Source organism: Periophthalmus magnuspinnatus, chromosome 5 (assembly GCF_009829125.3).
Source record: "Periophthalmus magnuspinnatus isolate fPerMag1 chromosome 5, fPerMag1.2.pri, whole genome shotgun sequence".
NCBI lineage: Eukaryota > Metazoa > Chordata > Actinopteri > Gobiiformes > Gobiidae > Periophthalmus > Periophthalmus magnuspinnatus.
The window spans coordinates 15,281,890-15,334,937 of NC_047130.1; the positions used below are offsets into that span (position 1 = coordinate 15,281,890).

At 47.0% G+C, this 53,048-nt stretch overlaps 1 protein-coding gene across 1 annotated transcript; it reads right to left on the bottom strand.

Annotated features, from left to right (window-relative positions):
- Positions 1–3,183: 3,183 nt before the first annotated feature.
- LOC117371520 (tensin-2-like) lies at positions 3,184–50,611 on the bottom strand. The gene is made up of 30 exons (XM_055222041.1): positions 50,443–50,611; positions 41,391–41,493; positions 40,818–40,855; positions 26,317–26,349; positions 26,157–26,209; positions 24,486–24,654; positions 24,361–24,411; positions 23,631–23,753; positions 23,391–23,455; positions 23,051–23,134; positions 22,488–22,600; positions 21,590–21,650; positions 20,809–20,884; positions 20,129–20,255; positions 18,793–18,858; positions 18,601–18,717; positions 17,124–18,003; positions 16,759–16,984; positions 13,959–14,169; positions 12,766–12,853; positions 9,079–9,666; positions 8,484–8,644; positions 7,895–8,026; positions 7,433–7,525; positions 7,053–7,130; positions 6,300–6,377; positions 5,982–6,150; positions 5,483–5,551; positions 4,851–4,880; positions 3,184–3,696 (listed from the first exon to the last, which is right to left on the bottom strand). The coding sequence occupies exons 1-30, from the start codon at positions 50,548–50,550 to the stop codon at positions 3,552–3,554; spliced, it is 4,335 nt and encodes a 1,444-aa protein (XP_055078016.1). The 5' UTR covers positions 50,551–50,611; the 3' UTR covers positions 3,184–3,551.
- Between the last annotated feature and the right edge of the window lie 2,437 nt (positions 50,612–53,048).

A 53,048-nucleotide genomic window follows, 5' to 3' on the forward strand; every position in this document is an offset into this window, starting at 1 on the left:
AATATCCTCTCCAAAGTATCCCGTCTACTCTGCTCCTCTGGCTCTGCTCCTCTGGCTCTCTACTCCTCTGGCTCTGCTCCTCTGGCTCTGCTCCTCTGGCTCTCTGCTCCTCTGGCTATCTGCTCCTCTGGCTCTGCTCCTCTGGCTCTCTGCTCCTCTGGCTGTCTGCTCCTCTGGCTCTGCTCCTCTGGCTCTCTGCTCCTCTGGCTGTCTGCTCCTCTGGCTCTGCTCCTCTGGCTCTCTGCTCCTCTGGCTCTCTGCTCCTCTGGCTCTCTGCTCCTCTGGCTCTGCTCCTCTGGCTATCTGCTCCTCTGGCTGTCTGCTCCTCTGGCTGTCTGCTCCTCTGGCTGTCTGCTCCTCTGGCTGTCTGCTCCTCTGGCTCTGCTCCTCTGGCTCTGCTCCTCTGGCTCTGCTCCTCTGGCTCTGCTCCTCTGGCTCTGCTCCTCTGGCTCTGCTCCTCTGGCTCTGCTCCTCTGGCTCTGCTCCTCTGGCTCTGCTCCTGTTTTTTCTTTCTTACATTGTTGTATAGAGACCAGAATAATACCACATTTACAGTTTACACAATAGTTTTATTTGAATCTCATCCACCACAGAAGTGTAAAATATATTAGGTTCTTTACATAAAAATACAAAAATGAAAATAGTAAATAGTGTGAGATGTGCATCTGCTCCTGCTGCAGAGAACACTTGATGCTAAACATGATCACATGATGATAAGCACACAATTACATGATCACATGATGCAAAACACACAATCACGCAATCACATGACGCTAAACACATGATCACATGATGCTAAACATGATCACATGATGCTAAACACATAATCACATGATGCTAAACACATAATCACATGATGCTAAACACATGATCACATGATGCTAAACATGATCACATGATGCTAAACACACCATCACGTGATGCTAAAAGTAGCTGTAACATTTATAACAGCACCTGAAATATTTAAAGGCCCAGATGACTCTATGCTCTGATCTGTTCTAATGTTTCCTTTCACAAACAGACCTGGAGTAATGTTTTTGAGTTCTCTCAAAATGAACACACTCTGTTCCACCTTGTGAGGTCATAATGTTGTAATACAGGAAGTGCTCCACTGTGGGGGTTTTTTTAGAATTCAGTAGAATCATTTGGCTCATTTCAGACCTGGAACTGCCAATCTCTACTGAACTAAAGGTAAAAGGAGCTGTTAACTTGAAAACTACTACTTCATGACATCACAAGGTGGAACAGAGCATTTTGAGCTTTGGAGATGTGACAGACTAATAATAAAGTGTTACTCAAACATGTGTGAATGAAACAAAACACAACTCCAGGTCTGTTTTTGAGGAGGTAATGTTATAACAGGGGTTAAAGGTCACTGAGTCAGTGTGTGGTACAGGAGTTTTAATGCTTCACATGTTGTATTTTTAAGGCAGTGGCTTTTAGTTTAACACTTGGACCCATTTTAACCCAATACTTATTTTTATGAAAGCACTTTTTTAAATATAAAAACATTTTCAATGTTTTAAGTCCATGACACATGTGGTGTTTTTAGGCTCGTTTAGTTTTAACGTGGCTGTGTTTCAGACCCAGGACCAATCACTGATGTTATGTTACTGTTTTTAAATTCAAGGTTTATTTCTCATCTGTGGTCAACACACAGAATAATACAGTAAAATAATACAGGTTGCTTGTGTCGACTGATGGTCAGATAGTTACACATGTGTTACACACATTTGAGAATAAGTTGCACATTTACAGTGGATGTGGACACGAGTAAATCTATGAAATTCAAAGTTCTGAAACAGCAAACTCAACATTTGTCCTTCTAAACAAAAGCGGCTCCATTTTCTTTCTTCTACTATTTTCTTATAACAAACAACTCAACGTTTCTCAAACCCTCGTCTACTTTCTGAACTGTTCTCTCAAAAACGCCGTAGAAAAAAGCCGATATTTACAGTGTGCTCTGCAAAACTGTGAGAACGTTTGAAACACATAAAAATATTCCAGTTCAGTTTTCGGATAATTTACAAAACTCATTATAAATTCTAAGGCTTAAAAATAGCATTTAGATTCTCAACCGGCGCATTAAATGGCTAAAAGTGTCTTGCCCGTGGACACAACAACAGCATATTGCCAAATGGAAATCCAACTAGCAACCTTGGGTTTTGATGCTGTTATGATCCAGGTCGCTAGTTGGCAAAAGGTTAAAACATGTAAAAAGTGTAAAAATGTCATTAAAATCACATAAAAACATTAAAAGGCGTCAGAGACACCAGAAGAATCTAGATTGAAATCTGACTGCAGCCCTTTAAATTGTGCAGCGGTCACTGTTTTATATTTAAAATGGTGCCCTTCAACTGATAAATACAAATCTGATAAAAAACAAATAAATGCACTTCTCAACCTGTACACCAGGGGGCGACAATGGAGAGGGTGAAGTCAGGGAGGGCATCTGGTGTAAACAACAGTTCAGTGGTTCTCAAACAGTGGTACATTGGTCGTTTACTGTTTTTATTGTTTAGTCCTGGTTTAGTTCTGGTTTAGACCTGGTGTAGACCTGGCTTAGTCCTGGTTAAGTCCTGGTTTAGACCTTGTTCAGGCCTGGTTAAGTCCTGGTTAAGTCCTGGTTTAGACCTTGTTCAGGCCTGGTTTAGTCCTGGTTTAGTCCTGGTTTAGTGCTGGTTTAGTCTTGGTTTAGACCTGGTTTTAACAAGTCTTACTTTCAAAAATTTTGAAATAATTGTTTTATATAACATCAAGACATATTGGACTTTATCTTAGCAGATGTGGCTCTATTTGCACAGATGTGGACTTTATCTGCACAGATGTGGCTCTATTTGCACAAATGTGGACTATCTGTGCAGATGGGCTCTATTTGCGTAGATGTGGACTTTATCTGTGCAGATGTGGCTGTATTTGCACAGATGTGGCTCTATTTGTGCAGATGTGGACTTTATCTGAGCAGATGTGGACTTTATTTGCACAGATGTGGCTCTGTTTGTGCAGATGTGGACTTTATCTGAGCAGATGTGGACTTTATTTGCACAGATGTGGCTCTATTTGTGCAGATGTGGACTTTATCTGAGCAGATGTGGACTTTATTTGCACAGATGTGGCTCTGTTTGTGCAGATGTGGACTTTATCTGAGCAGATGTTGACTTAATCTGCACAGATGTGGCTCTATTTGTGCAGATGTGGACTTTATTTGCACAGATGTGGCTCTATTTGTGCAGATATGGACTTTATCTGAGCAGATGTGGACTTTATTTGCACAGATGTGGCTCTGTTTGTGCAGATGTGGACTTTATCTGTGCAGATGTGAACTTTATCTGAGCAGATGTGGACTTTATCTGAGCAGATGTTGACTTAATCTGCACAGATGTGGCTCTATTTGTGCAGATGTGGACTTTATTTGCACAGATGTGGCTCTATTTGTGCAGATGTGGACTTTATCTGAGCAGATGTGGACTTTATTTGCACAGATGTGGCTCTAGCTACGTAGATGTGGGTCTATTTGCGCAGCGGTGGACTTTATCATCTCAGACGTGGCTCTATCTGCGCAGATGTGGCGCGAGCATGACTTTGTTGATGAAGTTGACGATGGCGGAGGCGGGCTGCTCAGGGTCGATCTCAGCAAACAGGTGACACACGTTTCCAGAGGAGCTGTCTGTCCGGCGAGCCACAAAACCAAACATCCTGAATGACAAAGAAACGACAAGAAATGACAGGATGAACCAGAAGAAATGACAGGATGAACCAGAAGAAATGACAGGATGAACCAGAAGAAACGACAGGATGAACCAGACTGTGGAATGAAAGAAGAAGGTTCAAAGAGATTCAAGAAGCAGTGTTAAAGCCACACACAGAAACATGTGTGACGAGGTGTGAGAGGAAAAACAGGGACATGAAACAAAGACTGAAGTAGAACTAAACCTGGATTCTACCAAAAATACACAAGGATGAAAATAGAACGGGACGAGGACGGTCCAGGATAAACCAGGACAAAGCTGGTTTGAACCAGGGCTCACGGTGACGCCACTATGAGACGGGGTGATTTTCCCCTAAAATGTTTCAAAGATGATCAAAACTCCTGAATATCCCGAGCTCCAGTGTAAAGTGTCTGAACCATGTAAAGAGGCTGATGTGCTCATCTGCTCAGAGGAACAGCACATTTCATATCCTGCCTGGACTGTTTTGATAAATGTGAGGTGCTCACTAAAAATTAGATTTAGGGACTAAGTAAAAAAAAAAAAAGTTTGGGGGTAATTAATATAAAAGTCCTTTGTATGAATTCATGCTTGACTCTGATTAGATCATTTACAGATCAGATCTGTGGAGAGGTGACCCTTCACAGTAAGAATACATGTTTTTCAAGACATTTCAAGACAATTCAATGAATCAAGACAGGTGAGGACAGGTGAGGAGAGGTGAGGACAGATGAGGACAGGTGGGGACAGGTGGGTACAGGTAAGGACAGGTAAGGACAGGTGAGGACAAGTGAGGACAAGTGAGGACAAGTGAGGACAGGTTCTGATAGGTGGGTACAGGTGGGGACAGGTGAGGACAGGTGGGGACAGGTGGAGACAGGTGAGGACAGGTGGGGACAGGTGGGGACAGGTGGGGACAGGTGAGGTCCACAACTGTAGCCAGGTGGGGACAAGTGAGGATAGGTGAGGACAGATGGTGACAAGTGAGGACAGGTGGGACAGGTTCTGACAGGTGAGTACAGGTGGGGACAGGTGAGGACAGGTGGGGACAGGTGAGGACAGGTGGGGACAGGTGAGGACAGGTGGGGACAGGCACCTAATAAAATGGCCATTGCTTACACAGGTATGGAAACACAGACTTACTTGCAGGACGTGCGCTCAGAGTGAGTCCATCTTAAGCACAGGTCAAACAGGGTCAAGGGTAAAACAGGGTCAAGGGTCAAACAGGGACAGAGACAAAAGCAGAAAAACATGAAAAACAGAGATGTGAACAAACGTGCTCCTTATATCCAGATGATATAAGTCTGAGCACTGACAGAAAAACATGGAACCTTTACTAGGAGAGATCAGTTTAATGCAGTACTGTGGAACATTCCAGGCAAAGCAATAACATCTCCGTGGAGAAAAGCAGGTAGCAGACCCTCCATCAGAAAAGTTACTTAGTGCACCTTTAAAATCACCTGTAACTGAAAAGGTTTAATGCCATGCTGTGGAACATTTCAGGCAAAGCAATAACAGCAGACCCTAAAAAAGGTACAGAGTGAATATAAGAACTTATCCTGGTTCGATTCTGGTTTAGTCCTATTTATTCCTGGTTTAGTCCTGGTTTAGTCCTGGTTCAGTCCTGGTTTAGTCCTTGTTCAGTCCTGGTTTAGTCCTTGTTTAGTCCTGGTCCGGTCCTGGTTTAGTCCTGGTTTGGCCCTGGTTTGGTCCAGTTTTGGTCCTGGTTCGGTCCAATTTTTGAGCACACTCTTAGTGTCTGTGCAGACTCGTACCTTTTATCGTGAGGGTCCAGGCTGCTGAAGGTCACTGTGTTGATTGGATAATGTCGTCTGAAGAACAGCCTGAAAAACAAAATGACTCAACTTTTAAATTATATCAAATATTATAAATTCAATTTTCTACACATACATCTATCTCATAATAAACACACCTGTGTCTTTGAGAGTAATTCTCTTAAAGCTACCATCTGAAAGTTTGTTTTTTTATTTTCACCGGTAGATGTCAGATGTGAAATCTGTTAGCCCCTCTCCCTTCCTCTTGCCTGCCCCCTTCCTCCTCTCACCTCTCTGCTCTTCTTCTATTAGACAGCAGTAATACAGATAACATCTAGTGATGATATGTGAGAATACACCTGGGGTGGGTCAGCCAGTGTGATTGCATGTGATGGTAGGTTTAACAGTAAGTGTAGTACTACTGCAGGAAGTAGTCTGATGTAGTGTAGTAGTAGCAGTAGTATTAATATTTTAATAGTAAAATGAGTACTATAGTTACCTGCGTTTGCTGTCTGTCAGAGTGATGCCCTGCGCAGACACTTTGAAGTGGACCACAGTTGCCACGGGACGCGGGATCAATGACAGAGTCACTTTGGTTGCCTTGGAAACTGCCTCCGGACCAGTCAGCGACTCAGTCTCCACAGAGTTCAAGTACAGCACATTACACGCTGAAAAAGGGACATGACATCAGTGATATATAGGACTGAACTGGGACTAAACCAGAACTAAAACTGGACTAAGCCGGGACTGAATGGGGACTAAACCAGGTCTAAAGTAGGTGTGACCCAGTCTAACTCGGTCTCTCTTTGCTCTGTACCTGCTCCTTGTCTAAGGAGACTGGCTGCGGTGCTGGTGCTGCTCACACTCTGCAGCTCCTGAAGCTCTCCCACCAGATCTGAAACAAACACAACAACAATAACAGCGACAACAAACACATCAACACCAACAAAAACAACAACATCAACAACATTATCAACAATGACAACAACAACAAACCCAACCACAACAATAACAACAACCTCCAAAACATCACCAAAAACAACATCAACAACAACAACAACATCAACAATGACAACAAACACAACAACAGCAACAAAATCAACAACATCATCAACAACGACAGCAAACACCGCAACATCAACACAACCACAACAGCAACAACAACAACCACAACAATATCAACAACAATATCAACAACAGCAACAACATCAACAACAACAAACACAACCACAACAACGGTAACAACATCAACAACAACATTATCAACCATGACAACAACAAACACAACCACAACAATAGCAACAACATCAACAACATCACCAAAAACAGCAACAACATCAACATTATCAACAACATAAACAATGACAACGACAAACAACACATCAACAACATCGACAAAAACAACAAAAACATCATCAACAACAACATTAATGACAACAACAACGTAACAAAAAAATAAAAAAATAAATGGTGGAACATTACAGGTAAAGCCATAACATTTCAATGCAACAAACAGTGGCAGACCTCCCATTACAAAAGTTGCACAGTGCTTCTTTAAAACTTGGCCTACCTTTTTCTGGGATGCGGAGGGCACAGGGCAGAGACACAGGGGTGATCGAGTGCTGGAATACCAGAGCAGACAGACTTCCTGAAATAAAAACAACAAAAACATCATAAAACTAAAGATAAAAGGAGCTATTAACCTCAAAACTACCACGTCATGACATCACAAGGTGGAACAGAGCATTTTGAGCTTTGGAGATGTCAACAGACTAATAAAAAAGTGTTACTCAAACATGTGTGAATGAAACAAAACACAACTTAGGGTCTGTTTATGAGGAAACAGCATTAGAAGATGGAGCTCACAGAGGTCAGAGGTCAGGGGTGAGTGTGATGCAGGACCTTTAAACCCTGTTTATTTGTAGAGTGATGTAAATGCTGTGGACAAACCGAAGTAGGCCTCGTTTTGGCAGCCTTTGATCTTGACTCCTCTGGGCCCCGTCTCGATCAGGAAGTGTCTGACCAGTTGCTCCAGAGCGTCCCCTGGTGGACAGTTAGGAGAAGTGAGAAGGGGGTAAATGTAATCAAGCTGTAAATGTAATCAATACATGTGAACTTTGACCTGACGTGGTTAAAAAATACAACTTTTATATATAGGTAGGTCCCCAAATTATGAGCAGTTTAACCCAGAGACAGAGGAGAATGAGTTAAGGACAGTAATACAGAAGTAGTAGCTCCAGGAGCAAAAGTACCAGTTGTAGTAGTAGTGGTAGGAGTAGTACGTAACAGTAAGTATAAGTAGTTAAGGATAGCAGTAAAGAAATAGTAGCACCAGGAGCAGAAGCAGCAGTAGTATTTGTAGTAGTAGTAGTTGCAGTAGTAGTAGTATTAAACTTGTAGTAGCCATAGTACCTTTATTCGTTGTGAGGTTGGCATTAGGGGGCGCTGTCTCCACTTTGAGGGCCAGTCCGTACGCACCCTGGAAGGAGTTACTGTCACGGATCAGGAAGGACCCCGGCTCCTTCTCCTTCAGCACCGCGATGGCTACAACACAGACAGTACACAACATGACACGAGACTCACACGAGAACCACCCTGGTCCCAGTCTCCCCCTGGTCCCAGCGTCACTCACCCTGGTCCCAGCGTCATTCACCCTGGTCTCAGTCTCACCCTTGTCCCAGTCTCCCCCTGGTCCCAATCTCACCCTGGTCTCAGTCTCACCCTTGTCCCAGTCTCATCCTGGTCCCAACCTCACCTTGGTCCCAGTCTCACGCCAGTCCCTGTCTCACCCTTGTCCCAGTCTCATTCTGCTCCCAGCCTCACCTTGGTCCCAGTCTCACGCCAGTCCCTGTCTCACCCTTGTCCCAGTCTCATTCTGCTCCCAGCTTCACCCTGGTCCCAGTCTCACTCAGCCCGGTCCCTGTGTCACCCTGGTCACAGCCTCACCCTGCTCCCAGTCTCACCCTGGTCCCAGCCTCACCCTGGTCCCAACATCACTCACCTTGGTCCCTGGAGATTCCCGGTTTGTACCAGAACTTAGAACTGTCCTGGACAAACTTTGCATTGACCCTGATGTCCCCCTCCACCTGAGCCGAGCCCCTCCTCTGCTCCCTGCTGCCCAGGAATGAGGCACTGAGGCTGGGGACAGGAGCCGAGGTTACCCTGGGGAGAGAACCAGAGAATAGAGCTCAGGAACTGCAGGGGGTTAATGTGGAGGATATTTGCATATGGAAAACACAACAGAACAAAACAATCTAAACAAAAACGATTAAAATGTAACTTAAATAATAGCTTTAGGCCTACAGTTTCAGTGTTTATTTGATTTTATTTTGAACGATCAGATTAAGGTCTGAAATAGACCAACTCTCAATTCTATTTGTTCTATTTTTTTTTTTTAACTTAAGGGTACCGATACATGCTGTAACTTTTCCAGGGGGAGTCTGCTACCTGCTTGTCTCCATAGAGACAATATTACTTTGCCAGAAATGTTCCACAGAATGGCATTAGACTTGATCATGTCATACAGTGTAATTTTACAAAGTTACAATAAGATATTTATTTACTGAAGTATAACATTAACATACTGATTTACCCACCTGTGCAGAGAGTCATGCCCGCTGGCAGCTCCTGACTGGCTGGCTCCTGATTGGCTGGCTCCTGATTGGCTGGCTCCTGATTGGCTGGCTCCTGATTGGCTGGCTCCTCTCTTCTTCTGGGGCAGAAGCGGCTGGGTGGGTATGGTGACCGCGGTGTACCCGGTGTAGGGCACATGCGGCACATTGAGGAGGGGGTAGTAGTACGACGCCAGGGGAAACGTGGGCGTGTTATACCCATCGGGGACAGGAGAGGGCGGCTTGGGCTCCATCAGATCTGGGGTTAGACTCTGGTCTGTGGAGAGGGAGGAGCGGAGTGGGGATGGTTCAGGGGAAGAGGGAGAGGAGAGGGAGGAGGTTGGGCTAGGGGACGTGTTCATGCTCACAAAATGGCCGCTGTCAGGTGGGTTTGGTAAAGCGGAGCCGTTGATCTGGACCTGGACTTGTAGTCCAGGTCCAGAGGCAGGGTCTGGGGTCCTGGATGGGTTTGGGGGGACATGGGAGCAGAGTACAGTGATGGTGTTGTTCAGGTTGGACTCTGGGCTCAGGGTGGACTCTAGGCTTTGGGCTGTGGTCAGGTCTGGAGTCACACTGAGGAGGACAACATTTGTTTAGGCCTAGGCCAGGTCATAGGCAGTGAGCTAAGAAAATACAGTCTGAAGTCCGGATTTAGACCTACTTCAGTCTTGGGTCAGTCATGGTTTAGCCCTGTTTCAGTCCTTTTTCAGCCCTGGTTCAGTCCCGGTTCAGTCCTGTTTAGTCCTGGTTCAATCCTGGTTCAGTTCTGGTTTAGACCTGGTTTAGGCCTGGTTTAGTCCTGGTTTAGTCCCAGTTCAGTCCCAGTTCAGTCCTGGTTCAGTCCTGGTTCAATCCTGCTTCAGCCCTGGATTAGTCCTAGTTCAGTCCTGGTTTAGTGCAAGTTCTGTCCTGGTTCAGCCCTGGTTTAGTCCTGGTTTAGTGCTGGTTTAGTCCTGGTTTAGTGCAAGTTCTGTCCTGGTTCAGCCCTGGTTTAGACCTGGTTTAGACCTGGTTTAGTCCTGATTCAGTCCTGGTTCAGTCCTGGTTCAGTCCTGATTTAGTCCTGGTTCAGTCCTGGTTTAGACCTGGCTTAGTCCTGGTTCAGTCCTGGTTCAGTCCTTGTTCAGTCCTGGTTCAGCCCTGGTTTAGACCTGGTTCAGCCCTGGTTTAGACCTGGTTTAGTCCTGGTTTAGTCCTGGTTCAGTCCTGGTTTAGACCTGGTTTAGTCCTGGTTCAGTCCTGGTTCAATCCTGGTTCAGTCCTGGTTCAGCCCTGGTTCAGCCCTGGTTTAGTCCTGGTTTAGTCCTGGTTTAGTCCTGGTTTAGTCCTGGTTCAGTCCTGGTTCAGTCATGGTTTAGACGTGGTTTAGTTCTCATATTCACTGTTAACATTCTTGACAGGCGAATTTTAGCAAGTTTATATGAGTTTATATACATTATAACCGAAAGTTACGTATATAACCACAGTTCTATGAATCCCTGATGACCGCCAAAGGCAGTGCTTCAAGCACTGAATGATCACTCTTGCACATGTGCAACAAATTCACCTATGACCTTCCGGTGACCCATGTGAAGCTATATAGTCATGTGACTCCAGAAGCACAGTCCCTTAACCTTTTTTCGAGGGCACGAGGATTCCGAGGGACAGAGACCTCTGGCGGTCTGGCGTAACTTTCGTTCTATTTCATCCCTTCTGACTGCCAGAGGCGGTGCTTCAAGCACTGGATGCTGTGTAGAAAGAGCTCGACCCTTACGTGGACCGGTATAACACAAACAGACTTCCCAACCGTTGCATACCTGCCATAACCTGTATGTAAGCCTCCAATGAGTGAACAGGGCATAAAGGTTCTGTGGTAGATTCCGTGCCAAACCTTGCCAACTGCAGTTGGGTATTACCTGTAGAAGATAACACCTAAGGGAGGAAAGAGACATTAGGCCAGAGAGTTAAACCTGAGCCATCAGCATGCCACCTACAGCAGGAGTCATTTGACAGACAGAGCCTGCAGTTCACCCACACGCTTACCAGAAGCCATGGTGAGGAGAAATGCAGTCTTAAACGACAGCCACTTAATGTCTGTCTGGACAATAGGTTCCAATGGATGAGCCCGCAGAATCTCCAGGACGAAAGATCCCATAAGCTACTGGCCGTGGGTGAAGCTGTCTGGCACCTTTCAACAAATGGGAAATGTTCTCATCACTTCCCACTGTGCTACCGTTCACGCCACTGTGGCAGCAAGATATTGCAGTCACATATACCTTTATTGTTGAAGGCAACATACCACGATCCAAAAGTTCCTGTAAAAACTCCAAGATAGCAGAAACTGGACAGCACACCGCATCTTGTCCATGTCTCCTGCACCATTCCTCAAATAGCTTCCACCTATTTGTGTACAACCGCCGCGTCGATGGTGCCCAGGCATTACAGATCGTATGTCCTATTCCTCCAGCATACTCCCAGACACAGAGCTGGAGCCGATTGGGATGGGGATGCAGTATCCGTCCCCCCAGCTGGGACAAGAGGTCCATCCTGGCGGGAAGGCGCATTGGAGAGCTGCAACAGAGTCTGTGCAGAAGCGGGAACCAAATCCTCGCTGGCCAGAATGGAGTAACCAGCAGAAGCTTGTGTCCCTCCGGCAGAACTCTCAGGAGTGTTGGATAAATCAGGGGAAAAACGCTTTTGTATCCGACCAGCAGGCATGTCGTTCCTTAATATACTCCGTAGAGGGGGGAACCAAAAAAGAAGACACAAAACCCTGTCGTCTATAAAAAATGCACTAGAAGCCGCCGGTGCCTCCAATTGTAAACCTGCACAAGCCACACATAAAGAAGGGGCAGCTGAGTCATTGTCACCTCCCTGACAGCAGGTGGAGTTGTGTGAGCTCAACTCTGATACGTCAGAGCACGCATCCAAACCGTCCCCAGTATGCGGGTCAGTGTCGTGGAAGTGCGTATCTGACACCACCACAGACAGGGCATCATCCTCGCAAACAGAAACCATCTCCCGTTGAGCAGTCTACTGGTCGCTATCCCGAGTCTGCATGGACTCAATGAGAGCTTTCATTCTAGTGAGCTATGAAGTAAGGCTGTCCACCTTCAAGGATAATTTTGCAGAGCAATCAGCACGCAGGGATCTGGGCATAATGCTGCAACTCATGCAAGCATTCTCTGTCAAACCTTCCCTAAGGGGGTCCATACCTAAACGTAAGGGGCATACATCATGTCCATCTTCAGGTTGAAGTGGGGTCATGCAAGCTCTACAGCACATGGACTCCATCAAACTGGCGCTACCCTGACCATGATATACTCTAATCACAGGTCATGGGACTCTGAGCAATAAGCTGCCACCAAAGAAAATGAGAAAACTATTGTGGTACAAAGCAGTATCCATGAGTAGCCACAACACACTCGACCTAACCGCGAGAAAAAAAAGGGACTGTGCTTCCAGAGTCACGTGACTATATAGCCTCACGTGGGTCACCGGAAGGTCACAGGTGAAATTGTTGTTGTTAAATCTCAACCTAAGCAGGCGCAAGAGTGATCATTCAGTGCTTGAAGCACTGCCTCTGGCGGTCAGTAGGGATGAAATAGAACTCACTTGTACTTTGTGCAGGTGGGCAGAGCCTGTATATTACACATATGTACATAGAGTCGTTATAGTTGTATATCTCCTGACCTGTGGTGGGTGGGACTGTTGCTGATTACTGTGTAGTCATGTTCAGACTCTGGAGACATCTGGTCCTCACGCTCGGCTCCAGTCGAGTCTGAGACAAAAAGGAAATACATGATAATGATTATGATGAGATTATGTTTTTTATTTTACATCTGTTAAGTTTTTTTTTAAGTCTCCAGGCATTATAAAAGTCCCTGGACCCTCCTGTGGCAGTTCTATTCTGAGCTTCTCTCTTCTGAACACAGCACCTTCTCCTGTGGAAAGTCCTGTCTACACAGACTCTGGAGCCTGAAGGGGAAAACACCCTGATCCAGAGCTAACCACTGAAGACATTTGTGGCACCTACTGAACTAATAGATCAGGTCAGACAGTAGCTTATCAGTTAAAGGTGAGTAAAGAACTGAACCCGGTGGTGAATGTTGGAGGTAAGGGATGCCGTCAGGCTGACGAAGAAGTCCGATTGAGCCTTGTTGGCTTGTGGGACTCCTGAGGGAGCCGACGAGTACCAGCAGGCCAAGCGTGCCATGGCTTGAGTGGTCGCGAGGCAAAAACTCGGGGTTGGGAGGAGTTTGGGGAGGCCATGAGGCGGGCTCATCCATCACCCTGTGGCCTCAGAGGTGGACCTGGCTGAAGTCACTGAGGTGGTGCTTTGTGGATCTGGAAAAGGCATTCGACCGTGTCCCTCGTGGTGTCTTTTGGGGGGGTGCTCTGGGAGTATGGGCTCCAGGGCCCTTTGCTAAGGGCTGTCCAGTCCCTGTATGACCGGAGCAGGAGCTGTGTTCACATTGGCGGCAGTAAGTCAGACCTGTTCCCAGTGCATGTTGGACTCCGCCAGGGCTGCCCTTTGTCACAGATTCTGTTCATCGTATTTATGGACAGAATGTCTAGACGCAGCCAAAGCCCGGTTCAGGGGCTGGAGGGGGTCCAGTTCAGGGACCAGACGGGGTCCGGTTTAGGGGCTGGAGGGGGTCCAGTTTGGGGATCACAGGATCTCATCTCTGCTGTTAGCAGATGATGTCCTGATGGCTTCATCGAGCCAGGACCTGCAGCAGGCACTGGGGCGATTTGAGCCGAGTGTGAAGCGGCTGGAATGAGAATCAGCTCCTCCAAATCCGAGGCCAAAGGGCCAAGGGTCTGGAGATTAGAATGAGATAGAAAAAAAGTAAAACAAAACCCAATGACCCCTCCTGTCTCACCTGTGCGCTGGTCAGAGGTGCCGGGGTGGTGCTGGTCAGAGGTCCCGGTGTGGTGCTGGTCAGAGGTCCCAGGGTGGTCGTGGGGTAGGGATGCTCTCTTTGGGGAGGGGATACCCGCAGGGAGGGGGGACCCTGACACATGCCCTCTGCTCCCAGGGCTGTCTGCGGTTCTCAAAATGGCCGCCGGCGCAGGAGGGCAGGAGAGACGTGGCTGGACACAAAGGGGCTGTCATAAGTCACATTTAAACAGGTCCATTTGAATGATGTCAGAGTACTACTAACCTACTACTACTACTACTACTACTACTACTACTACTACTACTACTACTACTACTACTACTAGTACTATGTCTACTACTACTACTGTATTTCTGAGATTAATGAAACTACAGTACTACATTATATGCTTTTTTATTTCATTATTGCTTTTTATTTCATTATTTATATATATATATATATATATATATATACATACATACATACATACATACATACATACATACATACATACACACACACACACACACACATACATATAGAGCGCAATGAGTAATTACCAACAACCAGTGTGGGTAATTGGGCAAGACCCTTCAAGCTATTGCCTACCTCATACAATGATGAGTGCGACTGAAACTTACGAGATGCCAGCTCAGACCTCGCCCGTCCCCGGTTCTGGGGAACCAGAGCACCTTGATGAGAGATGGGCTACTTGAACAAGACAGAGATGGGCGAAATGCTAGAACAAGGCTCTGTTGGATGCTACTACTCCAGTGACCAGAGTCAGAGGGGTTACATGAACAGGATGTGGGAAAAATGGTTACTTCGAAACCCACAGTCCAAGCTTACGGCTAAGCAACTAGTAACTCAGTGTTCCAACATCCACAAACGGCAACTGCTATCACAACTTGAGATTGACGAAGTACAACACAAAATATGCTATGGCAATAGGGAGCAAGGATGCCAGGTCAGAGGGGAGTTAACATTAACTCCCAAACTGGAGATTGGGTACGAAGGCCCAATAAGTATCACGCTGAGGGAGGCATCGACTGGCCTGAAAGGCCCGAATGAACACAAGGCAGTTCTGACGCCACCTACAGAGACTAAGTGAAGTACCATCTGAAAGTCTCCTAGAAGATGTGAATGCAGCATTGAGAGCGATCCTTACCTCAACCATCACAGAGACCAATGAGCTGATATACACTTCAGCAGCAGTGATCCTAGAGATGCTTGGCTATAAGAACAACTATGGGAGCCATAAGAAACAATACCCACCATGGAAACGTCAGTGAGCCAACTGTCAGAGGCTCAGAGATGTGCAGCAAAAAAATAAGTACAAGAACTGTACAAGAGGTATAGCCAGATGCCCATACCTGAAGCACTGGAAACTGCCAAACAAATATTCCAAGCCTTGGCCAGCCGCCTAATGAGGCACATATGAGATAATGAAGCCAGACAAATAAATGGTCTGTTTGCAACACAACTGGTGAAAGTGTGCGCTCAATAGCAGGGTAATAACACCAGCGCAGACCCACCAAGGCTGGACACCAAACAGTACTGGAAAGGTATATGGGAGAAGGAGGTATCACATAACAGCGATGCAAAGTGGCTGATGGCTCTGAGAGAAGACCACAGCAACCTCCCTCAACAGAATCCAGTTACCATCACAACGGCAGACATCCAGGAAAGCATCTCAGGTATGAAAAACTGGACTGCACCAGGCCCTGACATGATCCACGCCCACTGGCTAAAGAAGCTCACTGCTCTCCATGAGCGCCTGGCAGCACAAATTAACCAGTTGCTAATGGATGGGACTCACCCTGAATGGCTAACCAAAGGTCGTAAGGTCCTGATCCAGAAGGATCCCTCAAAGGGTACTGTCACATCCAACTATCTGCCAATAACCTGTCTCTCCACAACATGGAAGCTCATGTCAGGTATCATCGCGGCTTAGTGGGCTTAAGTGGACACATGGATGGAAATACATGAGCACAGCGCAGAAGGGTATCGGCAAAGATACCAGGGGAGCCAATCACCAGCTCCTGGTAGACCGAACAGTCGCCCGAGATTGCAGAACCCGTAAGACAAACCTCTGCACTGACTGGATTGATTACAAGAAAACCTACGACACAATGCCACACACATGGATCACTGAATGCCTGACGCTGTACAACCTCAACAGGACTCTAAGAGCCATAGTGTTCAGAAACATCTGTGCAGAGTACGGACTGGAAACCCCAAGATCAAGGTGGGAAACACCTCCAAAGGTGGTGGAGAATGATCGAGCCAAGATCCTGTGTGACTTCCAGATACAGACTGACAGAATGGTGATGGCAAACCAACCGGACATTGTGGTGGTAGATAAACAACAGAGCAAAGCATATATATATATATATATATATATATATATATATATATATATATATATATATATATATATATATATATATATATATATATATATATATATATATATATATATAAAAAACTAAAATATTTAAATAGCATAGCCACAACAACAACTACTACTACTACTACTATTATCATTACCATTACTGCACTACCAAAACTCTTGAAACTACTTTGACTACTACTATTTCTGAGATTGAGTCACGTACTACATTATATAATTTTTACTTCAGTAACTTTGAATAAATACTACTACTTCTACTGTTACTATTACTATGATTACTGCTAGTTGAGTTCTTGCCTGTAGAAGCTCTCCTTGGTTTTAATTCCTCTGAAATTAGAAACATATTTTTATATCTTTGCGTTTGCTGTGACGTGTTTGTGTTTGACTCACCTCCAGCTGAGGGGGAACGTGGTACTCGCCTCTGCCCTCCTCCCTCACATCGTTCTGGGACTGTGGACTGGTGAAGGCCTGGGTGAGTCCCGGAGCTCCACAGAGGAAGCTCCGCTGGTCTAAGGTCGGGCTCGGGCTCACCGTTGCTGGGCACGAGTGAAAGGCTTGTGGCTTATGGTACGACCAGAACTCCGCCTCCCTCTGCCATGAACTCTCCCACAGCTCCCTGATGAGAGAACAGGGAAGATTAATGTAACAGATGTTACTTTGTGTCAGATGCCCTCCCATCCTCATGTATCTCTGTGTTTATTAACATTTTAACCATTTGTAGTTTCTCAGTGATCAGATTAATTCAACGTCTCTACCTCTGTCTGGAGCCATGTGACCACTGCGAGCCCTCTGATTGGTCCGTGTGCATGGCGTGGAATGTCCTGATTGGTCCCCTGGAGGAGCAGTCTCTACAGGGGCAGAGTGGATGTGTGGACCCGATGATGAGCTCTCGATACGGGCCCGAGGTGAGGGTGGGCTGGGACAGGTGCGTTGATGGACTATGGCTCGGCAAGTACAGCTGGAAATCTGAACCAGAGCAGAGTCTGGACGAGTTATTCAAAATGTGATTGTGACGATGCTCAGTTTGCGGACACTGGAAACACGGCTGGTACATGCATGGCTGGTTCAGAGCCAGAGGAGCCAGGGGAGCCAGGGGAGCCAGAGGAGCGAGAGGAGACGGAGAGGGGTGTTGGATTTGTAGATCTGGGAGCTTGAGCGCAGTGTGACGATGGTATAGCTCTATCTGAGAAGTGGACAGCTGTGGAGCCGGAGGAGGAGAGGTGGATTTGGACACGAGCGCAGGCAGCGTTTGGCTCTTTGGTTTGTTCTTCACACAGTTACAACGGTTATGACAGTGTGAACTAACGAGGCACAGCTCTGTCTCACGTGGCGCGCTCTTATGGACATTTTGAGAACAGCAGGAGTGATCTTTTCTGGTTTCGGCATCGTCCAAAATGGCAGTCTCTCGATCCTTCGCCTTCTTCTCATCAAGGGGAGTCGATTGGTTCGGAGGGTCCGGTTCTTCGACTGGTATAGAGGGGAGTGGGCGGGGCACGCTGGGGGGTGACCTCACCGTCGGGCCATTTCTGAGAACCTCATTGTTGGAAGAGGATTTGGGGACGGAGCCAGGGCCGCGGCGTTTCCGGACCTGAGCGTAAAGGCTGCCGTCGAGAGGGCCGCGAGTGTGAGAGATGTCTGAAGAGAAACAAACAGAGAACTAAACCAGGACTAAACCAGGACTAGACCAGGACTAAAGCAGGACTATAACTGGACTAAACCAGGGCTGAACCAGGACTAAGTCAGGATTATAACTGGACTAAAGCAGGACTAAAGCAGGACTAAAGCAGGACTAAAACAGAACTAGGCCAGAACTAGACCAGAACTAAACCAGAAGTAAACCAGGACTATAACTGGACTAAACCAGGACTATACCAGGACTGAACCAGGACTAAACCAGAACTAGACCAGGACTATAACTGGACTAAACCAGGACTAAATCAGGACTAAACCAGGACCAAACCATGTCTAAACCAGGATTAAATCAGGACTATAACTGGACTAAACTAGCACTGAACCAGGACTAAACCAGGACTAATCCAGATCTAAACTAGGACTAGACCAGGACTAGACCAGGGCTAAACCAGGACTAAATCAAGTAATGTACTGTACGACTGTAGTATTAGAAGTAGCAGTAGTAGTATTAGTAGTATTAGTAGCATTAGTAGCATTAGTAGTATTAGTATTAGTAGTTGTATTAGCAATATCAGTATTAGTAGTATCAATAGTACTCACTCTCCACACTGTCTTCGTGGTGCAGGTTGAAGTTTTCATAAGAGTCCCATCTCATGACGGGGTCAGACACGTCACTGTTCACTCTCACACACGAGTCATTTTTACGACACTCGCGACCTCGACACAAACACAAACTTTAAAATAAGAACAAATACCAATATTAAAAGGTTTAACAGAGATGGGGAAAAACACCTTTGATTTTCTCTGGTCCGTTTGAGAAGAGAAACTCCACTGTTGCGTCGGCTGGAAACCTGCTGTCTGTGGAACAGAACAGAGGGTAAATTGAGATGAAATTAACATCAAATTAAAAATGTAAAGCTCCAACATCACAAACTGGCTCTGAGAGGTTTAAACCATGTTCTAATGCTCCTCCTAAAAAACAGACCTGGAGCTTTGTTTTGTTTCATTCACACATGTTTGAGTAATACTTCATCATTTGTCTGTCTACATCTCCAAAGCTCAAAATGCTGTGTTCCATCTTGTGATGTCATGAAGTGGTATTTTCCAAGTTAACAGCCTTTTACCTTTAGTTCAGTAGAGATTGACAATTTCAGGGCTGGAATGATCCAAATGATTATAGTGAAGGTGTGTGGAGTTTAAAAACACAATGGAGCACTGTATTACCACATGATGACATCACAAGGTGGAACAGAGTGTTTTCAGTGTGAGAGAAGAACCCAGCCTAAATATGCAGGGTTTGTGTGTTAAACATGTGTGAATGAAACAAGACACAATTCCAGGTCTGTTTGTGATGAGGAAACATTAGAAAAGAGATCAGTGTAAATGTATTAAAGCAGTGTCAGACAGTGAGAGTTATTCACAGGTTTAAAAGAACTCAGCACTTCACACACATGGACAAGAAGCATCTGTGATCTGAAAATGATCAAAGTGATGACAGTTATACAGACAGAAGCACTTTAACGTAGCAGACCTATACCAAGGCAATGCTCTTTACCTGCAATAAAGAGAGGTCGGACCAGAACTCAAACAGGGCATGGTCCAGGCTCCTAAACCACACTTGGAGTAGGAGCAGAAGTAGTGGTAGTAATAGTAGTAGTATGAGTTTATTTTACTTCTATGGGATATTAAAGAGGGGGTATTTACTTCTATGGGGTATTAATGAAGGGGTATTTACTTCTGTGGGGTATTAAAGAGGCGGTATTTACTTCTATGGGGCATTTATTTAACACATTTAGATCACCATGTTTCCTTTTATTGTTTTGAAAATGCTATATTCGCAATGTTTTATAAAATTCACTTTTGTTTTTGACTCTGAGTCTGCCTTCCCTTTGCTCTCTGTGCTAAGTAACGTCCCCTTCAGAGCACTATCACAACACAATCAACTACACTAATGAAACTACTGCACATCACATAAGGTTTGTCAAGTTGCTGTGTACAGTTTTGGAGGGTTACCCACTTGAGCATGCAAATCCCACAGAACATCCAGCAGATGACCTGGTAGAAGCAGGAGTAGAAGCAGAAGCAGCAGTATGAGTAGTAGTAGTACTGGTAGTACAGTAGTCCTCACCATTGCAGGCGTGGTCCAGGTCGGACTTCCTGAACCACAGCTGGGCTCCATGTACAGCGCAGGAGTGAAACTGCACTCTGAACACTTCTTCTCTCTCTGCAGTACTGCGTCTGTGGAAGCACTTCACCTATGTGCACACAGGGGGCGCTGTTCAGGCTAGGTTTTAACACAACTGCTGCATGTGATAACACACAGGGGGCGCTGTTCAGGCTAAGCTTCAACACAACCGCTGCTTGTGATCAACAAAACACTCACTTAACTATAAAATAAAACACATTTGTCAAATGTGGTCTTCTTTTGACTTCAAAATCAGCTCTTGAAGTCAAAAGAAGACCACTGTGCACTGTTTGTATCTAATTACAAAGAGTTTTACTGTCCAAGAATCAGGAAGTCCACGTTTGGATACTAGCTGTTGTTAGGTTTACTGTGAGAGTTGTGATGAGTGCTTATAAACTCATCATGGTATAAGGATTAGGATGTTCTGAATGCATAACGGAAGTGAGGAGTAACTTTAGACCAAACTGTTTTAAATGATCTCATTCTGTTTTTCATGTTTTTATATCTGCTACAGAGACTTCTGACATTTATGAAGCTGAAGAGAAGCAAAATGTGATAAAATGTGACTCATTGTAAAAAATAAATAAATGTGAGGTGAGGTTTGTTAAAGTGCAGCCCCTCACCATGATGTCTCCTTTGAGCAGCAGAGGTGTGTCCAGGCTCACACACAGAGTCCTCGACCTGGAGTTCTGGGGGTCACTGCACAGACACAAAACACAAGCAACATATGAGGTCCAGACCTCAGACCTCAAATTCCAAACCTTTAACACAGAACTCAGACTAACACTGGACTTTAAGAGAATGAGGCTGGGTCTGTATGTCCACACTCTCCTACAGGGAGGGAGTGAGGGTGAGGGGCTGTGGAGTGTGAGGAGCTGTGGAGGGAGTGAGTGTGAGGGTCTGTGGAGTGTGAGGAGCTGTGGAGTGAGTGAGTGAGGGTGAGGGTCTGTGGAGTGTGAGGAGCTGTGGAGTGAGTGAGGGTGAGGGTCTGTGGAGTGTGAGGAGCTGTGGAGGGAGTGAGGGTGAGGGGCTGTGGAGTGTGAGGAGCTGTGGAGTGAGTGAGTGAGGGTGAGGGTCTGTGGAGTGTGAGGAGCTGTGGAGGGAGTGAGGGTGAGGGGCTGTGGAGTGTGAGGAGCTGTGGAGGGAGTGAGTGTGAGGGTCTGTGGAGTGTGAGGAGCTGTGGAGTGAGTGAGTGAGGGTGAGGGTCTGTGGAGTGTGAGGAGCTGTGGAGGGAGTGAGGGTGAGGGGCTGTGGAGTGTGAGGAGCTGTGGAGTGAGTGAGGGTCTGTGGAGTGTGAGGAGCTGTGGAGGGAGTGAGGGTGAGGGTCTGTGGAGTGTGAAGAGCTGTGGAGTGAGTGAGTAAGTGAGTGAGGGTGAGGGGCTTATGTAAGAGCAAGGGCCTCACTAGAGCGCAGACGTGTGTACCAGCTGAAGACACTGATAGATCTTCACAAATGGATGGAAACCTGCAGAAAGAAAGGATCAGGGTAAGAAGAGGAGAAAGGACAGTTACTATAGTACTATACTACTGCACTACAAGTACAAGTACAAAACATAGTCACAGATACTAAAGTAGGAATAAAAAAGTATTAAGTTTTAAGTATTAGTAGTAGAAGTTAAAACTTCCCTTTTTAATTTTTTTTTTATTTTTACAAATTCTTTCTACATAATCTGTCTTGTTTTAACACAGGGGTGTCCCAGCTATGGCCTGAGAACCAGTTTATGTCGTACCTCAGGTCTGCTGCTAAACTGGTCCTGTTTTTATGAGTCAAAATGAAGTGATTCTTCCATTATAACCTCAATAACATCACAGTGTTATGAGATCTACAATTTATGTTTCCAGCGTTAGCAACCGATTTGATTGACAATGTTGCTAAGCGCCCGCTCCCTGCTAAACCTGCGGTGTGGGCGGGAACAGGCCCAACAGCCTTCTATAGCCTTGATCCGGATTGGCTCTTGGCTGTGGTGACATCACACTCAGTGTCACTTCTTTTTACCGTCTGCGGCTCAAGTTTAAATAGTTCAAGCCCAATAATTTAATGAACTCAGACAAAACACTCACTCTCTGTGTAAATTAAACACACGCAAAAAATGAGTTTAAATGACCAGAAAGAGGATTTTTGTGAATTTAATCTGCCTCATGTAAAAATATATCTGTGCTTTTGTAAGAACACGTAAACCTCAAACAAAGACACATTCAGAACTCTTTTACACAGAGACGGGATTGCTTTGTTCTGGTTCTGATTCTTGCTCTGGTTCTGGTCCTGGTTCTGTTCTTAGTTCTGGTTAAAAACAGATCTGACCTCCTCCAGGCTCAAAGTCCAGAAGAGATGGAATCACAATCTGCTGCAGGAACAAAGGACTAGTGTTCATCTGAATGTGACCCGAGAGCAGACCACCAAAGTAGTAGATATATCTGTGCATGGATAGAAGAGCGAGGAGGAGAGGAGGAGAGAGGGAGGAGAGGAGGAGAGGAGAGGAGGAGAGGAAGAGGAGAAGGGGAGGAGGGAGGAGAGAGAGAAAAAGAGTGCGGGGAGAGGAAATAGAGAAAGAGAAGAGAGGGGGATGGAGTAAAGGAGGAGAATGAGATCATGAGAGAGAATCAAACACTGATAAAGGTCCAAACACTCACACTTTGGTAACATCAAAAATAAAGTCTATAAAATGATATTATTATAATTTATAGTTTCTGTAGTGACCTGTATAGACTTGTAGTGACCTGTTCATGTGGGATTATAGTGTGGTCATGTACTGATCTGTAGTGACCTGTAGTGACCTGTAGTGACCTCTAGTGACCTGTAGTGACCTGTAGTGACCTCTAGTGACCTGTAGTGACCTGTAGTAACCTCTAGTGACCTGTAGTGACCTGTTCTGAGATGGCTGCAGAGAAGACGAGACTTTATCTTCACAAAACTTCCTCATGGCCAAAGTGGAGAGAGCCTGGTCCTCCCTGAAAACAAACACAACAGACATGACATTACAACACAAACACAACTCCAGCTCCACTGAGAATAAACACAAGAAAACCAACAATACAACACAAACACAACTCCAACTCCACTGAGAACAAACGCAAGACACTAACATTTAAATATTATAATCCTAAACATATAAACTCCAGCTCCGCTCTGATCAATCTCGACTGGACCGTGGCTGAGTTTTCACATTTGTCCTAAACATTCTAAAAACCAAGGATCTGGACTCACCCTGCAGAGATTCTGCTGTAGTGCATGTACGCCGCCACCATCACGCCACTCTTCCCCCGGTTTCCCTGGAAACAACAACAACGAGATTAATGAAGACGTGAACTCAAACAAGACTAAACCAGATCTAAACAGAGTCTGAATCCAAACTCTACCAGGACTAAACCAGGACTAAACTAGGACTAAACCAGGAGTAAACCAGGACTAAACCAGGACTAAACCAGGTCTAAATCTGGACCTTACCTTGCAGTGCAGTACTACCACATTCTGAGGGTCTTGGCACAGCCAGCTATCCATGGCTTTGCACACGGAACAGATCCGGTCTAGAGGCGGCGCGTGGAGGTCGGGCCAGCCAAAATCCTGCACCTGCACATGGGAGGGCATGTGGGTTAGACTGTGGAGGGTTTTTGAGACACCTACACTTTAACATAAAGAGCATAACACAGGTTTAGACTCACGTCACTGAAACATACTTCAAATTAAGATTATTATATTTAAAAATGAACCAAAGTCCAGTGTGAAATAAAACTGGAAAAGGAAGTGCGGAAATCACAGTGGACGTGTCACTGTGGACGTGTCACCGGAGCGTGTCCCGGTGGGTGTGTCACAGTGGGCGTGTACATCACAGCGGGCGTGTTATAGCGGGCGTGTACATCACAGTGGGTGTGTCACAGTGGGCGTGTCACAGTGGGCGTGCCACAGTGGGCGTGCCACAGTGGGCGTGTCACAGTGGGCGTGTCACAGTGGGCGTGTCACAGTGGGCGTGTCACAGTGGGCGTGTACGTCACAGTGGGCGTGTACGTCACAGTGGGTGTGTACATCACAGTTGGCATGTACATCACAGTGGGAGTGTACATCACAGTGGGCGTGTACGTCACAGTGGGTGTGTCACAGTGGGCTTGTAATCACAGTGGGTGTGTTATAGCGGGCGTGTACGTCACAGTGGGCGTGTCACTGTTCTTACTGTTCTTACCTTTGGGTGGAGTTTGCAGATGTCATGCCTTTTCTCTGATAAATTTAAAAGCTGAAAGATTAAATGAGGACAGATTTTTACACATTTTCTTCATAAAATTGTATATGTGTCGTTCATTCTCTGACCAGGAACTTGTCATGGTGCTTGTTCTTGAGCATCAGCGCCACCTCTTGGATGTTGTGGTGGTACTGCGGCTCGTCCAGCTCCGGGAAAAACACACAGATGATTCTCTCAGTGATGTAGGTCAGGTCAAAGTCATATCTGTGCTCCATCACCCGCTCCACACTCCTGCTCCTGTAGACAGAAAGGAGTGAATACTCTGCACCTCTGACCACATCCTCTGACCCTCAGACCCCCCTCCTCTGACACTCTCCCCTACTCCATCACCCGCTCCACACTCCTGCTTCTGCAGACAGAGGACTGTCAATACTCTGCACCCCCTGACCACATCCTCTGACCCTCAGACCCCCTCCTCTGACGCTCTGACCCCCTTCTCTGACCGTCTCCTCTGAGTGAAACCATCCTCCTAAGCCCTCTTCACCAAGTAAAGTAGTTTAAAGTGTCTGTACATGTCTTAACTGCCTTAAAAACAGAAAAAAACAGAAAAAGTTTTTTCCAGAGCTACTCCTGACTGGCCTTATGCATCAGAACATCCTCTTTATTCACCACACTTTTCACAACACCAGAGTACAGTTTTGTCACCACGGTAGTGGTGCGTTCAGACCAGGGCGTCAGGCCCGTCGAGCTTAAATGCAAAGTCTATGGTGGACATGTATCTTGGCCGCCCTGTGTTTAAGCGTCAGAATCTGGCGTTGATGCAGCACGTCTTGAGCGTTCAGGCGTCGGATGCTCTAATCGCGTGTCCAAGAGTTGAAAAAGCTGAACTTTTGTTCTTTGGCCGCACAGCGTCAGCCAATCAGAGATTACGCTCCAGTGACATAAGAACTTAATTTTCCCACAAAAGTAGAAAGCCATTAGCCACAACAAGCGGCTACTTAATTATGCTGGGCGCACCGGCACCACGGCAGAGCTGATCACATCTGTTGATGACTTCATGTAATAAATACACTAAAGCCACTCTCTCTGCTGGTCTGCAGCATTCACAAAGACACAAAACAAAATATCCAAAAGCACTCGCAGACCGCAACGGACGTGCATCTGAGGCATTTGTCCTCAAATGTAAAGGCGTCCAACTAGAGGCGTCCAACACGTTTTTGACGCCCCTGAGTGAGTAATGCTACTAATAGCATGTTAACAGCGCACCTATATTTCTTCGAGGTTAGCTGAGGTTAAAGGCTTTATACATAGATGCAGACACCACACAGTCTCATTTTGACCCTAAGAGCTGCTAAAACAAACTATCTATACAAACGTGACCTCATCTGAGTACAGCCCCTTTAACCTCTGACCTCATGTGAGTACAGCCCCTTCAACCTCTGACCTCATGCAAGTCCAGCCCTTTTAATCCCTCGGTTTGACTAAAGGTGCGTTCACACCGGGGCACCTCTAGTTGGGCGCTTCTAGTTGGGCGCCTCAAATTGGACAGTTCTAGTCGGGCCCCTCTAGTCGGGCGCCTCTAGTACGGCGAATGCTCAAGATGCGTTATCTGGCGCGTTAACGCCAGATTCACACTGCTCTGAGTCTAAAAAAACATCACAAAGCACCGGTTGGCCAAGACGCGTGTCCACCATAGACTTTGCATTTAAAGTCCCTTACACCCCTGATGCCCCTGATGCCCCTGAAGCCCTGACGCCCCAGGGTGAATGCACCATCAGACTCATCTGTGTTTAAAATACCTCGGGAGAGAGCCTCTTTTTTTCAGAGACAGAGATTTGCTGCTGGAGCCAAGCTGAAAACACAAACATAATGCAATATCACATTTAAAACACTGTATCATAATTAAAACATTTCATTTTAAAACATCATGATAATGGTCAGCGGCCTGTAGTCACTCACCTGGTCAAGAGCTGACAAGCAGGATGGCAACACCTGAAACAAGAACACATTTAAACCAACCTCAGAGCTGGAGTCTCTATGGTTCTCATCTCTGACACTGTGGATCATTATAATTTACACATTTAAATCACAATGTTCATCTAAAAACCCTCTTTGTTTAGCTTGTGCTGTTCCACATTAAATGTTGTACTTTGTGTTCTATTCCCACATGTCTTATATCTGTGTAATCCCTCAGTGCCTTGTAGGTTCATTGTGGTCCATGGTCCTGTTTGGTCCTGGTTTAGTCCTGGTTTAGTCCTGGTTTAGTCCTGGTTTAGTCCTGGTTTAGTCTTGGTTCAGTCCTGTTTCAGTCCTGGTTTAATGCTGCTTTAATCCTGGTTTAGTCCTGGTTTAGTCCAGTGGGGTCATAGTCGTCCATGGTCCTCTTTCACACTGAGGTGATTGACAGGTGATAGTGTGTGAAGCTTTAACCTTTGACCCCTCAGTTTGATTGACAGCTGGGTGTGAGGGGTCAGTAGGAGGTCAGGAGGAGGTCAGGGACACCAGACAACAACAAACCACATATCAGCTGTGTGAGAGTAAGGTCACATCAGTATAATGTCTTCATGGCACAGTGACGCCTCAGAACCAGCATGTCTCAGATTCAAACCTTGGTGAGTTTCTGGTTAAATACGTTGTGGGGAACTCGAGGAGAAATTTCAAAAAGAACTGATGAAAATTTGGTTTAATTTAGCAAAACTACTGTTGATATTAAAGGCACAGTGTGTAACTTTTCTGGTGGAAGGTCTGTCACCTGCCTGTGGTCGTCTGTGGGACAAACTCGAGCTGTGACGATTTCTGTTTTTACTTTGATATTTTGTGGATGCTGAATGGTGAATATGCAACTTTTTCTTTTATAATGCCTCGAGACTTCAAAATCCAAAGAAATAAGGTTAAAAGTGTTTAATTACATGTCTGCACTGAAACAGCAAAGCATCATAGTCTATGTACCGTAGTTCTCTGTGTTTAAACAAAGACAACAAAGAAAGATGTTGATGAGACTCATGATTCTTGTTTCTGGTCCTGATCCAAACACATCTCATTTATTTAAGTTCAGCTGTTTTTATTGTCATTCTCAGATTCTCTCTGGATTTTGAGAAGTTTTATTCCATTTTGTGGAATGTAAAAAAAAAAAAAAAAAAAAAAAAAAAATTATATATATATATATATATATATATATATATATATATATATATATATATATATATATATATATATATATATATATATATATATATATATATATATATATATATATATATATATATATATATATATATATATGCATTATGCATTAAAGCCAAAGGAACAACATTTCCATGGAAACAAACCTAATTATTCTCAAACAAACTTGATGTTCAGCTTTTCCTCTGAATATTTCATCACAACATAAACTGAGAGAGAGGATGTTAATGTAACACTGCACTGAATGCAGGGGCCTCAACACAGGGACCTCACACAAACTCGGTGGAGCAAAGGGACACTAATGTGACACTGAAACTAGAGACTCACAGGGACCTCAACACAGGGGCCTCAACACAGGGGCCTCAACAAAGGGGCCTCAACACAGGGGCCTCAACACAGGGACCTCAACACAGGAGCCTCAACACAGGGACCACAGGCTTGCACTCAACACAGGGACCTCAACACAGGGACCACAGGCTTGCACTCAACACAGGGACCTCAACACAGGGACCACAGGCTTGCACTCAACACAGGGACCTCAACACAGGGACCACAGGCTTGCACTCAACACAGGGAACTCACACAAACTCAGAGGAGCAAAGGGACGTTAATGTGACACTGGATCTAAAAACTCAGATCGGCACGGAACGCAGGGACCTCAACACAGGGACCTCGACACATAGACTTCAACACAGAGACCTCAACACGGGGACCTTAAGACAGAGGCCTCAGCTTCAACACACTGACCTCAGCCCTGAGAAAAAAAAAAAAACAGATGAGAGAAAGGCGGGACACTCCACAAACACAAAACATAACACAATATGGCTTCCCCTGACCAGAAGCACACACTGACCAGAACCACACCCCCAATAAGCCTTAGGAGTAGTAGTAGTTATAGCAGTAGTCGTTGTTGTTCTATTTATAGTAGTAGTAATCGTAGTAGTAGCAGCTCTTTTTGAGTTTAGATGGCTGCAGGACACAAACAGTTTTAGTAGTCGTAGTAGTAGTTGTTGTTTGTTTGGCTGCAGGACACAAACAGCAGGAGACAAAAAAAAAAGCCACAGATAGGAGCGTTTAAAGGGTCAAAGGTCACACACTAAAACATCACACACACGTGTATAAACACAAATGTATAAACACACACATGTATAAACTATAGGATTATATTTCACTTGGTTGTTTCCAATGTTTGGTCCTTTTTAATACATTTGTTCATTTGTTTAGTTAGCTTCAGTTAGCTTTAGTTAGCTTTAGTTAACTTTACTTAGTTTAGTTAACTTTAGTTAGCTTTAGCTAACTTTAGTTAACCTTATGTCATGATGTCAGTTTTCCCTGTCCTCCCGTGCTCTCTCCCCCTCCCCTACCTGTGTGTCTGGAGCTGGGTGGAGTGCCTGACTCCTCCCGTGCACACCTGGGGTGCATCAGCCTAATCACCACCACCTGCTGCTGAGTACAAGAAGGCTTGGCAGTCTACACTCGGTGCCAGACCGTCCGCGTGTAAAACATTCCTGCCTCCACTCGCCCAGCTCCTGCCGTCACGTTCCAGTCCCGGTCTCGTCTCCTGCTCGTCTCGTCTCCTGCTCGTCTCGTCTCCTGCTCGTCTCGTCTCCTGTCCGGTCCTGGTCTCTGGTTTGTCACCCGCTCCCCGCTCTGGTCTTCGTCTGCTCCGCCCGCCCTGGTACCGCACCTGCTTCTATCCCCGTCCTGGTCCTGTCCTGCCCGCCTCTACCTGCACCGCACCCGCCTGACCCGTCTCCCGCTCCCCGGTTCCTGTACCTGCTCTTGTGACCTGTTTAAAGACTGCATTTTCACCGCTGTAAATGAACACTGTTAAAACTGCTCTGGTCTGCATCCTTTGGTCCTATCCGCACCGTTACGACAGAACGGTCTGGCCACTATGGACCAAGCAGGCTCAGACCCGGACCAGACGCGCCGCCTCACGCACTCTCACCCCGAGGCGGTGCTGGGTCAGCATGAACAATCCATTCGAACTCTATTGGAGCTAAATCAGACATTGTCCCAGCAGGTGGCACAGCTTAACCACCAGGTGGCCGCGCTCCTCGTCACCCCGCCTGCTGCAGCTGGAGCGCCGCCACGCCTCCCGGAGCCGAGAGGCACGGATCCGGAGCCGTATGCTGGACAACCTCACCTCTGTCGCGGATTCCTGTTCCAGTGCGAGTTCATGTTCCAGCAATGCCCTTCTCGTTTCAGCTCGGGGGCCACCAAGATCCGGTATATATGTGGATTACTCCGGGGCAGAGCTCTCCAGTGGGCAGAGGCGCGCCTAATGAAGACGTCTGTGGATAGCCTGGATTTTAATGAATTTGTGTCCACGTTTAAGCTGGTGTTTGACCACCCGCACTACCAGGACAATGCTGCCTCCCGGTTATTGACTCTCAGCCAGGGCTCCAGGACGGTAGCGGATTATTCCATTGAATTCTGGACACATGCGGCGGAGCTGGACTGGACGGACAGCGCGCTGCGGGCTGTGTTTGTGCGGGGCCTGAACGAGACTTTGAAAGATGAATTGGTTTCCCGGGACGAACCCCCCGACCTGCGGAGCCTCATCTCCCTCACTCACCGTATTGACAACCGGCTACGGGCTCGTCGCCGAGAGAGACGCCGGTCACCGGTCCCGCCGGAGCCACGCGCTGCCCCGCCCCCGCCAGATGAGCCCATGCAACTCGACAGGACCCTTGTGTCGGCCGAGGAGCGTCAACGGAGGCGTCGCCTGGCCGGGGCTTGCCTCTACTGCGGTGAGCGCGGACATTATGTGGTCACTTGCCCAGTTCGGCCAAAAGGGGGGGCCCACCAGTAGCGCTGGGAGTACTGGTGGGCGAGCAACACATCCTGGACTCTACTAATAGACTGCGGCTCAGCGCCACCCTGTGCGTTCGCACAGAGACTTTATGCGTTTCCGCCCTTATCGACTCCGGGGCTGAGAAGGACTTTATTGATGCCCAAGTCGCGGAGCAGCTCGGGGTCTACCTGGAGCCCCTCGAACGCCCCTTAAATGCCCAGGGGCTCAATGGACGTTTTCTGGGGCACATCACCCACATCACAGAACCTGTCACCGTGATTCTGTCCGGCAACCACCAAGAGAACCGTCAGTTTCATGTCCTGTCCTCCTCCGCTTCTCCTCTGGTCCTTGGTTACCCCTGGCTACGCGCCCACAACCCTGTTTTCGATTGGGCCAGGGGCGGAGTTTCGGGCTGGAGTCCCGATTGCCACGCCAAGTGCCTTCGGTCCGCCCTCCCTCCGGCCGGGAGGTCCGTTCCTGTCGCCGATCCGTCCCCAGACACCCCCAATCTGTCCTCGGTGCCTGCTGAATATCACGACCTGGGGGAGGTTTTTAGCAAGAGCAAGGCCCTCTCTTTACCGCCCCACCGCCCATATGACTGCGCCATTGACCTCCTGCCGGGTGCCCCACTACCATCTAGCAGGCTATATAACCTGTCTAAACCTGAACGCGAGTCAATGGAGGACTATATCCGTGGGTCCCTTGCTGCCGGAATCATCCGCCCGTCCACTTCACCCGTGGGAGCGGGGTTCTTCTTTGTGGCCAAGAAGGACAAATCCCTGCGGCCTTGCATTGATTATCGGGGTCTGAACAATATAACTGTAAAGAATAAATACCCGCTACCCCTACTGGACTCGGCATTTACGCCCCTCCACGGTGCGACCATCTTTTCCAAGTTGGATTTGCGGAATGCGTACCACCTGGTGCGCATCAGGGAGGGAGACGAATGGAAGACGGCCTTCAAGACACCCCTGGGACATTTCGAATACTTGGTTATGCCCTTCGGTCTCACCAACGCCCCTGCCGTATTCCAAGCCCTCATCAATGATGTGCTCCGTGATTTCCTTAACCGATTCATCTTTGTTTACTTGGATGACATCTTGATTTTCTCGCGGTCCCTCCAGGAGCATCACCAGCACGTTCGCCAGGTTCTCCAGCGCCTCCTCGAGAACAAACTGTTCGTGAAAGCTGAGAAATGCGAGTTTCACGCAGAGGAGGTCAGCTTTTTGGGCTTCATTGTGGGGCGGGGCCAAGTAAGAGCTGATCCTGAAAAGATCCAGGCTGTCACTGAGTGGCCCATTCCTACCAACCGGAGACAGCTCCAGAGATTTATCGGCTTTGCCAATTTTTATAGACGTTTCATCCGGGATTTTAGTAGGGTTATCTCGCCCTTAACTAAACTCACCTCTCCTGCTTTGCAGTTTGCCTGGTCCCCTGAGGCGCAGACAGCCTTCGAGAAGCTTAAGAGACTATTTACCTCCGCTCCCATCCTGCACCAGCCCGACCCTTCACGGCAATTCATCGTGGAGGTCGACGCCTCCGACTCGGGAGTGGGGGCCGTGCTTTCGCAGAGGTTCGACCCCCACAACCGCCTCTGTCCCTGCGCCTTCTTTTCCCGGCGATTGTCCTCGGCCGAGGTCAATTATGACGTGGGGGATCGGGAGCTCCTTGCCGTAAAGCTGGCCTTGGAGGAGTGGCGCCACTGGCTCGAAGGGGCGGAGCAACCATTCATCGTCTGGACCGACCATAAAAACTTGGAGTACATCCAGTCCGCCAGGCGCCTCAATCCCCGTCAAGCTCGTTGGTCCCTCTTCTTCAGCCGCTTCAACTTTCTCCTCACCTACCGCCCCGGATCTCGGAACGTCAAACCAGATGCCCTCTCCCGCCAGTTCGCCCTGGAGGATAGCCCGGTCACCGCAGAAACAATTATCCCCTCCTCGTGTGTGGTGGCCGCGGTCCATTGGGAAATCGAGGACACCGTCCGAGAGGCCCAGACCAACGACCCCGACCCAGGTAACGGCCCTCCAGATAAACTGTTTGTTCCCGATTCTGTCCGGTCTCAGGTGCTCCAGTGGGTCCATGCCTCCCGTTTCGCCTGCCATCCTGGTGCCGGTCGCTCTCTCTCCCTCCTCAGGAGACGCTTCTGGTGGCCCACGATGGACACAGACACCCGGGCTTATGTCGCCGCCTGCCAGGTATGTGCTCGGGCCAAGGCCTCCCACTCACCCCCTTCTGGTCTCTTGCATCCTCTCCCAGTTCCTCGTCGCCCTTGGTCCCACATCGCCTTGGACTTCGTGACGGGCCTTCCCCCTTCCCAGGGGAACACGGTGGTTCTCACCATTGTGGACCGCTTCTCCAAGGCCGCCCATTTCGTTGCCCTGCCTAAGCTCCCCACAGCCAAAGAAACTGCCGACCAGCTGACCAGTCATGTCTTCCGACTCCACGGCATCCCGGTGGACATCGTGTCCGACAGAGGGACCCAATTCACCTCTCAGGTATGGCGGTCTTTCTGCGACAGTTTGGGGGCCACGGTCAGCCTCACGTCCGGGTTCCACCCACAATCTAATGGGCAGACGGAGCGGGCCAACCAAGACCTGGAGTCGGCTCTACGGTGCACAGCCTCCGCCAACCCCGCGACCTGGAGTACTCACCTGCCCTGGATAGAGTACGCTCACAACTCCCTCGTGAGTTCCGCCACTGGTATGTCCCCCTTCGAGGCATCGCTGGGATACCAACCCCCTCTCTTCCCCACGGAGGAGAGGGACCTCGCCGTCCCGTCTGTTCAGCGCCATCTCCAGCGCTGTCGCCGGATCTGGAAGAAGGCCAGGGCGGCCCTTCTTCGGGCTGGAGCGCGCACTAAGGCGACGGCCGATCGCCACCGTGTCCCGGCGCCCGTATACCAACCTGGCCAGATGGTTTGGCTCTCCGCCAAGACGATCCCGCTGAAGACGGACTCCCGTAAGCTGTCCCCCCGATTCCTGGGACCGTTTAAGATCATGAGGATCATAAATCCATCGGCGGTGCGCCTCCAGTTACCCCCGTCTCTCCGGATTCATCCGACCTTTCACGTCTCCCAGGTTAAACCAGTCCGGACCAGCGACCTGTGCCCTCCGGCCGATCCCCCACCGCCCGCCCGAGTCATTGACGGCCACCCGGCGTTCACCGTCCGCCGCCTGATTGACGTTCGTCGCCGTGGTAGGGGCCTCCAGTACCTCGTCGATTGGGAGGGTTACGGTCCGGAGGAGCGATCCTGGGTGCCCAGGGCACGCATTCTGGATCCCGACATGGTGAGAGACTTCCACCGCGCTCATCCTGACAAGCCTGGGGGTCCACCAGGAGGTGGACCTTAGGGGGGGGGTACTGTCATGATGTCAGTTTTCCCTGTCCTCCCGTGCTCTCTCCCCCTCCCCTACCTGTGTGTCTGGAGCTGGGTGGAGTGCCTGACTCCTCCCGTGCACACCTGGGGTGCATCAGCCTAATCACCACCACCTGCTGCTGAGTACAAGAAGGCTTGGCAGTCTACACTCGGTGCCAGACCGTCCGCGTGTAAAACATTCCTGCCTCCACTCGCCCAGCTCCTGCCGTCACGTTCCAGTCCCGGTCTCGTCTCCTGCTCGTCTCGTCTCCTGCTCGTCTCGTCTCCTGCTCGTCTCGTCTCCTGTCCGGTCCTGGTCTCTGGTTTGTCACCCGCTCCCCGCTCTGGTCTTCGTCTGCTCCGCCCGCCCTGGTACCGCACCTGCTTCTATCCCCGTCCTGGTCCTGTCCTGCCCGCCTCTACCTGCACCGCACCCGCCTGACCCGTCTCCCGCTCCCCGGTTCCTGTACCTGCTCTTGTGACCTGTTTAAAGACTGCATTTTCACCGCTGTAAATGAACACTGTTAAAACTGCTCTGGTCTGCATCCTTTGGTCCTATCCGCACCGTTACGACACCTTATTTAGCTTTAGATAGCTTTACTTAGCTTTAGTGAGCTTTAATTTAGCATTCCTAACGATGTCTGACCGGAGGCATCGAACGTCGGTCAGCACAGGAAGAGCGTGCTGTTTACACACTCCTCTGGACGTGCGTGTGTGCTAATGACAGACGAATAGTACAGAGAAAGACAGAGAGAAAGAGAGAGAGACGAGAAGAGAGAGAGATACAGGGGGAGGGGGTCTTGGCCCATCTGCTGCTGTTTGCCTTGATCAGAGGAGAGAGGAGATCTGGAGACGTGTCCCACTGCTGTTTAACCCAGAGACACTGAAGGACGAGTCAAATGCAGAAGATGGAGTTCCGTATAGGGGCAATAATCACCAAATGCACCAAGAATTTGGATCAGTGAGAGGCCACTCCTACTACTACTACTACTACTAGTACAACTACTACTTTTACAACTACTATTACAACTACTACTACTGTTAAAACACCAATAACACCCACACAGGCTAAACGTCTTTACAAACCTGAAAGACCAAAATTACCAACTAAATATCAGCAGCACCTCCTGCCTCTGTCTGCACAGGTGAGCCCAGGTCTGTTAAGAGCAGCCTCAGATAAGAGCAGCCGTGTGCATGTTCTCTCTGTGCTCAGAGGAGCCGTGTGCATGTTCTCTCTGTGCTCAGAGGAGCCGTGTGCATGTTCTCTCTGTGCTCAGAGGAGCCGTGTGCATGTTCTCTCTGTGCTCAGAGGAGCCGTGTGCATGTTCTCTCTGTGCTCAGAGGAGCCGTGTGCATGTTCTCTTTGTGCTCAGCTGTTCCTTTGTCTCACAAACACTTTATTCATAGACTGGACAAATGATGTTTCTAAATCAGGCTCTGAGTATCTCTACTGTCACTGCCTGCTCCTCTGCTCCTCTCTGCTCGTCTGCTCCTTTGGGTCTGCTCCTCTGACTCTGCTCCTCTCTGCTCCTCGTGGTCGTCTGCTCCTTCCTCACAGTGGAACATCTGTGTCCACAGTCAGCCTGATTCTCCCATAAAACCAACTCTCTGAGGAAATTAGATGTGATCAAAAGTCAACAGCATGTCACGTTTAATGATCCACATGTTTACAGCCAATCACACGCCAGGAACAGAGCCGAGAGCTCAGACTCAGAGCTCAAACACCAGGACCACTGCAAACTTACACTCGTCATGTCACCGGTTTCATGTGCATATAGAGGGTTTGTTTCATAATGTAGTAACTTTGTAGTAATTTGAGCAGCTTCACAATCAGACTAATGAACAGGTGAAGTGTCTTGCTCAAGGGCACAGTAACAGGCTTCAAACTCTATATAAAACTTAAAGCTCTGATAACTTTATTAAAGTAGTTTTGTTTTTACCAGTGTCGCTCAGACCGTAGTGAGACTCTCCATCTGCTTTTAGCAACGACAATGACAGCTGCTCTGGAATCACCCTGACCCCGGGATAAACCAGCACCGCTCTGATAGAGGGAATTAAACCCTCCATTTTAATATTAATAATTTGCACGACAAACCCCCAAAATACCAAACCCTCATACTGTCTGTCTCCTGCTGCAGATCTGAGTGTTATATAAAAGTGTTTGTATAATAAGTGTTTGTATAAAAAGTGGTTTTATAATTAACACTGACCAGCGTCCAACCAAGTCATTGCAAAAGGTGGATTTTTACATCCAATGCAACAGAAAACTTTCAAAGTCCTGATGCTAAAACACTTTAAGAATTACTCCACAAAGAAGCAGGTTTTTCACCAACATAAGTTATTTTCACATTCATTTAGCACTTTATATGAGGCTCAAAATAAAACTCATATCAAAATGATAGAAATAGAACAAATACAAAAATTAGATCATGTTTTACCTTCTGTGCTTTGCTCCTCTCTGCTCCTCCTGTCTGCTCCTCTCGTCTGCTCCTGCTTTCTCCTCTCTGCTCCTCTCTGCTCCTCCTGTCTGCTCCTGCCTGCTCCTCTCTGCTCCTCCTGTTTGCTCCTGCCTTCTCCTCTCTGCTCCTTCTGTCTGCTGCTGTCTGCTCCTCTCTGTTCCTCCTGTCTGCTCCTGCCTTCTCCTCTCTGCTCCTCCTGTCTGCTCCTCTCTGTTCCTCCTGTCTGCTCCTCTCTGTTCCTCCTGTTTGCTCCTCTCTGTTCCTCCTGTCTGCTCCTCTCTGTTCCTCCTGTCTGCTCCTCTCTGTTCCTCCTGTCTGCTCCTCTCTGTTCCTCCTGTCTGCTCCTCTCTGTTCCTCCTGTCTGCTCCTCTCTGTTCCTCCTGTCTGCTCCTCTCTGTTCCTCCTGTCTGCTCCTGTGTTCTCCTCTCTGCTCCTCTGACTCAGGTTGAATCACTCTCTCTCCACTGTAAAGAGCCCCGCCTCCTCTCCCTCCCGGCCCCAGACGCTTCCTCTTGGATCACTGCATACACACACTCATGCTGGGTTTCTATGCATCGTGGGGACATTGACTTACATTCATTTCCTGGATTCAAACATTCAAACCTAAACCCTAAAGCCTCACATTAAAGTCTCTGGACCTGATTTTTACTTTTTTAAAAACATGAAAAATAGAATGAGTTCATTTTAAACAGTTTGCAGTGATCCAAAGTTACTCCTCTCTGACCCTATGCATCAAAGCATTATAATTATTCATAATTATTCACCAGGATGAGTTTATAAGCACTTTTCACAACACTCAGAGACCAGAGCGGCGTTTGCAGTCATGGTAATGCCAACAATGACTAGCATAACAACAACCAGTACAGATATATTTATACCACATATCTGCACTGGGGCGGGACACATTTGAATCAAACACATGGGAGAAACTGGATCTTTAAGCTGTTTTAACACAGATCTGAACTTGTAATCGTGTAGTTAATTTAAAAATGAGGGATTTAAGCCACTGCCACTGAGCGAGCACGAGAACACTCCTGCAGGTTACAAAGGGCTGAGTCCACAATGTGAGAATATCCCTCCAGTTTAAAAAGCCATATTACACTGTTCTAATGTGTCCTCATCACACACACACCTCTGTTCCACCTTGTGATGTCATCATGTGGTAATACAGGAAGTGCTCCACTGTGTTTTTAAACTCCACACATCTTCACTAGAATCACTTGGATCATTTCAGTCCTACTGAACTAAAGGTAAAAGGAGCTAACTTGAGTTAACTTGAAAACTACCACTTCATGACATCACAAGGTGGAACAGAGCATTTTGAGCTTTGGAGATGTAACAGACTAATAATAAAGTGTTACTCAAACATGTGTGAATGAAACAAAACACAGCTCCAGGTCTGTTTTTGAGGATTATTCTGACTCATCTTGTTCTCTTGTTATTTTCTTATTTATTACAAATCTGATCCTGCATAATTTAGTCTCTCCCCCTCAATGAGCTCAAAACTCTCAGTCCCATTTTGTGCAATCCAAGCATCCATTCACCTTCAGTGCTCTGGTTTCAGGGTTCAAATCACCTTCACTTTCAACATCTGTATTTAGCCTCATGTGCTAATGCTAACGGCTACACTCACCAGAAGAGCCGACAAAAGCACTGAAATCTGAAATGACACTCCACTCACTCCCTCTCTCTCTCTGGATAAGTTTAGTCTCTCTCTGTCCCTCTCACCCTCCCTTCTTCTTTCTCTCAGTTCTCTCTGTTCTCTTTCTTTCCCCCTCCTTCTCTCTCTCTCTCTCTCTGTGTGTGAGACAGTCAGTTGTGGCTGAGGCCTATTAAGCCTCTGTTGTATTTTGTTTTATTTATGTTCTCCTCCCCCTCCACTCTCTCTCTCTATCCCCTCATCCTTCCCTCTTTCCCTCCTTACCCCACACTCTCTTTGCCTTCTCTCTCCTTCACTCGCACTTCTAGTATGTCCTCTTTCCCTCTGCCCCCCCAATCCCTCCCCCCTCTCTCTCCTCCATCTCTACACCCTCAGCCCCACACTCTCTCTCCCTCCTCCCTCACTCTCTGCCCTTGACTCGTCCACTCCTCCCTTGCCCCAACAATCTCTTCTCCCACTCGCTCTCCCCCTTCTCTCTCTTGCCCTATCTACACCCCTTTCTCCCTCTCTCTCTCCTCCTTCAACCCCCTCTCCCTCTCTCTGTATCTGTCTCTGAGGCTGATCACAGAGACACAAGAATTTACGGCACGAAACAACTCACTAAAAATAACCTCAACTCATCTGAGGTCCAAGAATCAAGTCCAGGACTAAACCAGGGCTATACTAGGACTAAACCAGGACTAAACCAGGACCAAACAATTACCAAACCAGGACTGAACCAGGACTAAACCAGGACTAAATCAGAACTAACCCAGGCCTAAACCAGGACTGAACCAGGACTATACCAGAACTAACTTAGAACTAACCAAGGACTAAACCAGGACTAAACCAGGACCAAACAATTACCAAACCAGGACTGAACCAGGACTATACCAGAACTAACCTAGAACTAACCAAGGACTAAACCAGGACTTAACTAGGACAATACCAGGACTAAACCAGGACTAAAACAGCACTAAACCAGGTCTAAACAAAGACTAAACCAGGACTAACCCAGGAGTAAACCAGGACTAAACCAGAACTAAACCAGGACTAAACCAGGACAAGACCAGGACCAAGAACAATTATGAACTTACTGGACACTGAGGGATTACACAGATATAAGACACATGGGAATAGAACACAAAGAACAACAATTACTGTGGAACAGCACAGTCTAAAGAAAGAGGGTTTTTATCATTATAGTATCGGTATCGAGTCTCAGTATCGATCTGGAGTATCAAGTGTCCGTACGGTGCCAGCGCTGGGATAGAGTCAGGTGGTCAGATATATCGGGCTGTGGCGTCCGGCGCCGCGTCCAGTCTGAGCCTGGACAGGGACCAGAGTAAAAATAGTTTCTTTGAGCAGATGCTGGGGAGGTATTTGTGTGTAAATATAAGTCCTACTCATGAGGAAACTGGAAGTGGGTTCAAGTTCAAAGTTCAAAGTGCGCTGGCAAAACGTGAGGCCACAGCGAGGTCAGAGGTCAAAGGTCACTGTACACAGAGCGGGTTTAACATAGACGTACAGTGAGGAGACATGGAGACACTATATCAAAGCTCCAGTTTAAACAGCTGGAAATGGTTCTTTAGTAGTTAACAGTCCTGCCTCACAACCAGAAGGTCCTGGGTTCAATTCCCGGACTGTGCCGCTCTCGTGTCTGAGCAGCTTCTCTGGTCTGTTTTTTAATATTAATCACATTCTTTATGATGTAATTTGTATCTTGATACTTTACAGCTGATGTCATCAACATTCCCTGGGGGTATGAAGCTAACTATAGGCACTGCTCTGTCTGAAGCTCTGTTACTCAAGTTAAATTTTAATCTAAGCTTTGTTTTATAAAGAACTGACTTATCTGAACTCTGAACTCCAACAGGTGAGCTGATTTGTGCTGTTAAACAAGTCACAAGCTAGCTAGCATTAGTTTGGATTTTTTCTTGAGTTTTCAGACTTAGATCTTAAATCTTGTGTTTGCTCATGTGTGCATTGTGTCTCCATGGTAGCTGCTGAACATTCCTCCATAAACATACATGTACAACACCCCCAGCATCAGATCACTGCAAAATATCAGACTTTTGGCAATGACAAATGTTGTCCATTCTTCAGTTGTCAAGGACCTCAAGGACCACCTGGAGGAGAATATGCATTAGGTCAGAAGGACCTCGCTGAGGGAGAATGTGCATTAGGTCAGAAGGACCTCGCTGAGGGAGAATGTGCATCGGGTCAGGAGGACCTTGTTGGAGGAGAATGTGCATCAGGTCAGGGGGACCTCGCTGGAGGAGAATGCGCATCAGGTAAAGAGGACCTCACAGCTCAGGAGGACTTCATTAGAGGAGAGTCTGCATCAGCTCAGGAGGACCTCACTGGAGGAGAATATGCATTGGGAGGACCTCGCTGGGGGAGAATGTTTATCATTTCAGGAGGACCTCATTGGGGGGGACATGTGCATCAGGTCAAGAGGACCGCACTGGGGGAGAATGTGCATCTGCTCAGGAGGACCTCACTGGTGGATAATGTGCATCAGGAGGACCTCGCTGGGGGAGAATGTCCTTGTGTCTTATGTTAATCAGGGAAACCTTACCCTGGAATCTAACCCAGAACCTTCTGGATGTGTGTCGGGAGAGCAGACCACTGTGCCACCGTTATGTCACAGTCGTGTCACAGTCGTGTCACAGTCGTGTCCGCTCAGACCTCCTCCTCCTCTTCATGTGGCTCTTTTGTTTGTGCTAATAGCTTTTCACTGTCACAATACATATCCACAATGCTAATGCTAGCATTTCTACTTCTCTTTATTCGTTTCAAATCAGGCGTTACAAATCCGGCAGGGTAAATCGTGCCTGGGGACCTGGCTCAGATCTGGGACACATGTAGGTCAGTACGCATGGATTACTGCAATACTGCAATACTGTACTGCTACTACTACTACTACTGCTGCCACCTCTGACTCACTGACACATATTTATAAGAGGAAGAGGAGGAGGAAGAGGAGAAGGGGGAGGAGGAAGAGGAGGGGGAGGGGCTTACCTTGGACTGACATGTCTTGTGCACTGCCACTTTACAATCTGAAGGAAAAAAAACTGAAATGAGTACATTGAATTCATATTCCTCTATTCTCTGATATGTTCTAATGTTTCCTCATTTTAAACAGGCCTGGAGTTGTATTTTGTTTCATTCACACATGTTTAACTCACAAACACTGCATATTTAGGCTGATTTATTCTCTCAAACTGAAAACAACTGTCATCATCGTGGTAATACAGGAAGGAGGGGGCACACCTGACAGTGACAGGTGCATTGGAGGAGGGGCACTGTCTCCCTCTTGGTTCACTTTATTAGTACAATGTTTGGGTCACCTGAGGGAGGTCAGAGGTCACCTGAGAGAGGTCAGAGGTCACCTGAGGGAGGTCAGAGGTTACCTGAGAAAGGTCAGCGATATCTGAGGGAGGTCAGAGGTCACATGAGGGAGGTCAGGTCATCTGAGAATGGTCAGAGGTACAGAAACGTTGTCCTAATAAAGTGAGCCCAGAGTGGACAGTGTGTGGGAGTTTCTTTCAGTGCATGAGTGTTTTTGATTTTGTCAGTGTAGATGGACCTCACCTGTGCACATGTTCCCGGTCCGTGTGATGTTCTTTCTGCACACATCACAGATTTGTCTCCTGAAGCTTGTCTCAGTGAAGCTGTGTTTCCCCGACGACGCCAACTGCAAAAGACAAACATGAGGCCAGTTTAACATCAACATGAAAACAGAACATTTAAATCAGAATTATGTGAACAACAACAATCAGGAACAAAAAATCTCAGGGTTTAGTGTGAAATACTGTGTAGATACTTGAGCAACAAAGCTTAAAACAGAGAAGTGCCTCCAGTTAACATCACACCCCCAAAGGATTTTGTTGACATCTGCTGCAAAGTATCAATAAATGTATATTTCAGAATAGACCATTTTTGAATATCAGATGCTTAACACCTCTCCACAGATCTGACCTGTAACCTGCTTGCTTTCATGGAGCTAGAGAAGTTTAATGCTGCACTGAGGGATATTCTGGTATGAGTGTCAATGTAATCTTTAAGTTATTAGCATAGTAGTAGTACCACAGACTTACACAACAGTAAGAAATTATTTTAAATGTTCCCTTTTTACAATAACAAAAACACATTTTAAAACCAGATGCCTTTTCACCTGAGCATCACCTTGCCACAGATCTGAGCTGTGAGCAGGTGTGGGTCTACAGGGGCTGCAGGTGCATAATGGCTCCTCTCCACAGATCTGACCTGGCTCATATTCACAGTGGTTTAAGTTGAGTTCCAGCCTCAGGACTCAATTGCTTATTATTGTTTTAAAAACCTCCACAAACTGTAAACTCATAAAGAATCATTAAAAAAAGTATTTTATAATGAACCAAGAGGAAATGGCCCTGGGTCTGACAGGATTACAAAAACACACACACACACACACACAACACAACACCCGCACACAAAAACACACACATACAAAACACGCACACAAAACACAACACATACACACATACAAACACATACAACACACACATATGAAAAACACTGTTTTTACTGTCAAACGCAGGAGTTTAATATGAATGAGCCAAGGACACACACTAGTGGACAAAGAGTGTTACTGCAGCACAGTCATGAACACAACAGCAGGAGGAGGGAGGGCATCTGACACAGAGATACAGGAGGATGGGAGGGCATCTGACACAGAGATACAGGAGGATGGGAGGGCATCTGACACAGAGATACAGGAGGATGGGAGGGCATCTGACACAGAGATACAGGAGGATGGGAAGGCATCTGACACATAAAATTTTGGGGTAAGGTTGGTGCAAAAGAAGAAAAGTTTGACCTAAAGTGGAAAGACGACTCCACCCGAGAGTTTAGAGCCAGAGACTGTGTCACCGAACAAAAATCTGACCATCAGCAGAGAAAGAGAATGGAGAAAGAGAGAAAGAGAAGAGAAAATCTGACCATCAGCAGAGAAAGAGAGAGGGAATGAGAGAAAGAGATGAAAGGGAGAGGAGAAAGGGAGAGGAGAAAGAGAGAGCGAAAAAATCTCACCATCAGCAGAGAAAGAGAGAGAGAGGAAAAAATGGAGAAATTACTTCATAGGGGACATTTAAACAGAAGAAAGAAACAAATAACTGTGAATTCTCTGCTCCTCTCCCCCGACCCTCTCCCCTCCTTTGCCTCTCCTCTGTTCCTTGTCCTCCTCTCTTCTCCTCCTCTCCTCTCCTGTGCTTCTCTCCTCTCTCCTCTTCTCTCCTCCTCTCTTCTCCTCTGCTCCTCCTCCTCTTATCCTCTGGGTGTGTGGGTCTCTGGGTTTATCAGATCATTTGAACAATGTGATTTTAAAATAAAGACACTGTTTGATTTAAACAGAAGGTCTGATGTTTACGATGTGAACCTGAACTTTACACAGGATAAATCACAACCTGCACTTCAGGAAACATACCGATAAACAGCACACACAATGTACGGGAGGGCATCTGACACACAGGGATACAGGAGGATGGGAGGCCATCTGACACACAAAAGTTTTCAGTTTTTTGTTCATAGGGGCCATTTTGAGGACTTTTGTCTTTTCATGTAAAGAATGTCACAAATAAGAAGTTAAATATGAGAGAAGACAGGAAACGACAAACAGAGAGGGCGGAGCTCCACAGACGCCCGGGGACAGAGGGAGGGCAGGGATGCGGACTCAGGGCCGGCAGAGTGTCCCAGGATGGAGGGGGGGTCGGGGGTAAAGGGACAGCAGCAGGTGGGGCCTCGTCTGGAACTATTTATAACAGCAGAGGATTGTGTCAGCACTTCAGAGGCTTTACGGCATTCTACAACGTGAACCAGGACTGAACCAACAACAAACACAAGATTCAATCTATTACTGAGCCAGAGATGACACCAGAGTGAACTTTCAAGACTCCATTTACTCGATACTTGATCCTAATACCATGATGATGAAACCTGCTTTCTTTAGACACTGTGCTGTTCCACAATAAATGTTGTACTTTTTGTTATATCCCCATTTGTCTTATATCAGTGTAATTCCTCAGTGTCTAGTAGGTTCCAAACACCACCACTAGGTCCATGGTCCTGTTTGGTCCTGGTTTAGTCCTGGTTTAGTCCATTTATATATACAATCTATGCTAGCAGGTTAGCTATGTCCATTTACATATACACAGTCGATGGGTTAAACTACAGGGAGTCTACAGTGTGGTGACGTCATGTGACTCTGCCTCTGCTTCTGGACACTGACCATCTTATTTCCGTTCATTGTTTTTCTCTTTCTTCAGCTGAAACTCTGTCATTCCTCCACATTTTCTCATGTGATCGCTCTGTATCTGTGCCGAGTCCAGTCCAGACCCTGATCACAGGTCTCTGAGGACCGGGCGGGCCACACAAAACAACACTATAGCCACAGTCTAACACGTTTAGACACATTCAGACAGATTCACACACACTCTGCTGCAGACCTCAGTGTGTCATGACGTCATCTCACTGTACTTAAGGCCCCTCGTGAATGAGTTTGGTTAAAGAAGCAGGAGCCACAGGGAGCCCCATTTTCACTTACACTTGCTGCTGTTTGTACTGTTTAAATTGACCTGTGTAGTTATTGTTTGTTTTGTTTGTATTGTTGTGTGTTTGAACAGGGCTCATGAAACAGGCTGGTCTGATTTTAAAGAAACCAGAGATGCAACAATACTGATACAGATATCAAATCTGCACCGATACTGAAAGATGAGCTGGATCAGGTATCTGTTCCATGATATCGGTGAAGCTAATCTTCTGATTGGGCTTTAACTGGATTTAATTATAATATTTACAGAATGAACGTCTCATCATGTTTGAAATTTGGCCATCCAAAGGTTCAGTCTGACACTAACAGAACACTACTGCTCTGTGTGTTTTAAGTGAACAGTGTTTTAAGAAATAAGAGCCATTTTATGTGCAGTGGTGTCCGTTCATATTGAGTATCAGTATCCGAACTGAAACCGCTGGATCAATACATCCCACAGACTGTATATATATACATGGACATAGCTAACCTGCTAGCATAGACTGTATATAATGGACATAGCTAACTTGCTAGCATAGACTGTATATAATGGAGATGGCTAACCTGCTAGCTGCCATGTTCCAAACAGGAAATGATCATGGGCTGATTTAGCTCCATCGACTCAACAGCCTCGCTTCTGATTGGCTTTTTGGTTGCAATGATACTTGCGGTTGGTATTCCAAGTATGGAACTCTGCTCCACACCGGCCCCTTTAACTGTTAGCCTGGATGAGCTTCATTTGGAGCTGAAGCTGTGGTGACGTCACATTTCACTCGATCTGTGGAGCAGCTCTAAAGATCAGTGTGACATCAAGAACAACACAAACCCAGAGTCAAACCAGAACCTTTTACCATAAAGGGCGAGTGCTGCATCTCTCTCTGTTCAACTCATACTTTACAGCTGATGTCGGCAACATTCCCTGGGGGGTGAAGCTAGCTGTCAGCACTGCTCTGTCTAAAGCTGTGACTCAAGTTAAACTTTAATTTGAGTTTTGTTTTAACACAATCTGACCATAAAGAACTGACTCATCTGAACTACACCAGGTGTGCTGTGTTCTTAAACAAGTCCCTCTCAAATAACAGTCACAAGCTAGCTAGCATTAGCATTAGCATTAGCATTAGCATTAGCATTAGCATTAGCATTAGCATTAGCTAACAGTTTTTCAGTGAGTCACTTTCACCTTTTTGTGTAAAATCAAAACTCCTAAACTGGACCATGAACGCTCAGATCAGGCTCCTGAAGTTGGCTGTTGGAATTTTCAGACTATTTAAAAACACATTTGACATATGTGTTTGCTCATGTGTACACTGCATCACCACGGTAACTGCTGCACATTCCTCCATAGACTTCAATACAGAACCCCCCAGTGTGATGGCAGTGCAGAGTATCAGCAGCAGCTCAGCAGACAGACACGAGACAGTAATCCACACCACTTCCTCTGGAGCCAAACTGGAATCAGGTCCAAAAATATCCACAACACACGACTCCAGAGATCTACAACAGAACTGCAGCTACAAACACTAAACCAAGACTAAACCAGGACTAAACCGGGACTAAACCAAGACTAAACCAGGACTAAACCGGGACTAAACCAGGACTAAAGCGGGACTAAAGCGGGACTAAAGCGGGACTAAACCGGGACTAAACCGAGACTAAACTGGGACTAAATCAAGAATAAACTAGGACTAAACCAGGTCTAAACCAGAACTAAACCAGGACTAAACCGGGACTAAACCAAGAATAAACTAGGACTAAACCAGGTCTAAACCAGGACTAAACCAGGACTAAACCAGGACTAAACTAGGACTAAACTAGGACTAAACCAGGACCATGGACCACTGTGTCCCTACTGGACACTGAGGGATTGCACAAATATAAGACAGATGGGAATAGAACATAAAGTACAACATTTAATGTGAAACAGCACAGAGTCTAAATAAAGAGGGTTTTTAATCATTGTCGTATCAGTATCGAGTATCGAGTCTATTCTTTAGTATCAAAATGGAGTTTGACATTTTAGTATCGCATAAACCAAAATGATAATTAAAAACAATACTTCTAAATATTTCTCCTCCTCCCTCTCTCCCTTTCCTCTCCCCCGCTCTCCTCCTCTCTCCCTGCTCCTCTCCTCTCTCTTCTCTGACTTGAGTCTCTGTGTAGCTCTCCTCTTCTCCTCCTCCTCCTCTCCCTCTATCCTTCTCTCTCTTCTCTATTTGTAGCTCTCCTCCTCTCCTTCCCTCTCTCTTTCTCTTGTGTATCTGTAAACCACATGTGAGCCTGTGGTATGTGCGTCGTGTCACTGTCGCCTTTCAAACTGAGTTTAAAGACACAGAGACAGAGGGATGAGAGGAGAGAGGGAGAGAGAAAGGAGAGATGGGGATGAGAGGAGAGAGAGGGAGAGAGGGATGAGGGGACAGAGGGAGAGAGAAAGGAGAGATGGGGATGAGAGGAGAGAGGGAGAGAGAAAGGAGAGATGGGGATGAGAGGAGAGAGAGGGAGAGAGGGATGAGAGGACAGAGGGGGGTGACAGGACAGAGGGAGAGGACAGAGGGAGAGGGGTATGAGAGAGAGAGGAGAGAGGGGGGGACAGAGGACAGAGGGAGAGGGGGATGAGAGGACAGAAGGAGAGAAAACAAGGAGAGGGGGATAAGAGGGAGAGGAGAGAGGGAGAGGACAGAGGGAGAGGGGGGTGAGAGGAGAGAGGGAGGAAGTGGGGGATGAGAGAAGAGAGGGAAAAGGGGATGAGAGGACAGGCTGAGAGGGGGATGAAAGGACAGAGAGAGAGGGGGATGAGAGAACAGAGGGAGAGGGGGATGAAAGGACAGAGTGAGAGAGGGATCAGAAGACAGAGGGAGAGCGGAATGAGAGGACAGAGGGAGAGGGGGATCAGAAGACAGAGGGAGAGTGGGATGAGAGGACAGAGGGAGAGGGGGATGACAGGACAGAGCGAGAGGGAGATGAGAGGACAAAGGGAGAGGGGGATGAGAGGACAGAGTGAAAGGGAGATGAGAGGATAAAGGGAAAGGGGGGTGAGAGGACAAAGGGAGAGGGGGATGAGAGGACAGAGGGAGAGGGGGATGAGAGGACAGAGGGAGAGGGGGATGAGAGGACAGAGGGAGAGGGGGATGAGAGGACAGAGTGAGAGGGGCATGAGAGGACAGAGGGAGAGGGGGATGAGTGGACAGAGGACAGATTGAGAGGGAGGTGAGAGGACAGAGGGAGAGGGGGATGAGTGGACAGAGGGAGAGGGGGATGAGAGGACAGAGTGAGAGGGGCATGAGAGGACAGAGTGAGAGGGGGATGAGAGGACAGAGGGAGAGGGGGATGAGAGGACAGAGTGAGAGGGGCATGAGAGGACAGAGGGAGAGGGGGATCAGAGGACAGAGTGAGAGGGGATCAGAAGACAGAGGGAGAGTGGAATGAGAGGACAGAGGGAGAGGGGGATGAGAGGATAAAGGGAAAGGGGGGTGAGAGGACAAAGGGAGAGGGGGATGAGAGGACAGAGTGAAAGGGAGATGAGAGGATAAAGGGAAAGGGGGGTGAGAGGACAAAGGGAGAGGGGGATGAGAGGACAGAGGGAGAGGGGGATGAGAGGACAGAGCGAGAGGGAGATGAGAGGACAAAGGGAGAGGGGGATGAGAGGACAGAGTGAAAGGGAGATGAGAGGATAAAGGGAAAGGGGGGTGAGAGGACAAAGGGAGAGGGGGATGAGAGGACAGAGGGAGAGGGGGATGAGAGGACAGAGGGAGAGGGGGATGAGAGGACAGAGGGAGAGGGGGATGAAAGGACAGAGTGAGAGGGGCATGAGAGGACAGAGGGAGAGGGGGATGAGTGGACAGAGGACAGATTGAGAGGGAGGTGAGAGGACAGAGGGAGAGGGGGATGAGTGGACAGAGGGAGAGGGGCATGAGAGGACAGAGTGAGAGGGGGATGAGAGGACAGAGGGAGAGGTTGATGAGAGGACAGAGTGAGAGGGGCATGAGAGGACAGAGGGAGAGGGGGATGAGTGGACAGAGGACAGATTGAGAGGGGGATGAGAGGACAGAGGCAGAGACACAGAGGGAGAGGGGAGTCAGAGGACAGAGGGAGAGGGGGATGAGAGGGGGATGAGAGGGGGATGAGAGGAGAGATACAGAGGTTGCACACTTCATTATAAATCTCATTCTTCACATTCTTTTGGCTCATGATTTATACAGTTTAATGAGTGAAGAGACTGAGCTGCAGAGTCAGACTCAGAGCTGGACTAACACTGAGTTAATCACGGAAACAACAAGAATTTAAAAAAGATAATGGTCAAACATCACACAACCCGTGACCTCTGACCCCTGTGAGATCCATGTTCTAATTCTCCTCCTCAATAACAGACCTAGAGTTGTGTTTTGTTTCATTCACACATGTTTGAGTAACACTTTATTATTAGTCTGTCTACATTTCCAAAGCTCAAAATGCTCTGTTCCACCTTGTGATGTCATGACGTGGTAGTTTTCAAGTTAACTCAAAATAAATATAAAGAGTTTGTGTGATAAAATTGTGTCAATGAAACAAAACTCAACTCCAGGTCTGTTTGTGATGAGGAAACATTAGACACAGGTCAGAGGTCAGTGGAATCTGGCCCTTTAATAATATTTAAAGCTGTTTTTCTAAATTGTCCTGTTTGATTATGTCACAGATAAAGTTAAGAAATATGAATAAGCACTTTGTGTGGTCATCTCCCACTGCCCCATGTGCCCTGGTCTCAGTCCCCTTCAGGTCTTGGTCTAGTGCCTGTCTAGTTCCGGTCATGTCCCGGTTTAGTCCTGGTTCAGTCCTGGTCTAGTTCTGGTCTAGTCCTAGTCTAGTCCTGATCTAGTCCTGGTTAAGTCCTGGTTTATTCCTGGTTTAGTCCTAGTTTAGTCCTAGTCTAGTCCTGGTCTAATCTCAATCTAGTCCCGGTGTAGTCCTGGTCTAATCCTGGTTTAGTCCTGGTTTAGTCCTGGTCTAGTCCTAATCTAGTCCTGGTTTAGTCGTGGTCTAGTCCTGATGTAGTCATGGTTTAGTCCTAGTTTAGTCATAGTCTAGTCCTGGTCTAGTCCCGGTCTAATCCCGGTCTATTCCCAGTTTAGTCCAGGACATCCTGGTTCAGTCCTGGTCTGTTTCTAGTCAGAGGTTAGAGGGCAGTGTGATCTGGCTCTTTAATAATATTTAAAGCAGTTTTTCTAAATTGTCCTATTTGATTATGTCACAGGTAAAGTAGAAATATAAACAAGCAGTTTGTGTGGTCATCTCCCACTGCCCATCTAGTGCCGATCTAGTTCCAGTCTAGTCCTGGTTTAGTCCTGGTTCAGTCCTGGTCTAGCCCTAGTTTAGTCCTGGTCTAGTCTTGACCTAGTCCTGGTCTGGTCCCGGTCTCGTCCTGGTTTAGTCTCTGGTTTAGTCCTGGTCTAGTTCTGGTTAAGTCCTGATTTAATTCTGGTTTAGTCCAGGTCTAATCCTGGTCTAGTCTTGGTTTAGTCCTGGTTTAGTCCTGGTTTGGTCCTGGTCTAGTCCTGGTTTCATCCTGGTTCAGTCCTGGTTCAGTCCTGGTCTAGTCCTGATCTAGTCCTAGTTCAGTCCTGGTTTGGTCCTGATCTAGTCCTGGTTTAGTCCTGGTCTAGTCCTGTTCTAGTCCTGGTTTAGTCCTGGTTTAGTCCTTGTCTAGTCCTGGTCTAGTCCTGGTTTAGTCCCGATTTAGTCCTGGTCTAGTCCTGATCTAGTCCTGGTTTAGTCCTGGTTTAGTCCTAGTCAAGTCCTGGTCTAGTCCCGGTTTAGTCCTGGTTTCATCCTGATTTCATCCTGGTTCAGTCCTGGTCTAGTCCTGGTCTAGTCCTGGTCTAGTCCTGGTCTAGTCCCGGTCTAGTCCCGGTTTAGTCCTGGTTTCATCCTGATTTCATCCTGGTTCAGTCCTGGTCTAGTCCTGGTCTAGTCCTGGTCTTGTCCCGGTTTAGTCCTGGTTTCATCCTGGTTTCATCCTGATTCAGTCCTGGTCTAGTTCTGGTCTAGTTCTTGTCTACTCCAGGTTTAGTTCTGGTTTAGTCCCAGTCTAGTCCTAGTCTAGTCCTGTACCTCGTTCAGCTCCAGGATCTCTGGGTGGACCTCAGACTTGGTTTTGATGGGACTTCCTCCAACCTCCTTGAGCTTCTGCATCTTCACGTTGCTATGGACACAGCCCATTGTCTCCTCCGCAAAGTTCCACAAAATAAAACAAAACTCTAGTCACTGGAGCGATGTTTGCCCCTCAGAGCCTCATGACCTGGTCTCCTGGAGCTGCATAAACCTCTTCACCAGATCTTCTGATGTTTTGTGACCTTGGCTTATTCAAAATCTACAAAAAAAAGGTTAAAAAAATGATTTAGTTACAATGACGTTACGTGAAAATCAATATACGGCTATAAAAGATGCACTATGTGACTTTTTCTGGAAGAGACAGACTGTCCTCCGTTGTCATAGCAACTAAGACATTCAAATGATTCAAATATTCTATCTTTTGAATGGGGACATGTCCTCCATGGGTTCTCACAAACAGGTCATCTATGGGTCTAACAAACAGGTCCTCTATGTCCTCACAAACAGGTCCTCTATGGTCCTCACAAACATGTCCTCTATGGGTCCTCACAGGTCCTCTATAGGTCTTCACAGACCGGTCCTCTATGGGTGGTCCTCACAAACATGTCCTCTATGGGTCCTCACAAACAGATCCTCTATGGTCCTCAGAGACAAGTCCTCTATGGGTCCTCACAGGTCCTCTATAGGTCCTCACAGACAGGTTCTCTATGTGTCCTCACAAGTCCTCTATGGGGCCTCACAGACAGGTTCTCTATGGGTCCTCATAGGTCCTGTATAGGTCCTCACAGACAAGTCCTCTATGGGTCCTCACAGGTCCTCTATAGGTCCTCACAAACAGGTTCTCTATGGGTCCTCACATGTCCTCTGTGGTCCTCACAGACAGGTCCTCTATGGGTCCTCACAGGTCTTCAAATAGGTCCTCACAAAGAGGTCCTCTATGGGCCCTCACATGTCCTCTATGGTCCTCACAGACAGGCACTCTATGGGTCCTCACAGGTCCTCTATAGGTCCTCATAAACAGGTCCTCTATGGGTCCTCACATGTCCTCTATGGGTCCTCACATGTCCTCTATAGGTCCTCACAGACAGGTCCTCTATGGGTCCTCACATGTCCTCTGTGGTCCTCAGAGACAGGCCCTCTATGGGTCCTCACAGGTCCTCTATAGGTTCTCACAAACAGGTCCTCTATGGGTCCTCACATGTCCTCTATGGTCCTCACAGACAGGCCCTCACAGAGTCCTTCAAATCAGCAAGGAATTGTCTGAAACCCATGAATCTTGTCCACAGAATGTTCCACAGAATGTTCCACAGTATGGCATTAAATGTATCTGTCTCAAGCAGGTGAAAGCACTAAGTCAAATTACAGGTCAGATCTGTGGAGAGGCGAGGATGCTCACAGTAAAAATGCACTAAATGTGATGCAGCAGGACTCGTGATGGGACTCAGTAAAAGTTGAAATTATTTTGTAGCTTAAACTCCGAATAAACAATGTCATGATTCAGGTTTCATCAGATCAAATAAACACATGCAAAGTCCAGTATTTCCAATTTAAGAGTCTAGTATTTCCCCTTTAAGAGTCAAGTATTTCCCCTTTAAGAGTCTAGTATTTCCCCTTTAAGAGTCAAGTATTTCCCCTTTAAGAGTCAAGTATTTTCCCTTGAGTACGTAGTAATTTTTTATACAACCAAATTATGAACGTACAAAACACACTGATAAAACTGCTCTTAAAAGTATTATTTCTTTAAAGGAGCACTATGGAACTTTTCTGGTAGAAGATCTGCTAACTGTTTCTATGGAGATTTTATTGCCTTTGCCTGGAATATTCCACAGGACGGTATTATCAATTTCCATGGAAACAGCAGGTGACGTCACTGTTCCAAATTCCAAACACTATAACAGCTGAAATAAATGCTTTCACAACAGCACTGTGTCTTTAAAGCTGCACCATGAAACTTTTCTGGTGGAGGAGGAGGTCTGCCACGTGCTTGTCTCTATGGCGATTTGAATGCCTTTGCCTGGAATGTCCACAGTATGACATCAAACATATCCATCTCCACAGAGACAAGCAGAAGATGCCAACAGGCCAAGTTACAGGTAAGATCTGTGAAGAGACGACCCGTCAGAATGCATGTTTTGCAGTTATTTTTGAGCAATAAAAACATCAGTAAATTAATAAATGGATATGTTTAATGCCATTCTGTGGAACATTCCAAACTCCGTGCGGCCAAGTGGTTCTATAAACAGTACAAGTACAATACAGGGGTAAGCTAGTCAAAACAAAGCCTAAATGTACATAGTTTTATCTCTTACAGATTCTTGATGAACAGCTCATGCAACAGCGCATGTACTCACAGTGTTACCGCCTCACGGTCTCATGGACTCACGGACGCACGGTCTCACAGTGTCACAGTCTCACAGTGTGACAGCCTCACGGTCTCACAGTGTCACAGTCTCACAGTGTGACAGCCTCACGGTCTCACAGTGTCACAGTCTCACAGCCTCGGAGTCTCACAGTGTCACAGCGTCGGAGCCTCTCAGCCTCAGTCTCTGATTAATCCTTCATAACTTCTCTGCTGGTTGTTTTCAGTGGGACTAAACTCCTCTCCA

Excerpts from the sequence above, each read along its gene's own strand:
- LOC117371520 (XM_055222041.1), bottom strand. The coding sequence starts at position 50,550 with ATGGGCTGTGTCCATAGCAACGTGAAGATGCAGAAGCTCAAGGAGGTT. Across the intron at positions 18,004-18,600 it reads CCACGAAGACAGTGTGGAGA|ACATCTCTCACACTCGCGGC; the intron begins GTGAGTACTATT and ends GTTTCTCTTCAG. Across the intron at positions 6,378-7,052 it reads CCTCCGCATCCCAGAAAAAG|ATCTGGTGGGAGAGCTTCAG; the intron begins GTAGGCCAAGTT and ends TGTTTGTTTCAG.